Raw genomic sequence first — 61640 nt, 5'->3', positions numbered from 1 at the left:
CAATCGACCGACCGACAAACCAACACACTAATAATTCACTCTGTTGTTAAGGCCTACAGTAGAGTATGCATTATTAAAATCATTTGAATTTAAAACACCACTACATTTCATAAAAGAAAGTTTTTTTAATAGTATGGGCGGATATTTAACTATTGTAAGATATTTGAACGTATTCCCAAGAAAAGAATGATCGGAGAAATAAATGTTCTATTTGATTCAACCCCTGTGCCCTGGATAGAAGATGATTAATATAGCTTTGTTCGCATAGCCAAATGTCAATTGAATTAAAGTGTCTCTTAGGCCCATGTATCCTACAGAATCAGATCTTACACACTGCGGCGAATAGAGGGTCATGGAGTAGTGTCAGGAACTTGGCAGTGGGCCTAGGCTTGACGAAACTTAGCCAATATTTATTAATTCACGGTTGTCAGTATTTCGACAGTTTTTTATAATGCTGTCCGAAAATGTTTTTTCTTTAACAACTATAAAAAAAAACCTTGAAAATTCCCGGTATTTAATTAATGGCAATAAAGAATAAATACATTTTTAAAAATAAAAAAAATTATTGGATTGCCATTGTATTTTTTTGATGATGCCACGTACACGTTTCAATGTCACGTAATAGTTACTTTGGACCAACCATGGGATCAAAAATTATTTATCCTGTAATGTAAATGTATATTTGATTTGATCCATTCATTATATAAGCTGATTTAGGCCTACCTATGAAGGATTTAAAAATAGTTACTTCAATCATTTATCAATTTAAACACAATACATTGATGAAGAAAATACACGAAAAACATATATATAGGCCTACATTAATGTTTAAAGATATATTTTACCCCTATAAAATTGTTTCTTTAATATTTTTTGTTAAATTATGCCATTTTATTGTCACATAATTGTTATTCACTTTGACCAAAAGTCGGATCGAAAAAAAATTGTATGTAGCCGAAAAAATGAAATTTTATGCAAAATATATATATATTTTTTCTTTTTTTCTTTTTCTTTTCTTTTATTTTATTCAATCGAAACCAACAGCGATAATTACCGCCACGAACAGGCTTGATACAAACAAAGCCAGAACTGTTTAAAACACCTTGGTTGGTGAGCTTCTCTCGTCCAGTGCCCACCTTGATCAGAGATCAGTTTTTGGTTGAATTCAAGCGTCTTTATTTTGTCATTTTATAAGTTATTTTTTCACGAAAGTAATTTTTGTTAAAACTACAAAATGGCCTATTCAAATTCTGAATACATTAATCTTAATGTTTTTGGGGGACAGCACATCTTTAAGTATAGACTCAAGGATAATGAGATGCATTGCATCAATTGGCGGGAAAATCAACATACTTGATAAGCCGACCAGACAAGAGTAAGTTTTTCAAGATTTTTTTTGTGGAAATTATATTGTTTAATTATACATTTTACAATAACACCAATCTGGTGAATAATAACAGTAACGTATTTTAGGGTTTTTCTAGAGGTTGTTTATTGTTTTCTGTTGAAATTGATTTGTATAAGCAATTGCAACCCTGTCTCTGGATTCCTGTGTGCAGCTATTGCATGTCATAATACAAATCAACAGACCGCCCTCAATCTAAATATTATGCTTTATCCCGTTCTTCATACTTCATAATGCTGTCTGTGTCGTAGTTCGAAAAGAAGTACTACCTACTTTATAACACACACGGGTGTATCCTTGCAATTTGATTGATTAATTACGTATAACCTGTCGTTCGTTATTATTTCGTATATGGTTTTTCTACAGAAAACATCTCAGGACAATTGGTGGAAAAAGAAGCACGGCCTCTCTCTCCACGCGGCGAAGAATCCTATAGCGCCGCCTATATAATTTGCTTGGTGTTTTTCAAAACAATAACATTCAAAATGGCAGTCGATATCCAAACAAACTAAGAAATCGTATAGAATAGGATATTCATCAAAATCGATTCTCTATTTTAGGCACTTTTCTTAAAGAAAAAAGTAGGCCTATAGCCTAAAATCAAACATTATATCTTTAGATTTGTATTTAAATTTAAATATCGCCTTCATTATTATAAAAGTAAAAAGTTTATACTGTTATGGTGATTGATAGTGTATGATCACATCCAACAACGAATGAAGTTTTAATATCTATTGTTGGATTTTATTTTTGTTTGGATATTCGTGTTTCTGTTTTTAGTCGCGTGGACGCGACTCTAATAGTTCACTATGTCGGTCGGTCGGTCTGTCTGTCGGTCCGGTATCACTATGCGTTTTATCGCTTTTCTGTACTTTTTTTAACTGTTTTGATGTACGTCGCGTAGACGCGACTCTATAGTTCACTATGTCGGTCTGTCGGTCTGTCTGTCGGTCCGGTATCATAATGCGTTTTATCGCTTTTCTGTACTTTTTGAACTGTTTTGATGTACAGACAAGTTTTAACTATGTCGGTCGGTCTGTCGGGTATCATTTTGCGTTTTTCTGTACTTTTTAAACTGTTTTGATGTACAGAAAGGTTTTAGTCGCGTGGACGCGACTCTATAGTTCACTATGTCGGTCGGTCTGTCGGTCTGTCTGTCGGTCCGGTATCACTATGCGTTTTATCGCTTTGCTGTACTTTTTGAACTGTTTTGATGTACAGACAAGTTTTAACTATGTCGGTCGGTCGGTCGGTCTGTCGGGTATCACTTTGCATTTTTCTGTACTTTTTAAACTTTTTTGATGTAGGCCTACAGAAAAGTTTTAAAGTACATTACTTTTTGAAAGTTCATTTTTTTCTGAGAGCACGCGACTTTTGGCTGTTGGCCTTGTTTTGTTTACTAATCTGTAGGCCTATACCAAACAAAGTACGGTAAGGTATGTTTGGCTTAAAAATATGCCTGTGGCAGACGAACTTAACAACGTATTGAACGAAAAGTCGACAACGGTAAGCGTTATCTATTTTAGTTCCGATTTATTTCCCTGGAAACTGTTGATGACGAGAAATTGCATGTATTGAATGCGTTTTCCGGCTGAGTAAAATTATATTTGTACAAAATGATCAATTCAAATTCTATATCTTGCCAAACATAGGTCTACTTATTTAATGGTTCCTTCAATGAGTACTATTTCATCATGAGTAACACAATGACTTGCAGTTCAATTTATTGATGTGACTTAAGGTTCTTCAATACGACTTTAAGATGCACGTATTTCTTTTCCATTTGTGTATGGCAGTTCAGTATCTTAAAGTATATTCAAACTTGATTAGGAGAACTCGGTATACTTTGATTATACATATATGAACTTTACCCTAATAGGCATAATAGTACGTTTAACACGTGTTTTTAACTAATTAACATAATGTTTGAAGTGTAGGAATACTTTAACAGGTAGTTTAGAATAAATCACCCCAAAATTACATACTTTCATGTTAATATCACCATAAATAAATTATATAACCATGTAAATAACATTCCTTACTGGAAGAATCGTCGATCATAACAGTTTCAAACGATATCATATCGACGTACTTAGCATACTTGTTACATCCTACAATATATAAATATAATCCATGATGTCATAACTAATTCAGTACATCGTGCCGTGGGCTATTTATACAAATGACATCATTGGCTTCCTCCAATGTTGATTTGTCTCTTTCTATTAAAAAAATAGGACAATACGTATCAATTAATATAATTATTTGATATTAAATAATAAAAACAATTTATGTTGTGTAGTAGCCGACATTCATATCGTTCGCTCTTTGGACCACCTTTTAATTACACTGTGATTTCCAAAAAAAAATAAAAAATTGAAAAAAAAATGTAATACAAATGTTGGCCAATTTGCTTTATCCGAACGCCTACGAACACGGACTCGGCAATTTTCGGCCATCTTACACGTCACGGTTGGTAATTTCATTAATGAAGAGATCAGGATTTTGTATAAAGTCCACGTGAACAATACCTTTAAAATTAATATTCATAAATATGTTGTAAAAACATTGCATACATACAAACAATGTTCAGACAACAACATACAGGTCTTCTCTTAAAAGATAATTTGCGACATTATTTTCAAACAGTTAAATTAAACAGCCTTAAAATAATTTATCACGGAAGTCCACTATTATGGTGGCGGGAAAACATCCATTTTAGTTTTCGTCTGGCCTTATTATCGTCTGATTATCTATATAATTAGTGCTTCGAATTAGCCAATAGAAATGCCGGAAAGGAAATAGTTTCCTTGATTTTCTTGCGATACAGACGAGATTGATTTTAGGTAGTTAGGATATTATTGAAAAACAATTGGTCTGGTGCCTAATTATTTTGGCGTTATAAAAACAATATATATATATATATATATTTATTATAATGTTTAGGCCTACTAATATAATTAAATAGAAAACTGCAACAATAATATGAACTCGCGATCAACAGAATAGAATAATGAATGCCAAACTCGTGGAAAATACTTTTTCTTTACAGGGCTAGGCTAAGATTCAGACAGTTTTTATATATAGATTTGCGGCACTTACAATAGGCCTACATCCTTCTGTAATGACAAAAATGACAAAGGTTGAATTAATTACTGATTATAATGTATAACATTAAACAGGTTCGTTTTCAATTGAAATATCTTAAATTTCCTGAAGTTGTCATTTGTCATCTTCTACGTGGGTGTACAAAAAAAATATTTATTTTTCTATTTCCACGACGTAAGCGGAGTGCCTGTTTATACTGCCCTATAGTTCCCCTCAAGAAGCTTTCGAGACTTGAAGTGGTATACTGGTACCCCAATAATTTATATTGAATATTCAAATAACATTCCTACATTACATTACGTTAAAAAATGTTTTTCTTTCGAATTGTTTAAAGGTGACAGAGTGGGCGCAGTGGATAAAGGACTTATTACGCTCATTTCATTTTATGATATTACCTAAATAATGATTGTGTAGTAGATAACACAATTCAAATAAACAGACTATAGTTGTTTATATAATTTAATGATTTAATATAAAATATTGGTTGCGAATTGTGAAATTAAATAATAATAATGAACGAAAGTATCCGACTGTAGGTTTGTCATCGATAGCTATGTAATGTTAGTTATTTGAGAAATAAATGAAAAACGAGTAAACTTAAGGCGATATAAACTGAAACACATGTAATTTTCAAACAGCCCCCCCCCCTCCCCCCCCCCCCTTAACAATGTCAATCAACCATTTTAAAATATCGGCTTCCTATGTTTTCGATATTATATTTAATGAGGACTGACGTGATTGGTTGAAATACATCTGACCGCGCACAATGCATGTTCGACGTATCTGTTACAAAAGATTGTTGTTCTTGCATATTTGTGGCAGATAGAAAGAAAGTTTTAAAGAGCAATGACATAGGCGCTTCATGATTGGTCAAGAAGCGGAACGGAAAGTTTATAAACGAATCGGCAACTTTGTTTCTACAGTTAAATCAGACAAAATTAGCAGACGATATACACGGATTCTGTAAGAACTATACCGCCATATCATTTTCTTCTATTGTCTACGAATAATTTAAGACAGAATCTGCAGCAACATGTTGGAAAAGAACTTGATGTCAATTTGTTTAATATCTATCGCAATCTCAAGGTTAGTTGACATAGACCCCATTTACACTTCAGCTTTTAGCGAGCCCGAGGCCGGCTCGAGGCCGGCTCCGAGCCAAAAGTGCACAAGTGTAAACACTCTGGGAACAACCGAGCCGGCCTCGAGCCGGCTCAATTTTGAGCCTAGTCTAGAGTAGGCTTCGGGCCGGCAATTGCGGGCTTCGGGCCGGCACTTCGTATAGTGTAAACACTCGCGGTCATAAAATGAACGTTCTGTGTCAACTATAGCTTTAAGTTTACGAAACTTATTGCTGATGAATCGGAAATTCTTCATTGAAATTAAATTGGTGAAGATGTATACGCCTTTTTCACGATCTATGACAAACAATGCCGTGTGCAACGAAGCGTAACCAACAGAAATAACATAGCGTTTTCAGGGGATTTCAGGACACCATGCGGCGCCTATGCTTATAAACTGTGGTGTTTTTTTCGATGGACTTAAGAAGTGAAAAAAAAAATTATAATTTTTTTTAATCACACAGTTCTATAGGCTAATCTTTAAAGAACATTTTACAGTAAAAAATTTTGTCCATACGACTGTCCGTTGAGAAGTTACGAATTTTTAAGTAACTTGTCCTCCGAAAATAGGCTGAAAACGCTATGTTATATCTGTTGGTTACGCTTCGTTGAACGGCATTGTTTGTGTTGTCATCGATCATGGAGTAAAGAATCATCGATCGAAGATGTCTTCCGTTTCGTGAAAAAGGCGTATGATCTACTACTATTCTTTAGAAAACGAGACGCAAACATTAGTAGTAAAGCAATAATGCAATTGTTTTGATCCATATTAAATACCGTTATTTGATTCTTTTTTGATAAAGTTGATAGGCCTAGGCCTAGTGTAGATCGACAACGCTTATAATATTAACTTTTTAAGACGCACATGAGCGGATATGACGTGAATGTAGCGAAATCGTATCATCGAGCACTCTTCCGCGAGAGCAAGTGTAAACGCAATAGTAAGGGCCCGAGGCCGGCTTTTTGGGTAAGTGTAAACACATTGCGGGCTAAAAAGAAAGCCGGCGTCGGGCCGACTTCGGGCCGGCTAAGAAATCGTCGATGAAGTGTAAATGGGGTCATATTCTATATTATTACATTGTGTATGGTATAATGAACAATGTGTTCACCTGTTGACAACAAGTCAAATTAACTGTCAGATGGGTTTCTCAAGTTTATTAATAATTTTATGGTTTCAACCAAAATCAAATTCACTTTATTTTGTTTTAATAACGTTAAATGATATTTAATACAGATTAAATAGATAAACATTTTCGTACACCCTTATTTTGTGTTTGTTTTTGCTCCTAAGTGTAAGCTCGGCAGGTTTAATTTTCACTACAAAATTATTAATTCTGTTTACTAATATATTTTCTATCAAGAATAAATGTGAGTTAGAATAGTCCTAATGTAACTATTTTGTCATGTCAACAATCTTGTTGTTTTACTATTTTCAGGTGTTTATATCTTTTTATTTATACAATACCGATCTAAAAAAAGGTCATCTGTTGCTATCGTTATTAGAAGGGGGGGGGGGGGAGGTGAGTGGGTTTGGCGGAGAGGGTGGGTGGGGACGTTATAGTTTATAATATATTCTATACAGCGTTTTGACTATATATTGGAGGAAACTAATCCTTTCAAACTATTTTTGATGTAAAATTCAGCTTATAAAAAAACCAAAATAAACTTTTATGTGGAATAGGATTTTATTAACATGTTAAGGTGGCGCCAATGGAAAAGTAAATATAAAATAAAAGTCTAATTTCTGTGATTTAAATTGATTTTGACAATTGTGATAAAAGAAATGCACTTCCGTTTTTTCTTTTGGCCTTGTGACCGAATTCCAGTAATTGTGATGCTCTCAGTACATTCCTCAACTATTACAATATACCACGTTATTAAAATTTTTGATTGATGGAACAAAATGGAAAATAGAAATAAAATGTTACCGCTAGGTTAGGTAAATAATTAACACGCCGTCTGCTGCCTAGTCTTTGTTTAATCAAAAGTGGAATCGTTGTTCTGACACGTGTGTGTAGCCCGGTTAAAAATTATATGCAAAATCAACGTTTGCTCGGAAATATTTACTCAAAACGGTATCATTAAAATCGATACACAACAGAAGACATAGACTATATTATAACGTGGTTATTAACAGAAATGGAAAAGCTTTACCCTGAAAATCACTACAGGCTAATTTTGTTTACAGAAAACTTTCAGGAGTTATTATACTATTAAGTAATAATAATGTATTGAAACTACACCTTTACAACGGTGGCACCCGTTCATACACGGTGCGTTCTATAAGTAAAATAATATAATATCCATAAAACATATACATCAATTTTATTGACATTTAAACCATTTTTCATGATAGGATTTATGCCTTTTTATATGATTATTCCTAATGGATATTGCAGTTGTGATCTATACTTAGTAATTAATGTCCACAGTACATTAATGATGGTATAACAACAAACCGTATGGTATTAATAGCAATAACAAACATCCCAGTGGAACGCGTGGTCATACCTACCTGGTAATTAAACCCTCCCTGTGGAATTTTTAACGAACATTCGGATTTCCGAAGTTGTCTCTGAAACGTGAAATTGCAATTGTCATGAGAAATCGGCAGAGTAAATGTTATTTATTATAAATGTGTCGGGTGTTGTTAATTGTAAAGTAGCAAACATTGACCTTAGCCACTTACAGCAATGTTTAGGCCATGTTATAATTATTATCGAAATTGTTTGGCCTACAGTTAATACACACAACTTACTCAAAAATGTTATTATTGTAAATCTCACTTGTTGTAAAGTTTGTTAAATTCAAAATGTTGATCTAGGTGCTCCAGTCAATAAAATGGATTAATTAGGCCTGCACTGTCCATAATTCTACAGGCCTGCATTAGTACTAACTACACAGTAACCAGATTACAAAACTGAAATATAATTACATTACGGCTACTTTTCCTTATAGAGATTAGTAGTACAAACGGACACCAGAAGATATAATTATTTTCTATAAAAAAAATACTAGTAAAAATAATGTTAATGTAATGTTTAATGAAATCAAACAAAGTAAATATTAAAGATATTAATTTGTGTTTGTTTAATAATGGACCTATCGATCTAATGTATAGGTTCAGGTTCATGGTTTAATCATCACAGGTATGTGCGGAAATCTCGGTGGGGTAATCTGTACTTCCGCTAAATGATAGTTGTAACACCTGCGTAGTGTCTATTGTGCTTAGGTTAAAGGTTAAACACAAAGGTATGTATTTACACCTGTTGAATAAAAAATGTACCATCAGTACCATTTATGGTATGTAAACTGTTGATATTGAATGTACGTGACGTAAATGAAATCACGTTGCAGAAAACAAGAAAATGTTATGGGCAGCAATTATTTGATGACGTCATCTGATAAACAATCTTGACGTGCGGACGTATGTTTTTACTCGTTCTCGGTGCTGTATATCCACATAAAGTACAGAAGATTTGCCCAGTAATACAGTAAGAATATTTGGTGATACAGCATGTAATTTGTATCACATGTGGTGCCTGTATGTAAGGTTAGATTAAACAGGGAAGAGTAAGTGAACGGTGTAATAATGCGAAGCGATTAGCATGACATTCATTTGGAAAAAGTACTACTGGTATATAAAATGATATTACAATCATATTTTAATTGTCGTAAACTATTATGAAAGCTTTTCAGTCGGAAAAGTCAATTTAACACTGTAATTGTGTGGTCCTTGAAAAGGCATTATTCACTCAGTTATCTTTATTCATAGAAAACAGAACAAAAAAATAATGTGTTTAACTTGACTTAACTCAAAATCAAAAGTTAAGATTTTTATTATTATCACCGTTACTTCCTACACCTTAAGAAAGGGTCAACTTTTCTAATTTAACATTACCAGTTTTCGTGTCAATCCTGCGTGGCTGCATCATTTGTACTAACCGAATTAACTAAATCATATTAATTAGTGTAAAATCACGATTTAAACTCTGTAAAGCTAGATGACCAAGGCCGGTCACATTTTGTAATTGGTACTACTGTATATCGTTTTATGTCGTAACAATATTAATGTTAGGCCTTATACTTAATAGACGGCCAGTGGATTACTCATAATAAACCTTGGTTGAAATAAAAAAAAATCTTCTTTTTATTCATTTAATTATAAAACATTAAGTCGAATCTTCTATTCAGTTCATACTAAAATTAATTAATTCACAAGGTATAAATGTTACCTTCCTTTAACAAGAAAACTACTTGACACAAATCACACTATTCATACCAATGAGCAAACATTCATCCATTCACACGGTAAACATCTTATTTTCTGTTTCATAATAAAACACGAACTGGACCATTTGAACATATAATTTACCGACTCACATAATTCATACATGATTCTCTATAACTTTACAATAATTAGCTACAATTCTGATTCTTGTTTTCTTTTAAACCATGGAGCGTTATCTACTAAGTAACACTAGTTATATTAAAACACCCAACACAATGTTGATATTATAATGGAAACCCCCGAGTGATGCCCTTTATTACTAAGAAGATTTGGAAAACGTACTACCGGTTTATCAAATCATATTATTATCATAATATTAATCATATTATAATTTTTTATTATCGTAAAATATTATGGAGGCAGTCGGAAAAGTCAATTTAACACTGTAATTCTGTGGTCCTTGGAACACATTCTATTTTATTTTTGATGAATGTTTTTATGATTCACATTAATAGAAGGATCAACATGAAGGCTAATCAAAATAACAATAGACCACAACAGTAAACTGTAGTATTTTGTATAGATTATAGAATTTTCCTAAAGTAGGAATATATATATGATAACAATTTCATGACGAAATCAAAATGTATCCATATTAATTATATCGGAAATTAAGTACATTGATTAATATTAATTGTTGCGTGAACGGCGTTCCATAACTAGACCTAACATTTGAATTTGAAAGCATAGGATAGGACTATACTACTAACATATCATTTTAATTTCGCAAAAGCTAATATCATTTGTTTTGATACCCAGTGGAGATAACATGTCGCCTTCTTTCAACATGATGAAATCGTATTGTAATCATCCATTTCAGAAATGTCTAAATATATCCACCGTCTTAACAGGTTTCATTGTGCGCTGTAATGTTTGGTAATTCATTTTTATTACAGAAATGGCATTTGCATCAGGTGAAATGATTTTCTTCGTTAGAAGAACTCACGCTATCTCTAATGTTTCGTCTGTAATAAATTGGACAGTGTTATCTATTAAGTTAATGGTACATGAGCAGAAATAAAACATAATTTAAATGGAAAAGATTGGAATCATTTCAGAGCCTTTAAGTTAGATTTTTCTTCAGCTCATCCTCCAACCACCACCCCCGCCCTCGTAATTTCATTTGTCCACATTTGGTTAGTCCTTTACTTGAAATATACGCGAGTAATATTCTTTTTTCTATGATCATGGCTAGGCCTAACCTACCACTACTAAATAAATAGATTACTGAGTAAGGTTTGTATTATTTTGTAATATAGGCCTATCCTCCATTTCATTGTTTAAAACTTCACGAACATTTTAACTTAGGACAAACCGTATCAAAGCGTATTAAAGATTGTTCAATTCGTCAAAAGTCAACGCGTACATGGCAAACATTAATTTCGTATCTATGTTTATGTTTACTTTGTTATTAATCGTTCAATATAACAATTAATTCACTAATATCGTTTTCACAAATTTACAGACAATTTTGTTTAATGTATGTTTAATTTAAACATTAATTTTTAAGTGACACTAGTCTGACGGATTGTTGAAAGTGATGAAAAAACTAAGAGGAAATCGTTGTAACCATGACAATTCTATCAACAAGGATTCAATAGTTCAACTTATGAGGAGTATTCATCCCATTCAACTCTTAAATATTCATTATTTGTATATAATCGAAGAAACACTAGGATTGAATAATATTGATTCTTTAACCCTCTTATTGTGAATTTTAAACGTAACCATTTAGAAAGCTGGCCTGTTTTCAGGTTTGTGTAGTAGTGATGCGTGTTTCCTGTTGATATAACCAGTAAACATGACTATCATTTACACACATAAATAAATGTTTGCGCTTTCATGATACTTATTGATGTAAAGTGTGGTTTTATATAATAGACATGCGTTTTTAGAAGTAAAAGTAAAAATATATTAAAGTAGCAGACATCAATTATAAATTGAATGTTAAAGGTTGCATACGATCTGTCTGGATCTTACACTTCAGTTAGGATTGTTTTGTGTAGTATGTTTTTTTAGTTATTATTTATATATTCTGAATTTATAAAGCCCCTAATGTTGTGAAACTTCTAAGCACTGTACATATTGTTACCACAGTCATTTTCGACTAAAAAATGTATGAAAACATACTCGCATAATTCAGCTATAGGCCTATTCAGTAAAAAAGTTGTGTCTTAACCTTACCCATTGAAACACTTGGGTGGAGAGAGGCAAAGGTAAGAAATGTGTCTTGCACAAGGATATAGGCAACGCGACGAACCCATCGATTGGTAGTCCAAGCCACTGATCTAATAATATTTTTTTTTTTTTTTTTTTTTTTTTTAGATCTAATAATATTGACTACGTATTTACTTTTGCATCTTTAGGATAATGTACGCATATTACTTTTCAATGTTTCAAAGTTAAACTCAACATATTTAACACAAAAAAATAAATATAGTTTAAACAAATAATTGTATATTTTGTTTTGGTCTGAAAGAGTCTTTTTAAACAAGTTTGAGCTTCCTCGTTGTATTTATTTTACTTTGACAAAATGTTTATTAAATTGAATTGAACAAACTTGTTTTGTAAAAGCTATTTTTAGAAATGTTTTGTCAATTCCAGTAATGGGAAACCTTGAATGGTTTTGCAGTAATTACTACAGAATCATGTCTCTTAAACAATGAAGACTCATACACTACTAATGTTGTCATTGTTAACATTTTATTTTGTAACAGTAATTATTTTAAGCCAAATCGGAATGTGTTGCTGTCGTGTGTCTTTATAGAAGTACATAATAAAAGTGACGTTTGCTACGGTAGCTTTATAGTGACAAAATATCTATTCAAAAACATTTGTTTGTCAAAAGAATTGACTAGAAATGGTTGTCAATGTTTTTTATTTGTCATATAGAGTAACATAAATATAAAGTTAAACTTTTATTTCGGTTTTGTGTGTCTTACAATAATATCTTGACTCCGCCACCTACCTATGGGGGTTTAGATTAGTTATCGACCTGTCGCATGAAACAAAATTATTATTTTACAACGAGATCACAGTTGATACCATTGAATATTACTTTACGTGTTGAATGGGACAAATAAAAAAAGTCCTCGGGATACAATAGTACCTAATTAAATGATAAGGATATAGTTATACCTATAGTTATGTTCCATATTAGTATTATTATTTTTCAACGATACCTTTATTTGCGACATTCTTTAAACATTATCACGCGTTACCTGTCTTTTATGTGACAACATGTTGACATCTGATGTATGAAAAATACCAGCTTGTATTAATATCATCAAACTCCCACGCATCATAAAATAAATTGCCAATTACGGTGACTAAATTTGGGTAAATTGCCAATGAGTAAAATTAAAAATAAGTTACCAAATATAATGAAGTAATCCAATCAGTTTTTCTTGTCATAAATTGGTGTCATATTAGTAATTATTTAAGATGCAATGTTTACATTATGTAATCTTAAAAAAGCTAATGTTCCTGGTCATGATATCTTATCATACGAAACATAAACATTAAATTTATGAAGCATTTTTCTGTTTCTTATGTAAGACCGCTATAATGGAATATGCATGTTTTGTTTGGCATGGTTCTCTTATTGATAACGTATATGGTGGTGGCTGTGTATAATTATTATATACCGGTATCATAATAAATAATTGATATTAGTAATTATTTAGAATGCAATGTACATGCTGATGATATCGGATAGCTACTGTAGGGATTCTAAGACATTGTTTACATTATGTAATCTTAAAAAGCTAATGTTCCTGGTCATGATATCTTATCATACGAAACATAAACATTAACATTGTATTGAGTCTCATTAGTAGTTTTCTGTTTCTTATTTAAGACCGCCATAATTGGAATATCCATGTTTTGTGAGGCATGGTTATCTTATTGATAAAAAGTCTTAGTTATGATAAGTTTCTCGCTGTTGGATGCTGGCTGGATGCGTATAAAATAAATTTTAAAAAGCACATTTATGTATTTCTTCACACTTTACCTAGTTGCAATACCATGAGTTCATGTATATTGTATACCATAATTAATGTCCACATAAGCTTCATTACATCATTAATTAAACGTTTTTACAGGAGACACAATACCGGCATTTATTCACTAATTGACAAAATGCTGTAGTATCAGTTGCCAAAACAATATATGTCTGCTTTACAGTACAGTCATGGATGATATAGTTTATAAATTAATTCCTCTATAATAGTACACTGCAGCCATTCCCTAAGGTGTGGAACAGTAAATTGCCAATTATGTAATTAGATAAGCATACACAATGTCTCATTCATTCAGTAATATCCATATGGCTGCAACAAATTTGAGAAAGAAAGATGTGTATGCATACTATCAGTTTAGACACAGGAATACCGGAAAAAGAAAACAAAATATCATAATTATAAGAATATCTAGTGCATAAACCAATTTTGTTTGGTTGAACTATTGCACAGTGTGCCTTGTTTTAACAAGTCAAGTATATAAATAACTGTATTACAAATATGGAAGTTTTAATGGGGTTTGCTAGCTCATCTTTATCTTATGTCTTATGGTTATTTTTTGGATTGGAACATTCTTCGGTTATTCAGACAACTTTTGGGTCGATTGTTTGGTCTGTGCCTTACTGTAGCTTGTATTTTAATATACGTATACATGTTATCAGTCTTTTGCCACATTATAGTTCAAATAGTGTAAAACTAGGTCACGTTTGTGATTATATAACTACATCACTATTGTACTTCGTTGTGACCGTAATAAACATATTGGATAGTGTATCACCTATGTTAAATTACCTTTAAGTTAATAAGAATGATTTGTAGTATTTCATTGTGACTTGCAAACCTGTCAATATAGCTCTGTTAACATTATACATCCCAAAAGAATTTAACATGTGGGAGGAAATTGTTAGTATCGTTGCCAATTCGCAAAGGTAAATAATGTAAAACATTTGATTGGTCGTATTCTGGTCGTAAATGGTCCTAAGAATGTGGTAACAATACTTATTATACAGTCAGGGGGAAAATGGCAAAATGAGAGCTGTGGTCATGTTACAAGAGTGATAATAATATAGACAATCTGATAAAATTTATAGAAAGCTTTTTTTCCATTTTCTCTGGCTGTGTAAACGTAATACGTTTCGTCTAGGCTAAAATATTCTTTTTTATTTTAATTATATTATTATTATTCTTTTTCCCTTGATAAAAAACTTAAACCAAGTGTCTTTCTAGATCGTTTTTTTTTTTTATTATTTCAGTGGATTGTCAGCCTCAGTTTATCCAACTTGTAAATGTCCGGCGGTGAAACCGGATAAATGTCCAAAATTGAACTGTCCTGGCGGATCGCTAAAAGTGGAACACCCCTGTATAGGTTGCTGTCCTATTTGCGGAAAGGTAACGATTTTAAATTGTTAAAAATCAATCAGAACAATAACAGGTAATCCTTTTTATGTTCTTATTTCAACCAAATTATGATATCTTCATATTTAGGGCTACATCAAAATGGATAAATTATTTACAATTAAACAGGCCTAAACGAGACAGGTTTATATTATTAATCATGCAGAATTAAATGTTTTCCAAATAAAATAAAGATGTTTATAATTTTTGCTAATCTAATTTATCTTACATTTTAAACAAAAGTTTATGTTTGAAGAATCAATACAATTTAGTTTGTTTAGTACTCTTTCTTTCTAGAAGAAAAATTAAGTAGTATAAAACACAAAGTATGGTTGTTTACAACGAAACACCTCTTTACGTAGTTTCGCACCACTTGGTAATAAATAAATACAAAATAGGCTAATATAACACATTTAACTTTAATAGTCCTCTTTTTATTACTATTATTCCAGACGGAAGGTGAGGAATGCGGGGGTGTGAACGATATTTACGGACGATGTTCACCCGATCTTGATTGTCAACCTGACATGTTCACCTTAGGCAAGCTGACTAACCGTAGAGGGACGTGTAGCAAACCAGCAGTGGGTTTTGACATGACAGCAGGTACGCCTAATATAGTTAACGAAAACAATTTAACGTGTTTATTGAATATCACATTACGTCAAAAAAATAGGAATCCATTTAGGCTGACCGTAATACCAGAATTATTATTAGCCATTTTAAATTATAATATTAAACACTATCAGATTGGACATCTGGTGTTAGGTATTTTACACCAGCATCACAGTTTCACAGAATTGAAGTATTATCATCGTCGTGAATTAAAGATATTTGACGAAGTACTAGAACGACATTTTTTTTTTTAGTTGTAGGAGTGATTACCTACAATGTCTTTGTCTGTTAACAATGCTACATTTACTAGACCATTAAGAAGAGTTCCCATTATCCTGCTGTACCACTCCCTAGTCCTAGCTAGTCACATGATAATATTTGACAATGCCTCGAATATTCAACAGACGGAACATTTTTTATGTTTTTTTTATTCAGATTTTCTGAGATCAGACGATTTGCAAACTGAACTGTGGGATGATTGGGAGTTCTCATTCGGGTCATCAGAGCCAAAGGAATTATACAATGTATTCGATGTAGGACAAGGTAGGCCTACTTAATCTAGACAAAGCTGCACCGTACGATCAGTTCTAATATTTTCCTCTTCTTTCAAAACGGCGGGAGTCAATATTTTCCACTCAAAATAGCCAAACATGAACTGCACATGCGATACTTAACGCGTCTAGTATCCCCGATGTTTATTAGGCCTAGACATTCCCTCAAAGTAGTTATAAATATAGCCCTCTATCAAATGCAGTGTTTGATGTACTTTTAAAATGGTATACCGCCCTCAATTAATTGATCACACAAATCTCCATAACAAACTTCTCCAACCAAAACTAAGGCATCTGTCTTTATTTCAAAAGAAATCACCCCAAGACAGAGATTCATGTAATGTTTTCATACAATTTTTGTTTATTTATTCATCAATAACATGTGTTCTCCAAACATTTACAGATTTTCTAAAACAAGAAGATTTAACGAAAGAATTATGGGAAGGATGGGGATTTTCGTTTTCGTCAATTCAAGAGTCAGACGATTCTTCGTCGTCGGAACAAGGCACAGTGTCTTCGTCGAATCAACAGCAGCAATACAAACCGTTATCGGAGTATCACGAAAAAGACAAATCTTCGTCATCTGAGGAAGACCAATACAAAATGCCAGTTTCATATAATAATGGTAACTATTCTCTTTCATTGGATTGACTCACTAAAAATCTAAATTAATAACCTTCCAAACTGAATTTAACATCATCCAAATTGTGTTTCCCTCTGAAAGATGTGTTGAAAAATGATCAGACAACAAATGGAATATGGGACGATTGGCTGTTTTCATTCTCATCAGGAAGCGAGTTTTCAAATATGAAAAGTAAGTAAATAACAATAATACTATGCCCCTTTTCTGCCATGCGCCATCAATATTCCATTTTGTATTATGACGTTTAGTAGCCTACGGTCTTATCTGCTGCCCTCAATAAATGAGTAAGCCTATTTTACATTTTATCATCTTATCATTGCAGGTTCCGATTCAGAAGATGTCATTGTAGAGGGCAGTGGTTATTTCTATAACAAAATAATGAAAGAATATCCACCCGTTTAGAGAACGCAATGGAATGTATACGCATGATTCCATAACCAAAGAACTCTAGACAAACAGTAAATAATGTAAATTAAAAATAGATAAATATAACACAAATACCAGTAAGTAAATATAGATAGATTGTAAGCGAGGTAGGATGAATTTGTAAAATCACTATACAGTATATAATTAGTTTAGTACTGTTATGAGTTTTGTGATGACTATAACTATCTTCACCATTACCTGAATACTACCTCCAGCTCCAGAGTTTTTAACAGGATAGTCTTTCCATGGAAATGTTTATGTCATAAAGTATGGCACACTGACTTGTTCAAAATACAATTTAGTACAGTATTTATACAGTATTTTCAAATTCACTCTACTTACTTTCACTCTACCTATGATAGCGGTGTGGTGGACTATAAGTGGCTGGCTCATATCATAATAAAGTGTGATATGAGCCCAATGGTAGTTATATGATGTCATCGTGTCCATAATATTATGGGCATATCACATTTGTTTTGGTCACATTTTTTCATCAAGTTTTTTCTTGTGACGTCATCATATTTTTTGTAAGCATTATTTAGGAACATCCGTTATTTAGCCTCTTTATCAACAAGATCAGGAGCCTTCATTAATATGAATGTCATATTCTTTAAATGTTTTATTGTTGGTGTATTGTTTAATTTTACTCATCATTAAAAGTCCTAATTTAAATTCAACCTTTAGTTGGATATATGATTTATTTAACGTGGCATTCTTTATACATCTATCTTTAAGCTAGGAGTACAGTGTAGTTAAGAGTCGAGTACATAAGTATGTAAAATATTGTATAAAAATAAGAATGTATCATGAATATTAAATTGATTAATTATTATTCATCAACTTATCTTGTTTTTTATGACGTGTTATAGGCCTACACAATTGTTACTTACCTACCTTATGTGATATTGAATACAAACAGAACATTACAAACGATTGAGATACCACCAAGGAGAATTAACTCTGAAGTGAAATGGGAGTGAGGGCTTTTAATTAATGTGAATGTTTTAATTATTACATGTTCCCTGGTTAGTAGAGTGTAATTTTACTCTTCTCAGATGGAAGAAAAGCCATAAAAAAAATAATTCTTATCATATAAAAAAACTTGTAGAGAATCTAGGTAAACTAAAAAGGAAACGAAAATAGAAATGAAAAAATGTGTTTATTCTAAAGTTTATTTATTTTTACAGCGTAACTTTACAATTGCGAAAAAAGCAAGTATTCTTTCTTATTTTACATCTCTCTATCGGAGACTTCTAATTATGATTTGAGCAATGATTATGACGACCAGTAGTAAAGGAAGCCGCTGAATGTTATTGGTACCGTTAGGATGTTAAAGTATTGACACAAATGTCTCTGCCAAGAAAGCAAACGTAGCAAGTTGTATACTAAAGGGGATTCATACAACTTCCTTATTTGATAATACAATTTACATTAAGTTAGGGCCGGCTGAATTACTATACAGTATTTATACTTCTTCACCACTGAAGAGAAAACAATTAATATAATATACGGTACTTCTTATAAAATATAATACAGTAGGCCTACTGTATAATACCTTGCTACTTCAGAAGCTTTACCTATGAATGCAATTGACTTCAAACAAACAACCTTGGATACTTCACACGTTTCTTTCAAAATAAACACACACAAAGTGTATGTATCAAATATGGTACTAGGATAATTACCTACAATTTGTTTACGTACCAAACAATATTGCATTGTATTGCTTGCAACAATGCTTAAACGGACTTTTAACGTTTTAAGTGGATCTGTAACGCTTACTTAAACATACATATTGTAACGCTTACTTCAACGGATCTGTAACGCTTACTTAAAGGAAACTACCAATACGTCACAAGCGTAATTATTAATATTGAATAAGCCTATTAAACATTATACATAGAGTATAACCACAACACGACCCATATAGTACAAATCTGTCGTAACAAGCATTTTATCTTTCTAAATAATTTAAATACCCAGTTCGTGGGATAATATATTTTTTCAGTAGTCGGCTTCATATAATTTAAAGTTTATTACAATCAGTTTTTTTGAAACGTCTGGTAGCGTAACGAAATTCTTTCGTAGTTACCCATGTGTGAGCAAATGTCATTATTAGTTTGTTGCTTTTGGTTTTCTTTCCCATCACTAGATAGAAATCAGTGCTTTTGGTGATGATGTTACAATTGCAGAAACTGCCCTCTGTGGCAAAGAAGGTTAGTTTATTTAGATCGCGTTTCTTGAGTGAGCCTTTTTTGTAGATCTTTCGCTTCTTTGGGTTTGCTATGTATTTCTTGCCGTCCGATGAGTCCCTTACTTTGTCGATTTTAACTCTGATAACTGAAAACAAAAAAAGAATAGACGCATTTAAAGGAAAGTAGAAACGTTGAGAAAAATAACAATAGTGTAATGGATGGTGTGACGGGTAAATGCTGATGACGACGACGATGCTGATGATGGTAGTGATTGTTGTTGAGTATGGATATGATGGTTGTAGTTATCATGTTTGTAAATATTGTGGTTGTGATGACGGATTCTGGTAAAAATGGAGCTTTTAATGATGGTATAATGATAATGATATCTGATCTGATGACAATGCTGAATAGTAATTTTATATGGTCCGTAAATGAAAAAAAAACCACATTATTTATTTTTCTGCATCATTGTTTCACGTAGGCTACCCCAAAAGGATACAGTACTAGTCACAAATCTTTCTAGAATGCCAATCATAAAATTTACAACGCCTGAATATTTAAAAGTCAGGTAATAACTCATTATGACATAGTTATAACACACACCATTTAATAACAAATATTTCCAATTATGTGGAGGTTGGTAAGGTAAGTAGCTTCGGTTCTTTTGAAAAATGTAGACAAAGTTTGAACGAGTCACAGAGGGTTTTATTTCGCCCATGAGGATAATGTAAATGCTAGGCTATAGTAGGATGTACCGTAGGCACGCTCCCCGCCCCCCCCCCTCTGATCCATTCAATCAGACGCGTTGATGGCTGCTCGTTGAAATGTTAAGCAAGCTTTAGTTTTTAAACTCGAAAAATCGAGTTTGATAATATTTATGTTTGCTTTAATGATTGTGGAAGATGTCTGGTTAATTTTATGGTTGATTTGTTCTTCATTTTATGTTTTGTTATATAGATGTACTATTTTAAATGAAATGAATGACTTACTAATGAATACCATTTTGTTTGTGTAAGCCTAATTTACACTAGAAAACTCTGGAAATATTGTCTTGCTTGAGTTTGTAATCATTTTGGTACTTATAGGCTTTAGGCTTAAATATTCAGGAACTCGAGTGTTTTGGGTACCCTAGTTTGTTGTAAAATCTAGATTACAGTACTCTTTTGTACTTTAGTTTGTTAATATCTGTAGCGCCACCAACGAATATTTTATTTCAAACTTATATTCAATTTTTTACTTTTATATGTGAAACATAATATAAAATAATAGTTTATTTATAGGTACAGTAGTGTATATGTTTTCAAATATTTGTGAAAGAAAAAATTCAGAGATAATGTTATCTTGAGATAAACATACTGAGAGTGCCACATGTATATCAACATCCATCTGGAAGTAGCCTCAGAGATTGAAATTCCCAGCTCTAGTATGGGTATCGAGAGCTTAGCATACTACATCGATAGCCGCCCAGAGTAATATAACCTAGGCCCAGAGTCGTAGACCACTACATTCCTATTATTGTTGTTTTACGATGATGAGAAATCGGATGCCCTAACTTTTATGATAGTTCCTACAGGAATTACATATAGTACAAGTTACCCTACAAGACCGCTGTGTGATTGTTTATTGTTGCATGATTTACGATTATCAATTCATTGGTTTCTCCACTCTCTCTAGCCTCGTATAGTATACGACAGGGAACTGTACAGGTTACAGGTCCAACGCCAAAGACATGACAGAATAGTCCCGTTTTGAGTGTCGATATCTAATTAAAAACGAATTGCTCAATCGAATCACGAAACTAATAATATTCACCAATTATCGAAAACCACTAAGCAGATGGGTTTACGAGGTTTTTATTACTTTTAGTATGACACTTGAAGTGGTTTTTATTCTTAATAAACATTCAAAAAAATCAACATCAACTTTCAACTCACGATGAATTTAATTTTAGTTGTTTTGTTAAAAGATATACAATCTCTGAAACTCCCACGCAATCTTGAGATAGCATCTTGCAACAAGGAAAGCACTCTGTGATAACTTCCCAAAGCATAGGTGTTTCTTTTATGTGAAAATGAATATGTTTTGAAAAATATTGATATCATTTTAAGCAACAAAGTATGCTATTAGCCCTGTGGAAATCAATGGGAACGGTTGGTGGTTATAACAACTACAGGTGAAAAATTGCTAGCTTATATCTTGAATGATTATCATTCTCCCAGGAGAAGTCGAGGTGTTACATGTTATCCGGTTTTTGCTCTGGGGTAAATAATGAAATGAAAGATAACTTTTGTTGAGATTGCTGCATGCTTCCTTTGTTGGTACACGTGACTTATTACAGTAACTGGGTTTCCCGAAATAAAATAAAAGTAATACTGTATAATTTAATGATGAGCGTATGGAATTGGTGACATTAGATCCTGAATAATGTTCTTAATAATTTATGCTTTTTAAAGTTCTGGGTTCTAATATTGTATGAGCTTGTAAGTTGTAACGATTTTATTTGTCACCCCTTTCTTTGCCCGTATCCGGATATTCACCCCCTGGACATTTACCCCCCGGAAAACTACCCCCCGGACAACCACCACCTGGACCACTACCCCCTTAGGACAACTACCCCTTTAGGACAACTACCCCCCGGACAAATACCCCCCGGACAACTACCCCCTTAGTACAACAACCTCCTTAGGACAACAACCCCCTGGACAACTACCCCCCGGACAATTACCCCCTAGGAACAATTACCCCCCGGACAATTACCCCCGGACAATTACCCCCCCCCCCCAGGTAATTACCCCGCGGAAAACTACCTCTGACACAATACTCCCCGTAGGACAACTACTTCCTGGACAATACTCCGAGGGCAAATAATCTTTTAGGACAACTACCTCCGTAGGACAACTAACCCCTGGACAACTAACCTCTGGATAACTACCCCCCGGACAATTACCCCCTAGGAACAATTACCCCCCGGGTAATTAAACCGCGGACAACTACCTCTGACACAATACTCCCCGTAGGACAACTACTGTACCTCCTGGACCTGGACAATACTCCGAGGGCAAATAATCTTTTAGGACAACTACCTCCGTAGGACAACTAACCCGTGGACAACTACCACCCAGACAACTATCCCTTTAGAACAACTACCCCCCGGACGGACAACTACCACCCAGACCATTCAACAACCTGACTCTGCAACAGTGTATAATAGGAATTAATAGGCCTAACTATATTTTAATTCGTTACTTTGACGAATTACTATTCATTATTGTAAACAAAAGTAAAAGATTGAACATAAATATAGCCTGGTATAAACTGAAGATTGTCACACATGATCATAGGATAGTCGAACGTATTATATAGTACTCCCTGTATTTACTGTAAAGACTGGGTTCGCTAATAATAATAATAATGTTTGCGTCAGGACAATGCTTCGATAACCACTGGTCTTAAAAGAATTAATTTTTGTCTCAAATTTGTCATATATGTATTTTTTTACACTTGAAGAATAATATCACTTTTGATATTTGACCTCAATGTTCACTCACCGAATAAACGGCGATCTTTAAATAAATTCACTTCAAATAAACGGTGACCATGTCACTCCCATGAAACATCATATGGAATAATATAGGCGTCTATTTCCATTAGATTATAACCCCTCCCATTGAATAAACAACTTTCTTCCAATAAATGTCCACCTAAAAACCACCTAAACAATAAACATCCCAGGCCGTTTTTTCAATAAATACGGTACTTTAAATCTAGCACATCTAGGGTCTAGAGTGCTGTTAAACAGAATAATCGGTTAAAAACGGGTGTTTCGAAACTGGAGACCCGAGACCAGAGACCCGAGACCCAATACGAAAAGAGAGACCTAAATATACGAAAAGGGAGACCCACGTACGAAAAGGGAGACCCCACTATACGAAAAGGGAGACCCCACTATACGAAAAGGGAGACCCTAATATACGAAAAGGGAGACCTAAATATACGAAAAGGGAGACCCAAATATACGAAAAGGGAGACCCAAATATACAAAATGGGAGACCCAAATATACGAAAAGGGAGACCCACTATAAGAAAAGGGAGACCCCACTATACGAAAAGAGAGACCACACTATACGAAAAGGGAGACCCAAATATAGGTCTCCCTTTTCGTATTGGGTCTCGTGTCAGGTCTCTGGTCTCGGGTCTCTAGTTTCGAAACACCCGTTAAAAACAGATGATTTCATTTTTACAGAAACCGGTAGTTGACCGGGGGTAGTTACCCGGGGGGTAGTTACCCGAGGGGGGGGTAGTTACCCGGGGGTAGTTATCCGGGGGTAGTTGTCCTAAGGGGGTAGTTGTCCTAAGGGGGTGGTTGTCCAGGGGTAGTTGTCCCGGGGTTGTTATCCTAAGGGGGTAGTTGTCCTAAGGGGGTAGTTGTCCGGGTGGTAAACATCCGGGGGGTAACTGTCTAGGGGGTAAGTGTCCTAGAACCTATTTGCCACCACCCACAACATCAATTATCGTTGGGATTGCCAATTACAGGATGGGAAGAAACTAACAATTTATAAGTCTCTTATAACACATTAGGCTAATATTCATTTACTTTACGGTGTTTTTCTCGCTTTATCGTCTTGTACATCATCCGTTGTTCACACGTGCCTATTTTATCACATAACATTAGCAAAAACATGAAGACGTATTTTGTTTGTCTTATATTCAGTAACATAACCACGGTACAGTGTAAATGATTCCTATAATACATCGTTAACATGTGACGACCATGTACCACTGTAGTACGGTGAAATCAAGGAGTTTTCCTAAGATAAGATGATTCATCCTCTGGCTTAATGCATTGGTGATTGTCATTATTCAAATGTAAATAAAAAATTAAATAAACACATTATGTATTTGATAATTATATCTTTGTTTTTAATGTTTAGAATACTGTATTACATTATGTTTGTCATGATGCCACGAGTCGAAATGTAATCATAAAAATATTTATAGTTTTATGATGTAATAAAATAAAGAGTAGCGTAGGTCTTCCTTGAAGAATTTCTTTTATATTCCGACTTAAATAAGCAAAGACGCGGAGATTTATTTGATCCGAATTTAATCATAGAAGAAAGGTGTAATGATGCTTTTTTTAACTTTATGGTCCGTATTCCTTAAAGGGCCGGACTATTTTTATGTTGTTTTCCTTCGCAATCGTAATAAACAATATACAAGTCTAAAATAGTGGTAGGCCCGAGCCTACAGTATAAAATATTTGATTTAAGTGTACGTATATGAATTGAGACGTTAGCGTTGAACTTCTGTTGGTATTTGGTATAGTCTACTTACACAAGGCAGGCACGGGGATCGACAAAGAAACTTCTTGGTACAAAAATAGTATTTCAGGGACGGAGGAGTTTAATAATGAAAAAGAAATCCATTTTAGATGAACATCCTGAGATGGTATATATGTTGTGCAGTGATGATATAATACATCGATTGGTGTATCTGTGAAGATGTTGAACATCATGTTACATTACTTACCAAATTCTGCATTACAAAAATATTCTAGAATCAGGCTTGCTGGAGCATCCGTACGACATTGTGTGTATACGTCCATAAGACGTTCTTTACCTACAACGAAAATACATTTTAATGTTAATACACATTATTTAACATTAATATAGGCCTACAATCTACTTTTATAATTTGTAAAACAGAAATGCTGTTATATTTATTTTCTTTTTTTTTTTGTATAAGATGATTTTTAGAGATTTAAATAGTTTAAAGATTTTAAATTTATAATTTAATATCGATTTTGAAACTAAAAAAAAAATAAATTTTCGATTAAATCTCACTCCCTTCTTCTCGGTCAGCGCCCTTGGAAGCATGTTTCTGTGACCATGCCATGACATTGCAATATATATAATATAATCATTAAAATCTTAACACTTTAAAAGGGCATAATTTAATCTTGTTTAAAATAACCTATAGTATTCTTGTCGTTAAAATACCGGTAACTATTAGTAAGCAAAATACCTTAAAATATGATTATGATTTCGGATACAGCTTTATATCTAACCGAATTCTTTGAAAATATTTTCCTGACATTTCGCATACCCACACTAAATTCAGCTTAATCATTGTGCATTTCATACAATAACAACCGCCTATCATTCCATCAATCATCATATCAATCAATGGAAAGAAAAAAGATTAAACTTTACGAAAACAGGTGAACGCTATTAAGTATGGCGGTAATATTAAGTGACGTTAAGTTTATTATTGAAAATATATATTTAAAAGCAAAAGACGTTTCTGCTGAAAGCTTGGCAGTTGACGGTCCATCTTGTCAACGCCGTGTAAATATAGATAGGAAGTGCTCACCGCAATTAGGCCTAAGTGACAGTCTGAGGGGTTTAACCGTGGACATGGCTTAACCCACCCGCCAAGGTTGTGAAACTTCAAAAAGTACAGTACAGTATTATGCCTATACCATGGAGAGGTATTAATAAAATAATGCTGCCATATACAGTATTATTAGATTATTTATTAAGTGTTATATATGGTTATTTACGCATTGTTATAAAAAAAACCATTACCATATTAATGTGAATAGGTGTTATTATTTCTCCTGTATAAATATGTCTTTAAATTAAAAAAAATATCATCCTCATCCTTAATTCCTGAATTCATCAAATAATAATTATAACCTTAAATAAAATAAAATAAATGTGTGTAATCAACACTTTTTAAAAAACAATTAACCATCACTGTGAAAATCAGCATCACATTTATTAAACATCACTTTCAACATATCGTCCACATCACTTGTATCACTTTCATCATAAGATTTACTATCACTAGTCTTTCTCTACCACCACCGCAATCTCCGAGACATAACTTATCACTCAAAAAAAATATATCGTTTCAACAAGAAAATCTTTATAGATTGAAACCTAATCTGTATTGCTTATAAAGAATACCTTGTTCTGAATTTAAAATACACCATAATCGGATAATCTCCTCAAAATCTTTCTAGGCTTAAAAACATATTACCAAACATACTAAATATCCAATACCGTACTCGATTGATCTCGTAAAACCCAAGCATCCATGGAGGTGGGCCTACATACCAAAGGGTTACAGTTCATACCCATAAAAAGTTCAGACACTGTCGCAGTCAATTATGTATACGTAAAATGTGAACATTAGAACATTAGGTTTATGTATTTAAGACATTTACACTGCTTGGATTGAGTAATGTTACGGTTGGAAAATAACATTTTAATGTCACGTTAACTTTAAAGAACATTTTCTAGTTCAATATCCGTTGTGAACCACAAGATATGTTTTGAAGATGAAGCGAAATTTCTTTTGACAGTCAATCAAAGTAAAAAAAAACTCCTTATCAAAAATAATAACCATTCGACAAACCACGTTTACCTATCAAAAGTTTGTCTTGCGTTTTTATGAACTCACCTATATTCTATTTATCCGGGGAAATCTCTTGGGAAAGTGGGCTGAACAGTAAAATAATTCTACGGTTTATCACAAGATATTATTCAACAATGTTTGGGCAGGTACATAACATTGTCCCTAGATAGTTGTACATGCATCAATACAAATTATTCTGAGTGGTTGATCCAGACGTTTTGCAACGAAACAAAATATATGTTTATTTTGGGGGGAAAAAGGTAAAGATTTATAGTTGATGATCCGGTAAGCTTACAAAAGTCTGACGTACTCGTTCTTTGGATAATTTAGGATGTTTTTCGAAAAATACCACCACTCTGAGAACACATGATGGTGTATGTAATCGAACAGTTTTTACAAACACATCGTCATGCAATCAAAATAAAACTTGGTAGTGGAAAAATTAATGGATGGCGAAATTTTTCCTGCGAAACTACGTTCGATTCGCACGAATAAATTCGTCTGGTGAACCAAAAAAACATGAATGGAGATGCTCCTTTTTCATCTGAATGTACAGTTACAATACCATTTACTAACTTGTGGAAATATATCCGGCAATCCTCTCTGTTTGTATGTTCAATTTTTGCTTGCTGACATAGTTTTCATTTCATAATCTTCAAACTGTTGTCGTTTTTATATTTACTTCTGGTTAAGAAATGTTTTAAATAATCCAATCATGTCTAATACCCTAAAAAGAACGTTACTTTCCTACAATCAACCACTATTTAAAAAAGGTTTTTATAGTAGCGTAGTATAGGCATATCATCATACTTTAGTAATGTTAAAAATAATATATAGGCCTACCCGAGTAGAAACCATAGTTGTAAATTGTGTCCAACTTACGTGAACCGTACTGGTTATGTTATAAGCAAAACAAGTAAATATATAAAAGAAGGCAAAATCTCTATAATATCTGTTGATCTATTCTACTATAAAACAATTTGACTTGCTTAATATTTTCCAGATTTTTTGATATAAATGACGCATGAAATTCAACTTGGAGCCATACGTATGTCATCATAACTCATCTGAAAAGTAGGTTCGCAGGTGCTTTCGGATAACCATAATATTATTGACATTCTGTATTTTTTCACGCTGCTGCTCTAGCCCGCTACGTCACACGAGATGACTCATTCATTAGATGAAATCAAGCAGCTTTATAGTACTACACTTTGACATTTTTGTTAAAATGGAAACTCCACTATAATTTATTGGTACCACCTGTTGAATCCAAAAACGGCTGAGAAAAGAGTCTAACGACAAATCCCAAAGCATTCTGGTATTTATGAGTCCCATGATATAATTCGCTGTCAGATAATCATTGAATTATTATCAAAACAGTCCATTGAAGTTTTTGTTTGTAATAGGATACTTGAAGTATCTAAGGGTCTGTTTCTGCTGAAAAAATCAAAATAATCGATTTTTTCCAGTCACCGCAAACCACAAAAATAATCGCGTTGCAATTGAAAATTGCTACGACTTTAATCGGTTATTCAGGTAATCGGTTTTTAAAATCACGTCATCATTCCCCCACAGCGCAGTTCAAGTTATGAAAGGCCGATGAGAGTTGGTTTGTTTACATCCTATCGCTGCCTAAAACTCTCACATGTAGACCTACAATTAAAAATTACTCTTACGTAAAGCTATATTATTTGTAAAATAAACATCTAGGCCTACTACCGTACCACATACAACAGAATAATGATGTTATATTAATAAGGACACGTCGGCGAAAAAAGTTCGTTTCGCCGTTCGTTGGTTCTACCTTCGGCCTGCTAGGCCTAAGAGGCTATATATTTCTACCGAAACAAGTCAACAGACAACAGGCCTAACAAATGACATGTAAAACATCGTTAGCCTGAACTGGTGGTATGTAACGGGTGTACTTGTAACACAGAATCCCGGAGTCTCTCGGTATAATTCTCCCCCACAAAATAATAAAAATCAAATGTTTAACATTTGATTGTTATTCGGTCTACCCTACATCGCGATCGTTGTTTTGCTGATCGTCGTCGACGATATCGCGCAAATAAACAGCATGCTTTGTGGTGACGTGATTAAGTTTGTCATACTCTAGAGGTCAAAGTGAGGTCAATAATCGCTATTTGTGTTGCAGCTCAAAACTGCTCCGCAATAATCGGTTAAAACAAGAAATAATCGATTAAAACACGCAATGGATTGAGTGTTTTTAATCGGTTATTTTTAATCGGTTATTTTATTTTGCGCCGTTTCTGCTGCCCAAAAATAATCGATTAAAAAAATAAACGGTTAATAATCGATTATTTCTGCTCAGCAGAAACAGGCCCTAGGCGTGATGAAGTGACCCCCAGACTTGACCTTAGCAATAACAATAAGCGAGCAGCGTTTTTTGTAAGAAATATTCTTGTTTATATATTCTATACTGGATTTCTGCCACTTTAATTCAAGGAAAATAGAAGATTGTTCCAATTCTGTGCCATGTAAAATTCCCATGTATTCCTGAAAATTAGTGTCATAGCACTATACAATATTCTGAAATGCATCACACGCTACTTTAAAAACTGAATAGGCATACGTGTCCTATTTAGTTAATACTGTACATGTATTTGAAAAGAATAGAAGTCGCTGTAAGTTTTTTAGAATTTTCAAGAATTAAAACGAATGATAATGTGTATGGAAAGCAATCGCCGCCAAAATACAGACAAATATTTAAAGATGTTAACACAACCATTTTATATGTATTTTATGTAGTTGCACTTCAATATTAAATTTTTCTTCACGAAATAAATTAAATTGTAATAAATTGTGATATTTGATATCGTTTGACTGACAATCAGCTGTTACCTAGAGAAACATGGAATAAAAACAATACAGGATACAAAAAAAATATAGAATTCAATCAATTATAAAATTTACTACTCCCAATAGACTGGAATTTTGTTGACCATAAAATTCCCGTCTCTTAAACTGCACTTAAGCAATGTTGTAATTCACTTTTGTCTACATGCTTTGATGTTTCTTTTTAAGATGTTTGAATGTCAAACAATAGTTATTTTACTTTTTCTCACTGAACGTAAATTACGTCAGAGCGCATCCAAATTTCGGTTAACCTGTATCAAGGGTAGAAATAAGTTTGACAAAAAAAGAATCACATTCTATCTAAATAAACCATTGAATATAGATTTTGGATAATTTATTTATACAGACTATAGATATAACTCCGGAGTGATATTTGTTACTGCTTGTTCCAATAATATATATATATATATAATATACATTAAATTGTATCAGAATGTTAAGATGTATTTACTGGAATTTAATATAAATCAGGATAGTAAAAGAATGTGTTTATATTTATATCAGAATTGCTTGAATGTGCTACAACATTGAATTGTAACTAGCGCCATCACATTTGAATATGGTATTCAATAAATAATATTAACACATAGAAAATTAATACAATGTAATTATAAACAAATTATACATTAACGTGTATCAGAATTTTAAGATGTATTTATTGGAATTTAAATCAAACAGACCATTAATGATTTCTAATAAATCAGGATGGTCAAAGTATTTGTTTATATTTATATCAGAATTGCTTGAATGTGCTACAACATTAGTAAAACATATCCATTGATATTGTCTTCCTCCGACGATAGTTTGAAACTTTACGGTGCACTTCCATTGAACTTGAGGTAAAAGTTATTGCTCAACAACGTGTTTCTCCGAACTAATGTGGTGTAGATGAACTAAAATGCAATTCGATGTTTTATTAACGAGAGCAATACATCACTCTTCCTAAACACACGACAAGACCTGGCGGCAGATCAAACATTCTAAGTATACATATCCTCATGATAGCCATAAAGTCGTGTATAGGTACCGTTTCGGTTGCCTTAATTACATGATGAAGATAATAATAATGAATACTAGTTTTAGAAAAATGATTTTATATTAAAAACTGTCGGCCTTACAGAAAACTCCTCCTGATGATATATCGATTTAGAGAAAAGAGATTCTGGGGTCTTGTCATATGAGGTAAATTTACCAAAAGTAATAACATATCAACTTGTTTCGTTAAGTCAATATTTACTTTTATTTAGCTACATTTTATATTTACATTACATTGATTTAGATTAAAGATATCGGAATAGTCTTAATTTTTAGTTAACACCTTTTTACCAAACAATCATCCGGCCTTGTAGCACACATACAATACACTACGACAACCTACAGTATAAAAATCTATTTAATTTGTATAAATAAAATATTGTTTTATATATCTACGCCTTTACTTTTTATCGTCATTCGTTGCAGACTATTTGTCTAGCCAATAATAACTCATCTGCCATTTATTAAGTTGTCTACTTTTGAAGACCAGAATCTAAGCGACCACTGGTACAGTTTATATAATGTGATCGTATTATGCTATATTTATATGCCGATGACCGTAACCTTATATCAATAAGGCGATTTCAATTTCCTCTGTTATATCTAAATATTTTGAAATATTAACTAGAAATGACAAGTATAGAGACGGGTAATATCATAAAGGCAGATAAGTTAGAATATTGTCTTCATATTAATCTGAATTGTTTTCGTAAGTCTGATTGTACCGTGAGAAAGTAAACTTGACAATGTGAAGTAGTCATCACCAAATATACCAGGAAACGTAGATATGTTTATAAATACAAAACACACATGTTATAGTGTGCGAAATATAGATACCTCTCTGAATGTCGACAGTTAAAATTAATGAAAGCACGCCCGAGTGTATCCTAGTAATTTGATTGGTTAATTAATACCGCGTACCGTTCAGTAGGAGTTCTATCAAACGTAAATGTGGCATCAATGTTGATATGAAATGGTACTACAATATTTCGTTCGTATACTTGGGCTTTTTGCTGGGCCTATACCGAAATTTAATAATGAATATTGAATAGGGAGAATATTTATATTCGTTGAAAGCTTGACTGATAATTCACTTGCAGTTGAAATTTGATACAATTAAATGGTAGTTAACTGAAGTCCGGGTGTAGCTATATCAAATGAATTGCCGTTATTAACTATCAATACTACATTAAATACCGGTAATACATTTAAGTCAGAATTTGGTAACTGCAACATATTAACTTGAATGAACCGATAATAAGGCCTACTGCAAAGTAAATTAACCGTAATTCAATTCAAATTCATTAACTTTAACTGCAGTACTGTTAAATGTAATTGCAATTAAATAATGCAACTTGAATACATTTTGACAAACACCAGGTGTTCGTTTGGCGAAACTAGAAGGGAACTTTATTTAACGCTCACCGAGATCCCATTGCAACAACACAGGCGTTAACAGCTATTAGTCAATACATAAACACTGGACAAGCTACGTGGCCTGGTCTTTTTAAAACATGGTGAAGTTAGTTTACGAAAAAGTCTTCAGGCAAATAAAAGTAAATAAGCTTGCCGTCATCCTAAATTAGTGATGGAACAAAACACACATGTCATGAATACATGTAATCACACTATTTTACAACTTCGCTTAATTATATCATGGATCCCAGATTCGCACTTCACACTTTTTAATATATTATAAGCATGTGTAATACGATATCAATTTAACAATTAATTTACAGTAATTGCTTGTCAATAACGCCGAATTCGAGATTTCCTGTTTCATAGCTGTGTCCACACGATAGAGTTATCATTACATATAATGTAGAGTTATGCCTAAAACTTACGTAAAAGATGGATTAAATCTCTTTATTACTTCATGTCGATAACTCCAAAAAAAAAACTCCGCTGTACTGCTCCTATAAACTAGGATATGTTTCGGATGTACATCCGATGTTATGTTATACCATTCGTATATATTCGTTATTGTGAACGCAAGGTATTTCGATTCACTGCATTTAACTAATAAAAAAAAAGGGCGTTATGTTACTCATAATTTGCTCAGCTACATTTGGATTGTCAAGGTATATCTCAAGCTTGAAGATATTCACAATATTTTGCACAGTCATGCACCTTTCCCTATTTGGACAGTGCCTATGTTTGTCTGAAATCGGCTTTATAGGGCTACATAAAGTCTAAATTTCAGCAGGTTATGTTTATAGGGAGAAGTAGGCTAGTCAACAGAATGTGCATAAAAAGCTAAAATAATCATTCACTCGGTTGTTGGTGTTGATTCCTAACGGTCTGGTTCAGATTATTGTTAGAGTTGTTAGAATGTCTCCCAAGTATCGAGGAACAAGCAGCCAATCTCTTGAGACGTTTATTAGACGTGCAGGACCAAAGGAGCATTTCGATATTTTTTTTAAATACCTACTTTTGGAGAAGAAAATACAGTATTCATATTAAGGCAAGCATTAGCAGAAAATGAAGAGGTAGGCATATTCATGAAATAATGTTACACACGATAATTATAATTACTCTATTTTATGAACCACGGCTTGGCGTGGTTGGAATAAGGTCGAAGTATACCCATAATTTACCTCATATTAGAACATTCGTTAATGCTTTTTACATTCCCATCGGGACAATAATACAGGCGTAGCTTGGAGGCACAATTTAGATATCAAACACCGTATAAAATGTCTCCCATGGTCTAACAAAACATTTCATCTTGTCTAAATGGAATATGCGTTCTTTAAACAACAAAATATAACATTATTATCTATCATAGCAAATATGGAAATAGTTTTAAGGTGGTGTTAAAGGTGAATGAGTTTCTTTTAGACTCAACGAGCTAAATTCCTAACACGTTGAGAGCTTAGTCGCGTCGCCTAATACAGTAATACTAATTGCCCCACTCCTATTGCAGGTTATTATATGTACGATTGTATAGGTTTCCCATAAAAAAATAGTAAGGCCCATCGATGACTTTTGATGTCTTTGTTAATATTATGTGTCCATAGGAAAGCCTGCCTGAGATAGTTATCTAACCGGGCGGTAGATTTCACTGAAGAATTCGGAGCCTTGTGGCAAGGTAGTATAGGGAAACTGATACAAATGTAATGGTAATCCAAACTATTTTTGTTATTGGCAACAATGTGCATTTACTCAGTTATTTGGCTTCTGTTTCAAAACGTCAACATATAAGTTTACTGTGGAATTTATTATAACTTCAAACAATATGATGTCATAATAAATTTAATACTTTTGATAATAACGATTTATAACTGGGTTTGCTCAAGGTATGTTAGGCCTAATGCCCATTAGATTAACATGTCGTCGAATGCCGGTCACAATAGTTATAAATACCATAACAAATATAACTAAAACAACTGTTTTAGGAAGGGGTTGGGTGGGTGGTTGGGGGAGGGGGGGGGGGTTGAGATCGTCATGTGCGTTACAACATTGAAATAATATAAGACAAACTTTAATCAAATATACAAACACTTATATACTGTTACTGATGCTTCATATTCTTACTTGTTCATATTATTTTTTTGTACCTATGCTAAAAGGCTAACTGAGACAAGTTTTACTTCTAGGTTGGTCCTCATTTTATGCTTTGTATTATTTGTATGGCATTTGATGAAATAAATGTTTGTTGAATTGAAATTTAATTGAAACATACGACGTGTGATTGACGTGTCTCTTCTATAGAAAAACATTTTTCTTCAAACGTAATGTAGTGCTCATTTTTGTTTTTATTTTTTCATCTGGATTGTTTGTTCGAGCAAAAATCAGTAGAATTTGAAAGGGAAAAAATGAACCAATTGTTAGTTCGATGATGTTGTCATACTCTAAAGATTCGATTAAAGAGATCCAATAGAAGGTGATGAGAGGAAGGGAAGGAAGAACGAACATGTATATCCGGAACAAGAGATGACGGTACGTCTGGACAATGTCAGTAAAAACTACTTCAATATGGTGCACCTGTATCAGTACAATGACATAGAAAATTAGAACGTATATTTAATAACAACAAAAGCAAGTTATTTATCAAATGAGTGAGTGATATTAATTGTGATTTTGATTGTAATGACTACAACAAAAATAACGAAAATATCTTGATGATCATTGACAATCATCATCATTATCACCATCCTAATTATCATCATCATTATCCTCATAATCATAAACAATATCATCACCATCTTCATTATCATCACAATCCTCATTATCATCATCATTATCATCACCAACTTCATTATCATTATCATTATCATCACCATCTTCATTATCAACATCATCATCATCTGCCATCATCAATCATTCACCTTCATCATCATCATTATCATCATTCATCATCCCCATCATTATAATATCTCCATCACCTTCGTTACCATCATCATCAAAATCCGTATCATACTCATTAGCATAAATCATTATCATCATAATTACCATCCTCATCATCACCATAATCAACATCACCAATATCTTCGTCAGTTAATTCACATAGGGCAAAATAGATCACCACAGTAAAGACACTTGATTTCCTCTTGTTGTTGCAAGAAAAGAAATCCAACAATTCTAACTCTAATCACAGATATATCATTCATGTTCAAAAAATGCCAATACAATCGTAATCAATGGATTATTGTTTTGCTTTGATGTGAATTTTGTAAATCCAACAAAAGCTGTTTATTTTGCAAAGGTAAGTCCGAAAGATTTTGATTCTAAGCATTATAGATACAGGTATATGGATTGGTAGCTTAACCATTTGAACTAAACTATACAGAAACACACATGTTTCGGTATGGTAAGTAGAGTACAAAAAGTATATACAGTACAAGCATTATATATTTATAATGTTTTAAAAAGACACCATACACGCAATACGTTTGTATGATTTACCACTATGGTGGTATGTTTTATTTTTGTGGGTACACAGTTGATGGTAATATCTGTACATAATCATTTTCAATATAAATGTATGTTTCACCCAGCGAGAAAATGTGACGTCATTACAGACATAGCTTGAGTTTATTCACAATGAGTTTATATTATATTCCACCATTTTCAGTAGAATCTTAATTAATGGGACACCTTCGAAAAACTCAATCTCTGATAAAGGTTTCTTTGAATACAGAATTGACCGTGTTAACATATTGTTTCCTAATAAACATAAGCCTATAATTATAGGCCTATGTTTCACAGCAAAGTGTCCACTGGAAATGGTGTACCTGCCTAAATAGGGGTGTCCCAAAGGAGGACTGTTAAACAAATTGTACAAGTGAATAAGTATTGAGACAGTCAACGCAATTGACGATTGTCGCACGTACAGCATAATGGAAGAAAAAAACATTCACAAACATTCTACAGAACGCAATTCAATGACGGACACAAAACGGATGATCTGAACACGTGGATTCTAGAAGGGTTCATGGTAAGTGAGTGAATCTGTGTCTCAAGGGACAACATATTCCCCCTTGACGCTACTATCAAACTCATTTAGCATTGTCCATAAATGTTTAATGTAGGCGGTTTATGCCATACTGACAAGTGGGTTAGTGGTTGCTATTGGTGAGTCAGAGACAATCAAACAACGCCATTCTGGATTGAAAAGACATGCATTTGAGTTATTGTAAGCAATTAAAATAATGGAGAGGGAAAGGGGAGTTAAAAACAAGTGTAGGAACGTAGCTAATTAGCATGAAGGTGGTCGTGGGTTGGTTATACGCTTAGATATTTCGTTTGAAGTATTTAGGATTTAAAGGACGTTTTAGAAAGAGAAGACCAAGAATGTTTTCATTATGTAATACGGTTACATTTTTTAAGATGGTCCGTGAAAAAATCATTTAAGAATTTAAGAAATGGTAGAGAGCCCGTGAGTAGGTTGGATGAAGTATTGACACAGTAAACTTGCATTGCAACAGAACCAGAACCTCAAACAAATCATCACAAGACGCTACATGCCCTTTGCACCGACTGAGTGAGCCAGTATTTACGATGCATTAAAAAGCGACTTGGTTTAATACCAACCATTTCATTAGTCCTATGACAGGCAAAGGAAAGCAGTTCCTTTCCAGTTTAGGGGGCAACCTTGAGTGTTGCGGACCTAAGTCCGTGACCCCGGAATAAACTATATATACGTTTTATATCAAAAGGAACAAAGATTATTAGCTACCATAAAACTATAAATTGATACGGTAATTGATGAATCTAAGGACATAACATTGAAATAACTGCTGTACTGTTGTAGCCTGTAGGCCTATAAATACGAAACCATTAAAAATCAAAATGTATTTCTTTCCTATTTGACAAACCAAATATAAAACAATAAAAATACCAACAATCATAATAAAATGAGCGAGTAGCCAGCTTTTCAATCGTCGATCTTTAATTATGTACTCGTAAATAAATATTAAAGATAATCTACTAATTGGCATTGACGGATGACTAATCTTCGCAAACTTCATACCGACAGCTATTTAAAAGTTTATTCCGGGGTCACGGGCTTAGGTCCGCAACACTCAAGGTTTCCCCCTAAAGTGGAAAAGACTGCTTTCCTTTGCTTGTCATAGATAGGACTAATGACATTTGCTATAAAATGAGTTCTGAGAGACGTGCTCGACAATAAGTTTGCTAATAATATATACACAAGTCAGGCCTACATTTATATACGTTTTATATCAAAAGGAACAAAGATTGTAGCTACCATAAAAACTATAAATTGATACGGTAATTGATGAATCTAAAGACATAACATTGAAATAACTTTCACTTTTACCAGGATTTGAATGAAATCTTCAGAGAGGAAATATAATTAAATAATCTAGTAAATAAAAAGAATACTTGCTTGATAGGCCTATTATTTTATAATTTCTTATATAAACGTGTAGTTGTAGTTGTTGAACTATGAAACTACTCGACTGAAGAGAAGCATGCGTGCCATCATTCATAATAAATTTAATTGATGGTAAATCTCAGCACTCGCTTATTGGTTTTCCACGTGCTCGAATCCTTATTTCCTGTGAATGTAGTTATTAATTATGTTGTAGTTGAAGATTTAATTGACAACACATTTCATAATTAGTTAAATGTTTAAAAAAGATATGATTCTCTTATAGATAGGCCCTACTTGGCAACAAAGTGGGCATCAATTATAATAGTTAAAATTTCGTGTACAATTTTTCTTAAATTTTTTAGCACATTCTCACTGCTTCGCGCATGCGTTAGTCTCTTATCTCACAATAATCTCGTAACCATGTATATTACGAGATGATGATTTATGCATTAAAGTACTATGAAATGATTAATATGCGAGTGCGAGGTAAAACGTATTGCATGCTCGCGTACACAATTCGACTAATTTCATCAATATTATTTGAACGCGGAAATTATCATTCCAACGCTCCACAATCTTTGTGTTACGTTTACGTCATCGCGTTGCGTCCTAGTGCGTCACATGCATTAGAGAGAAATGAGCTTTGCCATGTAAAGAAAATAGGCATACAAAATGTTTTCCTCTACAATACACCCTCACCCTTTCCCTTTCATCTATTGTATTACGGGGTCAAAGAGACTGTCCAAACTGTTTAACACTTAACTGGTCTATAGAACGATGTTCTGTCAATGAATACATGGGATTAATAATGTTTTACTTACCGGTATTTGAAACGGCGGCCGTGTTATTAGTATAATTTGTGTTCCCCATCTGAGCAGTTATACACAGGTTGTTATCTTCGGGATAGTTATCACATCTCAGCATGTCCGGCCATGGGAAGCAATATTGAGCCATAACAGGCTCACAACTCCGTTTTACCTCCTCGCAAAACGAACGACACGGGTATATAGGCCTATCCAAACACACGGGGGTAAATAGCGAACACAGAAAGAGCTTGACATCTTCGTGACAAGACGTTCCCACAAGCGGCATCCATGTTAAAGATTGAGTTTGAACTTCTCTGAAGGTTTCGTGATCCAATAAATTAGGCATTCTCATTTTACTATAGCCTATGTCCTGGCAAAGACTTAACTGTCGAGGAATGTTCACGCATGTCGGCTTTGAGTAACGACCCTCCATGGCTTGCATAGAACCACCTGAGCCGAGATGGAGAGCATTAAGTAACCCTAGTAGTATCATAACAACGTGAGAATCCATAATTATTGATTGTTAGTAAACTTGTGGAAATATCCCCACCAATGCCACCATCAAAGTTACAATTGCTGCAATTGATCAGTATTGTCCACAGTAGTTGTTTCAATCAACGGTTTGTGAGAGAATACTGGTTCACCGTCTTCAGTTCTTGCTGTACTGACGGATAAACAGCAAAAGAGAAATGTCAAACAGACAGTTATGGCTACGCCAATCAATTCGCTTGAATCATCCGTCAATCAAGCAAAATAATCTTCATTTAGCACACTGCAACAGAGTGTTTATCATTACTTAATAAGAGTTCCAACGGTGACCAGTCATCAACTCCGCGGCTTTAGTAGCTAGTTAGCAAACGTCCTTCAGGCCTTGCAAAAATCAATATAAACCGGACTAAAACTGCGTATGTTACTACTCTTTGGTTAAACCGGTGAATAAAGTATGCCCCAACTAGACGATACTATTGAGGTTTATGAAGACAGCAATCAATTGTAGAAAGTTTATAACATGATCGTCGCGAAACAGCACGATAGGATTATGTGGACATTTACAGCTTTCAACCAATCAGAGATCACGCTTTATATGCCAATCTCCGTGGGTTCTATAGCTTGAGGATCACGCCCTTTGACCTCCTTCTAAAGTTTATGTCTGTAAAAGGAATATCGCGTGTCACATTGTTTTCTATGGCGAAAAATGAATGTTAAATATTTGATTTTTAGACATTAAATGTGAATAATAGTGTCGATTTAAAGTTGTTATACTATGTGTTTATTTGCTTTCTAACATATTGAATTGAATATGGATCTGTCCTATAAACATCACGAGTGGGAAGTCTGTGGTTTTTGACGGCATTTATAATGTCATACATATACAATATGTTCATTTGTAAGGCATAGGCCCTAAATAAATAATCTAATTAATGCAAATTTGTTAAATAGGCGTACCCATTTTGTTAATGAAAAACGAATTCAACTACCATAGATAACGTACTGTTTATTTATAACCGTGTCGTTCCCATTAATAATTCCATACACCTTACATAGTGGTAGGTCTACAACCAATGTAACTTTAACTCCACTAAACTCCAAAATGTAGCAAGCGCTTCCTATCCGGGGTATATCGGATGTTTAACTTGTATTAATATTTTTCGTTTAAAGGAAGAATATTTTAATAAGGTATAAACGCAGTGTAAAGGCTATAACTCTGATATAATGCATTTTAACTCCCAGTGAAAAAATGGCGTGTAAAAAACATGTAAATCACATTCACTATTCCCCCATCCAATGAATTAGATCATCACAAATCAAGGAATTATGACAGATTCATCTAATATTCCATCATAATTAGGTCAACAATCCCGGAATTAACTTATATTACCTAAGTACCATGTATTGGACATTGGATAGCCACGTCTATTATCCGGCGATTCAATAATCGAACACGTATCCTTTCAAACTAGGGTTATCGATATTCAAACAGTGATCCCCCAGGCAATATCTTTAGAAATAGGCCTACGTTTCATTAGCCCTTTATAAGCGATGCGTTTTACTACAAACTTGACTTGATGATCTGTAAGTGCGGTAAGGTTTATTTACGTAAGATGCATGATCCAGTGTTATCGTCATGTACCTACAGTAATCCCACAGTATTCCAAGTTTATCCAGGATGTTGGGATGGTGGTGGGTGTGCGTAGTGGGGAGATGAACGTTGATAGTAGAGACACCATAATGATATGTCTCAACAATTAATAATTGGTTAACCAGAATCACAGTAATTGGAGCGATGTGTTTATAAATAATGAAATGGCTGAGAATACGTTGCCTAGGCCAAAGATTTTTGAATGATTGTGAATCTACAACCTTTGGCATCGGGAATATTCATTTTCCGGCCAGGTATAAACTAATGACAAACATCCCTATAAAGTCTAAATAAATCAGCCTACACTGTCAGTGTGTTTTTCTTTATTGCTAACAATTGGAGAAAAGAATGTGATGTGGAAGTTTGATCGATCTCCAATTGAAATGTTTGATCTTGTTTGTTATGATGAGTTTGCTAAAATAACCAGAAAATAAAATTACGACGCCATAGAGAGATAATAAAGAGGACACGTTTGAGAAAACGACGTATTTGGAAATTTTACATTTCAGAAAGAAAGTCAAAAACACATTTACATTTTTAGACGTTCCACGGAAACGTCTTTAATACAGTTTCACGGGACTGTAAGGCTTAATCTTAATCTTTTTTCTTATATGTTATTAAAATTGGTTATAAACTTCGGTCTATAAGTAAGAAAAAGAGTAACTATAATAAAATACAATGAGTAATGAGACAAAAAGTGTAAAATTAAAAGAATGAACATAAATGACAAACAAGAATGAGAGAATACCTAGTACATTTAACACTATCCTTGCAAGAACAACATCCTTGGTTAAATATTGATATTTATGATTCTAAATTCCGTCTAACCATGTATGTAACAAAAAATCTGGTGAAATAACTTCGCATTCGTTCTCTAATTGGTCAGCCTATTAGTGACGTACCCAAATTCGTGTCGCGCGCCAGACGAACGACCAAAATAGTTTGCGCTCTTTTTGCACATCAAGGAGCCTAACTAGGCCTAGGCCTAGGCCTAGACTGTGCCTATCCTCTTGTAGGCTAGAATGATGTATTTGTCCGAAATTTTGAATGCACGGAATCTTAAAAGTTTGAAAAAAACATTAAGGTTTGTTTTTTATGTTTTTAATTTATTTTTAGTAGAATAATAATTTAATTAAATCTGCCTGCTGGCCACCACCATCCCACCAGCCAGCTTGCATTATTATTAGGCCAGACACAACGGATGCACGCTGATGCGGCAGTGTGGGTAAACTGACACATCCACGGCCGGCCTAGTAGTAGTAGGCCCCCAAGGAGGCTAGCACTCCTCATAGGCCTAGACCTAAACCTACTAACTGAGAATCTATTTTTAGTAGAATAATAAATTCATTAAATCTACTTGCTGACCACCACCATCCCATATGGCAATTCCAGCTCACAGATCAGGCTATGCACAACAGTAAGCACACACGTGTGGGTGGGATGCGGCATTGTGTTAGGCCTACTGGCACATCCACGGCCTAGATAGGTAGGCCCAAGGAGGCTAGCCCTCTAACTAGGCTCCGTGGACCTAACCTCTAGGCCTAGCCTAGGCCTATAACCTACCGTACCAGGCCCGTAGCCAGAGGGGGTTTTTATGGTTCGGGCGAACCCCCCTTAACCGACTGCGAACCCCCATCCCCGACATGCCCAATACCTCACCCTCATCTCCGAAAATCGTCCAAATACGTGCCCCACAGTACAAAAAGTTGTTCGTAAATTGAAAAATTCGGAAACTCGTTCGAAATAACTCATACAGTACCTTCTTCCCTGTATGAGCGTACTTCGAGCGATACGTGTCTGTAAATGAATTGCCGATTTTAACCTAAAAAATAAATATTTGGTCCCTGCATGTAACATGATATTGACGCGTCTCACAACGAGCTGGGGCACCAACGATTCGTACAAAGGACACCGCCAGACAACTGCGTACCTATAATTGTTTAGATCACTGGCAGTCAGGCAGCATGCATAAAGTATATAGCCTTCCGACATACATCAGTATTTATGTGTGGCTATGAAGTGTAATGTATCATAGAGGATTATAGTGAATATTAATATTTTACACTATAATAATTATCTATGGTATCATGTACTGTAGTTCACATTATGGCATCCGATTATTTTTTTCTAGACCACCAGCCGATACGTACTCAAATGTATCAATATCACCTATTTACATTGGCATAATTAATTTCCTCAACAAATTGCTGTAAATAAATATTATAGATAGAGCTATAATAAGAATTGCATTTGCCTTCACCCAGTGTGCTTTTTTAGGGGCTTCTCCTAGACGTACGTTCGCATTGAACTTGAACGCAAAACAAAATATCGAGTAAATGATCAAACAATTGGCGGTGCCGCACAGAGCACGCGCATCTAACATACGGCAACAAATGTTACCGTTTATAGTCCACGAGTCCAAGTACGATCGTTTTGCTCATTGGTAGCATGCTGCATGAGAGTGTCTTTTCCGGCCATCTAGGGGTGTCATTTAACAAAATTCGCTTCGCCTCAGGCCCCACCCCAGGGGGGGGGGGGGTTGACCCAAATACTTAGTGTCCGTACTTAGTGTCCGAACCCCCCCCCCCCCGCCCCCCCTTGACAAATCCTGGCTACGGCCCTGCGTACTAACTGGGAATGAATATGCGTGCAACTATTCTTAATAGGTAGGTAGGTGCTAGAGCCTAGGCATATATGCCAGATTACAAAAGAAAGTATAAACACAAGGCCTAGGCCTATATTAATACTATTTCGTATTTACAATGAATAGGCCCCTAAGCTGCGGATTTTAAAATTTTAGCAAAAAATCGTTAGAAACATTTTAATATCAAAGAATCTATAATCCTACAATTTATTTTTAATTTGGTTGTTATTGTAATAATAATAATTTAAATATAATAATTAGACAGATTTGCTGCAAAAAAACGGACGTAATTTAGTACACGTCACACGGATTATACCGAGTACACCCGAAGAACCCAATACGGAACTTTTTTTTACAGAATATCGAGACACGGGGGCATACTGTAGCCTATTATTTGAGAATACAAAATCCAATTTTTAACTATTATATTGCAAAAGACGACCGATATAATGACAGATATTGGTGCTCTTTAAATCTTTTTGTTTGACTTTTGAAACCAGTAAACATAAATAATGTGTAATTCCTTCCTCCTTCCTCGCTTAAGAGGAAGTGGACATTGATATTGACTGCCGTTCATCTTCTTAGTATCGTTATCTTTATTATAAACAATTCTTCATTCTGACAGTGATCAGTTGGTGATCTTTTTTACGTTACTTTGTTTGCTATCTATTATCATTCACAAATGAATTAACTTAATCATTAAAAGATGTTCACGTTACATTAAACCTAATATACGTTATATAAACTATAGTACTCTATAAGCAATGTTTATCAAGACAAAAGCACTGCTTCTTACCGTGCGTTCAGTATTAGTTCTAATGCACGGTAGAAGTGATATCGAATACAGCACTGAAAATCGGATAGCACATGGATTCCTGGGTGAATCTAAAAGTGGATGCGCCTAAGAAAATATTCGTAATCAATCCCGAGGACATTTTGTTTAAACAGTAGGTCACTTGTGTTTAAATTAAAACAATGGAAATTAGAAACTATCTGGAATAAAAATAGAATTGATTTGACTTTAAAATACCGATTTAGTCACGATGTATGTCGCTGTGGTTGTACATAACTTGTCTCTTGAGATGGCAAGATCATTTCTCAGGTGCGATTTCAGCATGTATTATCCGGGCAATCGTTGTCATTTTGACCACGAATATAATTGAATAATGTCGATTTTTCTTATCTTAAAATATATTAGACATAGTGCGTCCCGTCTAGAAAGCACGACAGAAGATGAAAAGTTCTATTTATAATGACCTACTTAATAGGCCTACCAAAAGCCACTGTGAAGACGGCGAATGAGAGAGATTTGGTGGAAGTCGATGCTTTTGAAGGGGAATATGGCCTAAAATGTTTAAAATGAAGTAGGCCTACTGAGCTTAAGTTTATTATTGTTCTCTCTTTTGCCTTGTATTTTTCGAATGTTGTGGGTGGGTGGACGAGATGCGTGGAGAGTGGGGGTAGTCTGGATTACATATTGCTGTAGGTAGGCCTATTTCAGTACACCACTCTATTTTCCAATCACAGAGATGCATCTTCGTATACAAGGCTTTATGATTCAGAATGTGTTCAACCAATTATTCATATTTCCCAAAATGGATAATTCAATCTGAAAGGGTTAATATAGTAACATGCACAACAATACCAAAGTCAACATGTGAAATTCTGTCTTACTGAAACTCAAGGTTGTTTATTAGTTTTCCTCCCAGGGGTTATATAAATACAAATTTTAAATGGGAAAGGGTAATGTTTAAAAACATTTTACAACAAACCGATTTGTATATTAAATTGCTCAAGAATGTATTCAATGATAACAAATTACAACCAGGCCTGATTTAATGATTACAATTAATGCCAATTGTCCTAGCTTTTTGAAAACCTTTCGATATGTTTTTTTTATTATCAACTTTGAATTACTGTACATTTACGTTTCGGATCGTAGACCTAAGGTATTGCATCTGACAACTTACCAGCGGATAATTACCCACAAGGACAATTTCTCCCTAGGACACTGCTACACCTCTAGGACAATTACCCCATATAAATAAATCTCCCTTGAAAAAAAAAAACTCTTTCCCCCAATTCTGTAGGGTAGCCGATCACTCCGGCCGCGCTTCACTCCGGCCGCCGTATCAGTTTAGCGCGATGTTATGCACTCCGGCCGCTATTCAATTCGACTTCCTGTGCAAAGGGGCCGTTAGTATGGAGCGCCCATATCTACGTTTTCTATACTGTTCAGTGTTATAACAAATTCTTGGTGAATTTAAATGGAACTAGTTAAGTTGAAATTGAATATTTATTAGCAACAATTTTACTTTTTTTCATTAACAATAACATTCAAAGAAGTTGGAACTGCTTTTTCTTTCAAACTAAACTTAACTTAATTAAATTCAATAATAAAATAATAATCAAATACCCGTCTAATTAATGCTTGAATAACAATATTTAATTTCTTTCTATGTACATTTATTTTTATAGCTTTACATTTATTAACATTAAAAATTAGTTAAAACCCTTATTTTTATAACACTTTATCTTGCCAGTACCCATACTTACTAATTATAGTTAATAACAATATGTAAAATATTAATTAATTTATTTCAAATAATCAATTATTATTGATGTTTGTTATAGTTAATAACAATATTTACAATATTAATTAATTTATTTCAAATAATCAAATATCCGTATAATTAATGTTACCTGGAATTGTATCAAGAATTAATATATCATTTTTGTACAGTCCAATTTACAATGAATTTATATTTTAATTTATATATGATAAAAATAATATGACATATAGGGTACATTGCAATAAATTACATTCATTAATCACATTACAATTAATACACTAGCCTATTACTATTACATAAAATATTTTGTTTTAGCATTAGACCTAATTTAAAACACTTGTGATGTTGTTGTGATCATGAAAGAGAAAAAATATACTGTATGATTACAAATTTTTATTTTGATTCTCTACAAAAAACGTGTCTAGGTTGTAAAAGACTCATTGGGCGCTCCATAGCTGCGGCCGGATTGAAGCGCGGCCGGATTGAAGCGCGGCCGGAGTGATCTGTATTCCTTTGTAGTTAAGTTTTCAGATTGATTTAAAGTTAAGGATGTCGTCTACTGTACATAATGTATTGATTGTTTATTACATCAGATAAAGAACAAACGCAATGTGCTTTATACTGTAGAATAGTAAAACTAAGAAAAAAATCGATTCTATAATCAAAGGTTATACGATAGTGTCCATGCCATGAAATGTGCCGTATGTCACTCTAAGCAAAGTACATTCGGAAAATTAAGATATACAGTATGCATAAATCCATATAGGCCTGCATTCGTGTCCTTTCGGGTTTTTTGTTTAAATCTTATTACACAGTGTTTACAAAAATAGATCATGTCCGGAAGTTAATATTATCCGTAAAAAAGTAACGTGAAACTACATGCTACAGAAGGCGGGCGCACTTCATATTTTCCATAAATTGAGGTATAATTATTTATACTTCGCTACTCTACTCTATTTCAATTTTTGCATAAAGTTAACTTACAGTACCTATTTTATAAATGCTAATGTAAAGTATGTGTTGTGCTCAGTTAGTCTTAATATCATTACCATGGCCTGATACATAAATCATAACACAATTGGACGAATAAACATACCTTATGGTAGGCCTATGGTTAATTTTTTTTTTTGCGTAGTTTTTCTAGATAAGATGGAGCAAATTTACACGAAATACATGCTTATCGACACTGCTGCTTTCCCTATTATCGAAAGACATATTTACATAATGAAAACGTCAAATAACACGTATATTACGTCAACAGCTAAAAGCTATTAATATAATCAATTACATTACATCAGGGCGATTACATCTCTCTGATTACATTGTTAAACATAATTCTCACTTGCTTTTCTGTATACGATAGCTCTTAGCGTTATTAATGTTTACTAATATTTAATCAATAGAAATATATATATTAGGCTTAAAGATACATCGATTTAAGAATATAATTTTAAAATAAATGGCATCCAAGGAAATATTTCAAAATAAGGTTTAGTATATGTGAACCTTTCACTTCTTCGAAAATATTTCTTGACCAACGCAAACATGTCTGTTCAATAGAACTAAGCATTTCATACATGTCCTTCATTCTTTAAATCGGCCAACGGTCCCTTTTTGTCACTATAAATCGTGTTTCACATTGTCGCTTACGGACGGCCCCCTCATCTAAACTTGTTTTATGATGATACCGTATGGCCTGACATCATATATTTTCTCTGTTCGGTCTTCCATTGGTGAAACCCAGTAGTCAGCCCCAACTTCTGTGCGCTCTTTTGGAATGATTTTCAAGTGGCCACCAGCAATATCTGGATTGATCCTATTCTGCAAAGCGATCTTGTAACTTTTTCCTTCAAACTCAAAGATCTGTGCGTAGAATTCATCAATCATAGCCAAAGACGGGCTGCTGTAAACTCCGTTAATATACTCCAACTCACCTCCACGGAACTCTTTGACAACAACCGCACCTTCCTGTCTCATTTTGGTTCCGTGGTAAGAGACTGGCCATTCGCCAGTACAAGTTCCCGTACGTATGCCGTTTGGTCCAAGCCAAGTGTTATTCCCGTATACGTTTTGAACAGCAACAGCATATCTGTACCACCCGCATGGTCGGAAATATCGATACTGACCTCTCATATACACATCATTACCATCGTTCTTTCCGGTGAAGTCGTGATCAAACCTCTTAGCGAGTAGAGCAGGATCCAACTCAAAAACACCTTCTGGTTTTCTGTCTGTTGTCAGAACAATAAAGTTTATTGTAGCACCGTTTAGTATTTCTGCCGATTCTACTGTACTTTCGTCATCTAGAATGTTTCTATCATACATGAATCGAATATCCTTCTCTATGCCCAACTTATCGCTCACCATTTTCTTCATCTCCGATACTGTTGTTCCTAGAGATACTCTGATCGTAGTAGTACCTCCAATCAGCCCTCGGCAATTCACCTCGATCTCACCACCAGTTGTACAGGGCTTCTCTCTTGGAACCATCGAGTGAGATAGGTGAAAGAGGTCATCAATTGTGAGTTTGTGAGGAGCCTCATCTGCTCCATCTGCTCCTCTGCAATCTGATACGGCAGCTGCTTGGGGAGGCAACACCTGAACTCCAAAGGATGCAGAGAATCCGGCGGCTAACAATTCTAAAGACCCTAAGGCAGCCATCTTACTAAAAAATAATATATTGGGGTTTATTTTTCTTGGAAAAGATACAGATAGACCTATAGTAAATAAATCTATAGATAAAGATAGCTGGCCTCTTGAATCGTCAAATATACGAGGACTATAATCTAGAAAATCATTATGGCCTTACAATCCCATGTCGATAACTTAAACCCTCTTTAAATTCAAAACAAAAGAATAACGGATACTATATTATAGATCATCATGTATTCATCCGACAAATGGTTTTATAAAAGGCCAATATATACCTAAATACTGGCTCTATTATCAATTCTTGGCAGTCGGTAAACACAGCAGTTTAGGCTACATTTAGTGTCCGCGGTGAACTACTTTATTGTTCCACTGACTCCGTGTTCGTCCTAGGTTATCACTGAGTTCGGATTATTTATGCATTGTCAATTTCAACTTAAATACTGTAGGCCTACTGTGATACTTACAGATAACTCTTCAAACAACAAAATCCTTTTTTGTATTCTAGGCAAAAGGTGGTTGCATCGCATTCCTATTCAGAGCAAACGTTGTCAATAGGCATCGGTTATTTGGGCCTAAGTGCACTGCTATCCTTGTCTATGGTGAGTGGTGACCGATGTAGCTGTTTTTAAATTTCTGGAATTTCCCAACGTCAATAAAAATAAGTCAAGGGTGACCAACGATTGTAACGTCATAATGAGTCATTGTGGAAGTAGATTACACGAGCGGTGTCGTAATCAACCATGCATCGATACATTTCCGGGAGTAAATGGTGGGGGAGGGGGTGTAGCTGGATGGGGTTTTATTCCAGAAAAGAATAATCAGAGCATTTTCTATTCCTCTGGTGATATTGGATACCGTACATTCAAGTGTTATCGTACGTTAAAAATACCGACTATGGTGGTGATGTGAAATCAATATAGAAACTCAGAAGAAACAATCGAATACTGTACGTTTTTTTTTCATGCCAATACAGTTAACTTTATTTCCGCGTGGACCGCGTGATATTATACGTACACAGGGTCTAATGAATGTTGTGAATGGACTGGTACAAATAATGTCATGAGGTGACAAATGAACGGTTATATTTTCTCGAGTCGAAGGCAGGTTTCATCGAATTAAATAATTTGTTTTCCATTACACGAATATAAAACATTTTACAAACCTACTTTAACGAGTATAGGTAAAGTCCAAAGCATTAGCAAAAGGCAGAGTTTCATTTTTTCAAGACGGCGCACACAGGTTGATTTTCAGTCTGCCACGCCTTGCCGAGCCTGGTGTTGTTTATTGTGCAACAATAATTAAGTCCATATTAAAAAATATTCAACGAGAATATACCAACATTGCAAGCTAGATGATGTAAGTATTAAATGTAGGCTAGTACTTATTTTAATATCATGTGACCAATAATCCTCCAATCAAATGACAAGAATCAGGTGTGAAAGCCTGTTTTCCTGTCGACGTTATTCGATGCTATCGTTAACAATAATCGGCAATCTTCTACGTAAACATTGAAATGTTAACGATTTAGCCTACAGGAAAAGGTACTCGTTATCGTTATCATTTCAACTTGATCGTTTCCAAACGATCGTCGTTGAACTGTTAACGATCAACGACGATAGCGTCGAATAACGTCGACAGGAAAACAGGCTTTATAAGTCGATATAGTGGCTCTCTACAATTATTGACATTGTGATCACTTTGTATAATTGGCAGTATTGTCACTCTGCGTTGACAATGTGATCACTTTTATCAGTATTGTCACTTCGTTGACAGTGTGATCACTATGCATTGCCTGTATTATCACTTTGCCACTTGCCATATATTGTCACTCTGCGTTGACAATGTGATCACTTTGTATTAAGAGTATTGTCATTTCGTTGACAGTGTGATCACTATGTAGGTATTGCCTGTATCATCACTTTGCCACTTGCCAGTATACTGTCAATATGGCTTTATCAAAGAGGTCGTTTCAGCTGAATTATCGGTAGGTTTCGCCCATTCCTGTATCTCAGCACTACCAAAGACCAAAAAACAAAGCAGCCCTACAGTCTGTACGCCAGCTATAATCCAAAATACGCTACGCCATTGAATCATCGTATTCTGAAACATAATTAAAGTAGGTCTCAAATGAGCTGGGCGTTGCAATGGAAATAATTGTTAAATTGTTCGAATTCAAATTTAATTTTACTATGTTATGGGAAATCGTTTACATTATTTTGTCTTTCTCCATCCCGCAGGATGTTATTTGCGCTCCTTTCATGAATAAATTAAAATCTAGTTTAGAAAAAACGGGTCTGATTTCAAGAATGATCAACAGGGACAAACGAGCGTAGTTCTCAGGGTAGTTAAGGTTAAAAATGTACCTGTTTTGGGCCTACTTACATGTGTTTGTGTAAAAGCTCCAACCACTGCTGGGCCAATAACCCCCGTAAGCCCAGAAAACGTTAAGGCAATCCCGATTACTAAAGCTGAATGATTGGGTGCAATATCCAATGCATTTGCACAGATTGTGGTCATACAAACACCATACAACCCGAATGCAATGATCATAAGTACTGCTGCGATCCAAACATGATGCACATATCCAATCAGAATAAGAAGAATTGATTGTAAGCCAAGAACTGCAGGAGAAAGGAATGATACGTGTTAATTTAATCAACTTTGAACTTAACTCTTATTAAATAAGGAAGGCGGAAAGAAAGAAAAGACATAAAAGGGAACAAAAATTAAATGGAAAAAGAAAAAAATATATAAGAAAAGGAAAAAAAGATAAAGGGAAAACAAAAAAAAAGGAAGAAAAGGAAAAAAAAGTAAAGAAGTAAAAAGAAAGGAAAAAAGAAAAGAAAGGAAATGAAAAAGAAAGTAACAAGGACAATTGGAAAAAATGTAAGAAAAGAGAAGGTAAGAAAAGAGAGGTAAAAAGAATAAAACAAAAGAATGAAAGAAAGAAAATGCGTCAAAAATGATCTAAAATAATACTTACAACTGACAAATAACTTTCGTATATGTATTTTGCTGATTTCAGTATGATTAATTAATTTGTCCGCAACAACTCCTCCAAAAATAATTGCAATGAAATATACAAACTGGGCAACAGATAGCAAATAGCCACTCTACATGAAATAAATGATTTTCCTTATTTTATTGACTAATATTTAAAAATAAATTAAGATGAAGATGATCAATATTAATATTTAACAAAAAAAAAGTAAGAGCATTATTTCATTATTTTAAATTTGGTTCCCACAAATGCATCCGTAAGTAGTTTTAACAATCACGATGGATCATACGAACTCTCGTTTGCGTGTCCACGAATGTATTCGTCATAATTATATATATATATATATATTTTTTTTATTCATTTAAAAAAATACAACCATAACACAAATCACTTAAATATAAAGTAATAGGTATCAACATTATATGAACGTTTAAATAAAGTAACTTACAGTGATCAAACAATATTAAAAACTATAAATTATTAATTCCATTTTTTTTAAAGTGAATAATTAATTAATTTGGTAAATGCTGTGTTTTCCACAATTATGTAACTAATCTAACTAATATAATTGTATTAATCAAATTAGCCAGAGATATACATTTAATAACATTTTTTTTTCTTTCTTTAACATAGTAATAATAAATAATACTCATATACATACATATACAAACGCACACACACACGTCATAATTATATTGATATACTTTTTTATGACGAGATAAAATGTCTAACAAATCAGAACTCAAGAACTCGTGCAGCCCATTGTTTTTTCAGAAATAAAGTAATACGGAGAGAAAATTCCTTATGTGGTTCCTGTATGCAAGAACTAACATACTGTATCTATTAACATGTTACACCTGTATATCATTTTTCTTTTGTTTCTTTTCTTATTCAAGAGGAGGGTAATTATCTAGTGGAATATACATTCTTTGTTGTCTTACCATTTTAATGTCAAACTGTAATATTGTTTCAAAAAAGATAGGGATATCTGCACTCAGTAGATAGAGACCGAAATCAATTCCAACAAAAAATACACTTATTGACAATACTGGTGCTGACATAGCTAACTCCTTCCAATTTACTCTGTCAACCTTTAAGTAAAAAAATAAGCAAACTTACAGAATGATCATAGTATCTAGCACTGGGTATCAAGTCTTCTGGCAGAAACTGTTAAAATGAAAATATGCAATTATTTCACCTCTGTGGTTTGCATCCCTTTTGATTGAGATTCTTTTATTGATTCTTTCTCAAATTCAGATACCCAGCGATTACTTGTTACGTCACTCGATCCCACAATCCACCAGCATAAACACCATATGATTCCAGTAATACCTGAAATAGAAATAAATAGTTTACAAATATGAAACTTTAGTCTATGATAGTGTGTAAATAAAGTTGAAACAAGAAAAACCGTACCGATAAAATGTGGTTTTTGTAGGTGGTTCCCGATGACACACGGATTGTACCAAACATAATAGGAATACAAAACCGTCTAGAAAATAGAGTGGCGTCAGTGCCTCTTACCAAATATATAAAATGTAGATGGCCATCCTCCAAAAATCGGTGACGTGATAAGTAATGGCGATACGTAGCTAGATACAATTGCTCCTGCACTGTAGCCTAAACAAAACATCAAAACACAAATGTTGTTTTTAAAGTAGTTGCATCATATGCGCTCAAACTTAAACGGTGATTTGAAATTAAACAGTAACAAGTATTATATATTTAGCAAATAATCAGAGGAATAATATTTTATCTGTTAGGATCGCTGTTTGTCCAGGAAGGGACTAATTTATTTTGTCTATTATGTAAAGCATCAATAACTTAAACAATGGTATTTTATTTTCTACTACTACCAGCTGGGATAAATGTTTATAGAGCCAGCCTACTATGCCTAAGCTAACCTTGTTAATCGTATAAGGGATGGGATTGTGCGCTGTCATCTGCGCATGTGTCCTATATGTCTTATTACCCGTCCGCAATTCATCAGTGTTGTGTCTATGTAAGTTCAAAATGTTATACTAAAGTTGCAGTCGAGTGTACTTTTTGCTTACCTGAAGTTGAAATTGACACAAATGTACTACGTTCATTTAATTTCGCCCATTTTCTTATAATACCCATTGTTGAAACATAACCTAGGCCCTGTTTGCCGGTAGAAAAACAATGATTGATTATATAACTAGATTTTTAAGATAGGCATATCATAGACGATAACAATTACAAAATACTGAGGCCTACCTGTGCAAATCCATCAAATATTCTACTTATTACCAACGGGCTGATTCCACATCTTGCAGTAAATGGAGAAAATAGAGCTATTAGAGAAGACATAGTCGAAGCAATAAATAACACATAGAACCCGCCGTATTTACCAACCAACCATCCACCGAGTATTGGTGTAACAAAGTACCCGTAGTAGAATGCGCCTAAGATGACTTGTTGCGTTTTAATGTCCCATTCAAATGCGTTTTCCTGTAATAAAAATTTGTTTAAAAGTTGTAGGTCAATTTAGGTGTGTTGTAAAGAACAGCCGAATATATTTATTTATAAAATCACAATTATACAATTTATAAATGCATGATTGATCATTGTATCAAAAAGAAATGATATTCAGCGTCTATTCTTCTATTTAGGGGACACTTTTCCACATTATTTTACTGTAACTTTGTTTTTGTTTGGTTGACGTACGATGATAATGCTCCAATTTGTACGAATGATGTAGTTTAAAATATTTGAAACACAGCACATGAGTACAATGATATATCGAATGTGTAACCGAGGCGGCAAATCTGTAGAAGAAAAAAAAAGAAAATAAAAACATTACTGATGATGATGATCATTTACCAATTGAGTACATAATATTATTACAATCGCCGTTAAAATGAATTTCCTGATTGTTTAAAGCATAAATTAACGACACGTCCATGAATAGGCCTAATAGCATGAATAGGCGTAGCCTACCAGGTAAAGAAATACGTGACATAATAAACCAGGCTGGTTAGACAAGTTAATAAGTTACAATAGTAATATTTGTCACGGATATAATTCATACCTTTTTGTACAAATGATTTGCTTTTCTGGTTTTCTTCCACATCGCCTTTTTGTAACATCATTATTAGCCTTAAACTGCCGAAAACCGAAATACTTTTAATAGTATACTAGCCAAACCAAACAAATAACTAGTCCATTGTATCAGAAAATGGTCAACCGCCTTTCTTCCATGATTAGGCCTAGTATAATAATCTACCTTGTAGTTACTTCACACTGTTATAATTGAGGCATGACCGGATTCTATTGTGACGTTGAAATTAACCTGCAAAGCCGTTCTGTTGCTAAAATGATTCTGATTTAATCGTTTTTATCTAGTCTGCCACCAACAAGGCTTATGCTTTGTAAAATAAAAAAATGTAAACAATGTAATGTAATTTACATACATTTGCAGAAATACATATTATGCAAACATTCGGATGATTAGAATATTGCATATATAAAAAAAGAAAACATGTTTACCCTCTTAGTACCAAATTCCATAGAGAGAGCCATTTCCCCTCAACCGTATTCTTTTCAAAACAGCATTTTTGAAATACTCCAGGAAGTTGAATTTTTTTCCAAACATTAATTTCATTATTTTATCATAAATGTATAAAAATATGTTTCTAAAAAACAAATTTTCCTTATTAAATTTTCTGTAAAATGATGTATATTTGTATGATTTTTTTTTACGATAATAAAATGATATTTAGAAAACCCTAACAAACAAATATTTATAATACATACCTATAAATGTACATTTACTTGAACAAAAGTAATAATAGGAGAGTTAGATACGAGTTATTTTATTCAAATAAACCGCCATCGTATAATCTTAGCCTAGGCTTAATCAAATCAAACCATCCTATCACCATTGTTAGTCTGAGCATGCCCACTATAAGCAAGTTGCTCAGGCAAACAAAAGTAAGAAATGCCACCGAAATCACATGGAGTTACTGTCCACAAATCGTTCTAGTCTTAAAAGAATTTAATCTCAAGTGAAACGTTATTGTTTTATTTTAATACATCCAACTGTAAAGTGCAAATTACAGGATATTTGATGAATTATAGACAATGTATAGAATTTGAAAAAAGATCGAAATGGTTGCATTTTTAAATACAGAATTTTATCAATAAAAAACCATACAACTTCAAACATTCAAATGACTAATATTATTATCATTATATTTTGACAAATGGTCTGACGTCACAAGCGGATTTTTTTTTTACATTTCTTAGGGCTGTTTTCTATGCCTTATCGTCATCTCCGAAATGTACTATTACCACCGGTGCTATTACAGTCAGCAGTATGTAACAGTATATAATACGTGTTGAAGACATAAAATGAAACTTTTTGGAAACCTTTAAAATCATTTTACGATGGAAAATGTTATTAAAAGTCATGGATAAATGATCACTTAATATCATACTTATACTACTGTACCAATGATTTAACATCCGATATTAGAATTTGTTACCAACATGAAGGTATTGATTTATATTACTACTTATGTGTGGAGAACACCCACAGAAGTGGAGTTGATTAAAAATAATGTTTAAAGGCTATAATGGTATTGTTCCTCCTCGCTTTTGTATCAAATGGATATTCTACGATTTACACAACCTCCCAATGTACCTTCTTAACATCTAACTGCCTTATTATGAATATTGTAGATGAACGCCTGGAATATTTAAAGACGTATTAACTTTATTAAAACTACAAAATAACCCATTTAAAGTCTGATTTATAAATCTTAATTTCTTCAAGTTCATTTTTACAATACATCTTGAATAAATTACAAATGTTACAAACAGGACTAAATTGCCAACATTATTTCTGAATGTGTTATGTTATCTTGTATAAATATTATTAAACGTATTAAATGTATTAATAAACGAATACATTGTAAATGAATCCATTTATCGTGTACCTCAAAATGTTCACTAGGCCTACATGGAAAATGGAATGATTCTGAATAAATCTGACCATTAAAGATGTATGTCCCCTAAAAAATAATTCATTTTTTTGTTGAATATGCCATTTTAATGTAACATAATAGTTATCCACACCAAAAATTATATTGCAAAAAAAATGAATTTACCTGAACAAAACCCGTAATTTATAGCAAAAAATGGTCAAAACATTATTTATTTTCGTGTTTTTTTTTCTGCGGAAGTGATTAACTTTATTAAAACTATAAAATAACATATTCAAAGTCTGTTTTGTTTTTCTTACCCCAACTGAGTGTAGTTTTTGGGATTATTGTCAGTCTTAATTTTTTTATGATACCATATGGTCTGACATCATGTATTTTGTTCACCTGGTCTTCCAGTGGCGAGACCCAGCATTCAGCCCCATCACGTGTATGTTCTTCGGAAATAATTTTCATGTGATCACCATCGATGTCTGGATTGATTCTGTTCTGAAAAGCTATCTTGTATTTTGTTCTGTTATGCACAAATTCCTCGGCGTATAATTCATCAATGATGTCCAGCGATGGACTGCTGTGTGACTCCATCAATAATCTCCGACTCATCTATATTTCAAACCGCCTTTGTTCTTCATTTTGGTTCCGTGGTACGATACCGGCCATTCCCCATCACTAGTTTGTATACGACATTTTCCGCGTGATCCAAGCCAAGTGTTATCATCACCGTCGACGTTTTTAACAGCAACAGCATATCTGAACCATCCACAGGGTCGGTTTTATTGATAATTTCCTCTCGTGTAAACGGTACGGTCATCTTCCGAGTGAAATTATAATTGTGTTTCTTAGAGTCTAATTTGTATTTGTGTTTTGGTTGTTGTTGGATGACATCTACAATGGCACCGTTAGGATTTTCAAATTCAGAGAAGTGTTGTAACTCCCTTTCACCTGACATGAATTACACATATACATTATGCATATTAAATTGGTTGCGTACTGATTCTTTTATCTCCGTCCATTGCTATCCAGGTTTAATTTCAATATCACGTCTTTCACTGGGACTAACCATTGCCTGAAATGCCACAACGATCCTTTCTTCACCAGTATATATAATTTAGTGACTTTTTTCTATTTTATATCACTGTGCTCACTGGCGCGCGCGCCAAATTGGGTCAACGTGAGCACAGTGTATTAACATACGAAAAGATATTAAAATTCAATGACTTATTTCTATTTATATCACTGTGCTCCACTGGCTCCAAATTGGGTCCACTTGAGCACAGTGTATTAACATACGAAAAGATATTAAAATTCAGTGACTTATTTCTATTTTATATCACTGTGCTCGCCTGGCGCCAAATTAGGTTCAGTTGAGCACAGTGTATTAACATACGAAAATATATTAACATTCACTGACTTATTTCTATTTTATATCACTGTGCTCTCCTGGTGCCAAATTGGGTTCACTTGAGCACAGTGTATTAAAATACGAAAAGATATTAAAATTCAGTGACTTAATTCTATTTTATATCACTGTGCTCCACTGGCTCCAAATTGGGTACACTTGAGCACAGTGTATTAACATACGAAAAGATATTAAAATTCAGTGACTTTTTTCAATTTTATATCATTGTGCTCCACTGGCTCCAAATTGGGTCCACTTGAGCACAGTGTAGGCCTATTAACATACGAAATGATATTACAATTCAGTGACTTAATTTCTATGTTATATCACTGTGCTCCCCTGGCTCCATATTGGATCCACTTGAGCACAGTGTATTAACACACGAAAAGATATTAAAATTCAGTGACTTATTTCTATTTTATATCACTGTGCTCCACTGGTGCTAAATTTGGTCCACTGAAGTAAATAAAGGCATAAATGGCGCTCCGTAGAAGTAGAGAATGCTGGATCGTCGAAATGCACTGAATCTGACCAACTGTACTCGGATTTGGGTTAATTCATTATTGATAATAGGTACATCAACTGTTGATTAAAATAAAACGTAGTAGACTACGCAATATTGAACTATATTCAAAATAAATTCAATACAACATAGCCTTAATATTAATGCGATTTTTATCTAGACTATTTTTACATTTAAATTGATAATATTTACAAATCTAAAAACACAGCTCAGAATCGTTTGATCAATGCGGATTTTACTATTTTCGAAACTCAAATGACGCATAAAGGGAATTTCCAGATTTTTGGGAAAATGGAAAAACCAACAGAATAGGGAAGTGGCGAACATAATTGTTTTCACAGTAACACAATAGCAGTTTGAAGGAAACCTTTGATCAGATATTGTGGGTAATTATTTAACCTTTTAGACTGCACAGTACAATTTTTTATTAATCAGTCGTTTTATTACAAATATTACTTCTTTAGCTAAGCCTCACCTGTTGTGAGGAGGTTATACCACTATACAATTAAGGAGAGCTATCTACCGCGGTGTGTGTGTGGCTGCTGTGCTCAGAACCACTAGCTCAGAGCGACTGTTATGATTGATTGGGTTCTTAGTACAGTAGGTGTAGCCAATCTTTATTGAATTGTAGGACTAGTTTCGTACATAATCGATTAGTTATTGGCTGCCTTTTATTTAAGCCACCAAGGAATGCCCAAAATCATAGTACCGTACGCCAAAAAGTACAAAATGTTTATCAATCATGTCTATGATGCCCTGCAATATATGGAACGCTAACATTGACAAACAGTCAGTGGTGGACCAAGCAAATCCAGGATAATGAATAGGTCTCATGGATTTGCGTCTGACAATTTTGTATAAAAACTGACACACGTCATATCATAAATTAGGTTGGCAAAATTAATTTGACTTCAGTGGCTGATTCGGGATCTAGACCAGGACCTGAAAATTGTGAAATTAATTATTTTTTTTGTAATCCCCTTCGAATCTTACCCTGAATTTGCCTGTTATTAACAGTAACTGTAAAGTCAAAACCTTATAAATTTGTGATGATTGCTATAGTGCAACTGCAAGCAATCAGTTACAGTTGTGTATGATTTTGAACAAGATACCTTGATATATAAAGATAATTTATCATTTAATTTTAGCATAAAGCTTTGTTGGTTGATTAAAGACAATAGACCTACGTTTTTCGACCTATTATTTAAGGTCACACACTACATTTTATGTAAAAAGTTCAAAATGTGAAAATTAAGATTCTAATAATGTTAGCGTCCCGCTATAAATCCTAACATGCATCACTCGCAGATTGATATTTCCATAATGTGATGTGATGCACACACTTCGATTGATCTTGTGAAAGGGTAAACAATTAAAGGAACCATATCTTTTCAGCCAAATTTTTTAACGGATTCTGTCAAAAAAAGAAAGACAATTAATTCAGCAACGGGACAACGTCAGGCTAGGTCTTTAGCTAGCGTACGATGTTTGTACATTACCGCTCTTTACTAGTTAGGCCTACAAAACTATTAAACCCAACTAGCCTAGGCCTAGAAACGTCTACTAGAGGACTTTCGACGTGAGCTACTTAGGTTATGTGCATTGTTTTTCTCTTTTTATCATAATTTGCATTAGAATTTAGAGACATTTTTTAAAAGTTACATATGCATTATTTTTACAAAATGTAAAAAATTGCAGGTCTAGACACTAGTAAAGTGTCTTTAAGTTAAGTGAGGATGCATCTAAATAATAAAAAAAAAAATAAAAAAATGTTTTTGTATTTTTTTCTTTGGATAAACCATGTATAGACTTACTTTTTTGCTATGTTTCTGCTATCAGCATCCGTAGCTGTAGAGTGACATGACTCTCACAGATTACTTCTTCCTTTATTGTTTAAAAATTAATCAATTAATATTCAGTTATATATCACCAGGTGTGGTTTAGAATTTCTTCTAATGCCTGTAATATTAATTATCTCTAAAAGGAGTAGTCCTGCAACTAAAAAATCTTGTAGATATAGGCTACTGTAATGAGGTGAAATCATAAGAGGTGAAATTTTAAGAGGTGAAATCATAAGAGGTGAAATCGTAAGAGGTGAAATCATAAGATGTGAAATTGTAAGAGGTGAAATCGTAAGAGGTGAAATCGTAAGAGGTGAAATCGTAAGAGGTGAAATCGTAAGATGTGAAATCATAAGAGGTGAAATCATAAGAGGTGAAATCATAAGAGGTGAAATCGTAAGAGGTGAAATCGTAAGAGGTGAAATCGTAAGATGTGAAATTGTAAGAGGTGAAATAATTTTGGTCTTTGCATTGGCATACTCAGATCTGGATTCTCCACCATTTCATCCACAAGAATGTCCTGCAATCTGTTTTCAGTGATAGTCATGGAGATTGCAGACTGCAACACAACCAATAACTAATTGATGTAGGATCAGACAGGTCACTCAAATGTAAGTTTAATAAGACCTTTGAAGCATGGTTAACGTTTGTAGCTATTAGGATTAACAACAAAATCATCAATGCAAAGTAATTCTATCATAATTTAGCTTCTGAACACTTTGAATAGAACATACAGTCCTGGTAATATTAATAAGTGTAATTTCCAGGCAGGTCCATTATTCTCAAAAGTTTCCTGAGGTCCTAAATAAGGGATGTCGCCAACCCTTTAAAAAAAAGCTGACGACACTCCTGGTTATCAAAATAAGTTTAGGAATCAATTGGAAACGTCGGGGAGCCATTATACAGATGTAATGTAAATTATGTCATTCATACTACCTATTTAAGCTGGTCAATCTATCTATAACAGTCGGTAACGGTAGTAAATGTAATATCAAATATAGTGTCCCAATTTCTTAAAGTTTGCATTGATTAAAACTAAAGCTGAAAATATGTTTCTGTTTCTTAAAGATTGTCAACACTATGGCTTGGAGAAAAAACAGTTGTGTTTCTGTGAATTGCAAAAATAAACCTAGAAATCGAAAATATAAATATTGTG

At 33.8% G+C, this 61640-nt stretch overlaps 4 protein-coding genes across 4 annotated transcripts; 1 reads left to right on the top strand and 3 right to left on the bottom strand.

Moving 5' to 3' along the window:
• The first annotated feature begins 5330 nt into the window (after nucleotides 1–5330).
• LOC140055133 (uncharacterized) lies at nucleotides 5331–18403 on the top strand. The gene is made up of 7 exons (XM_072100352.1): nucleotides 5331–5599; nucleotides 15198–15333; nucleotides 15792–15942; nucleotides 16387–16494; nucleotides 16906–17127; nucleotides 17227–17316; nucleotides 17468–18403. The coding sequence occupies exons 1-7, from the start codon at nucleotides 5547–5549 to the stop codon at nucleotides 17545–17547; spliced, it is 840 nt and encodes a 279-aa protein (XP_071956453.1). The 5' UTR covers nucleotides 5331–5546; the 3' UTR covers nucleotides 17548–18403.
• A 322-nt stretch (nucleotides 18404–18725) lies between these two features.
• Nucleotides 18726–39734, bottom strand: LOC140055132 (secreted frizzled-related protein 5-like). Its single transcript, XM_072100351.1, has 3 exons — nucleotides 38763–39734; nucleotides 25296–25385; nucleotides 18726–19911 (listed from the first exon to the last, which is right to left on the bottom strand). The coding sequence occupies exons 1-3, from the start codon at nucleotides 39256–39258 to the stop codon at nucleotides 19598–19600; spliced, it is 900 nt and encodes a 299-aa protein (XP_071956452.1). The 5' UTR covers nucleotides 39259–39734; the 3' UTR covers nucleotides 18726–19597.
• Nucleotides 39735–45040: 5306 nt separating this feature from the next.
• Nucleotides 45041–49351, bottom strand: LOC140055131 (uncharacterized). The gene is made up of 2 exons (XM_072100349.1): nucleotides 49221–49351; nucleotides 45041–48769 (listed from the first exon to the last, which is right to left on the bottom strand). Exon 2 carries the CDS (start codon nucleotides 48763–48765, stop codon nucleotides 47770–47772), a length of 996 nt encoding a protein of 331 aa, XP_071956450.1. The 5' UTR covers nucleotides 48766–48769; nucleotides 49221–49351; the 3' UTR covers nucleotides 45041–47769.
• Nucleotides 49352–51218: 1867 nt separating this feature from the next.
• LOC140055500 (sialin-like) lies at nucleotides 51219–54797 on the bottom strand. Its single transcript, XM_072100843.1, has 9 exons — nucleotides 54446–54797; nucleotides 53996–54229; nucleotides 53812–53899; nucleotides 53282–53377; nucleotides 52956–53089; nucleotides 52699–52848; nucleotides 51740–51869; nucleotides 51313–51377; nucleotides 51219–51224 (listed from the first exon to the last, which is right to left on the bottom strand). The coding sequence occupies exons 1-9, from the start codon at nucleotides 54503–54505 to the stop codon at nucleotides 51219–51221; spliced, it is 963 nt and encodes a 320-aa protein (XP_071956944.1). The 5' UTR covers nucleotides 54506–54797.
• Nucleotides 54798–61640: the final 6843 nt, after the last annotated feature.

This window comes from Antedon mediterranea, chromosome 7 (assembly GCF_964355755.1).
Source record: "Antedon mediterranea chromosome 7, ecAntMedi1.1, whole genome shotgun sequence".
Classification (NCBI taxonomy): Eukaryota; Metazoa; Echinodermata; class Crinoidea; order Comatulida; family Antedonidae; genus Antedon; species Antedon mediterranea.
The sequence above is the reverse complement of the archived record's forward strand: the minus strand, read 5'-3'. Positions and strand labels throughout refer to the sequence as shown.

Excerpts from the sequence above, each read along its gene's own strand:
- LOC140055500 (XM_072100843.1), bottom strand. The coding sequence starts at position 54,505 with ATGTGCTGTGTTTCAAATATTTTAAACTACATCATTCGTACAAATTGG. Across the intron at positions 54,230-54,445 it reads CAAATTGGAGCATTATCATC|GAAAACGCATTTGAATGGGA; the intron begins GTACGTCAACCA and ends TTTTTATTACAG. Across the intron at positions 52,849-52,955 it reads AAGGGATGCAAACCACAGAG|GTTGACAGAGTAAATTGGAA; the intron begins GTGAAATAATTG and ends TTTTACTTAAAG.
- LOC140055132 (XM_072100351.1), bottom strand. The coding sequence starts at position 39,258 with ATGGATTCTCACGTTGTTATGATACTACTAGGGTTACTTAATGCTCTC. Across the intron at positions 25,386-38,762 it reads GGCCGCCGTTTCAAATACCG|GTAAAGAACGTCTTATGGAC; the intron begins GTAAGTAAAACA and ends TTTTCGTTGTAG. Across the intron at positions 19,912-25,295 it reads TTTTTGTAATGCAGAATTTG|TTATCAGAGTTAAAATCGAC; the intron begins GTAAGTAATGTA and ends TTTTGTTTTCAG.
- LOC140055133 (XM_072100352.1), top strand. The coding sequence starts at position 5,547 with ATGTTGGAAAAGAACTTGATGTCAATTTGTTTAATATCTATCGCAATC. Across the intron at positions 17,128-17,226 it reads GCCAGTTTCATATAATAATG|ATGTGTTGAAAAATGATCAG; the intron begins GTAACTATTCTC and ends TCCCTCTGAAAG. Across the intron at positions 17,317-17,467 it reads CGAGTTTTCAAATATGAAAA|GTTCCGATTCAGAAGATGTC; the intron begins GTAAGTAAATAA and ends TTATCATTGCAG.
- LOC140055131 (XM_072100349.1), bottom strand. The coding sequence starts at position 48,765 with ATGGCTGCCTTAGGGTCTTTAGAATTGTTAGCCGCCGGATTCTCTGCA.